Source organism: Malania oleifera, chromosome 12 (genome assembly GCF_029873635.1).
Source record: "Malania oleifera isolate guangnan ecotype guangnan chromosome 12, ASM2987363v1, whole genome shotgun sequence".
Lineage (NCBI taxonomy): Eukaryota > Viridiplantae > Streptophyta > Magnoliopsida > Santalales > Ximeniaceae > Malania > Malania oleifera.
This window is the reverse complement of record NC_080428.1, coordinates 40,055,940-40,128,028: the sequence shown is the minus strand read 5'-3', so window position 1 is coordinate 40,128,028 and position 72,089 is coordinate 40,055,940. Positions and strand designations below refer to the sequence as shown.

General features: G+C 35.1%; 1 protein-coding gene across 6 annotated transcripts; it reads left to right on the top strand.

Moving 5' to 3' along the window:
• Positions 1-20,343: 20,343 nt before the first annotated feature.
• LOC131144251 (4-hydroxy-tetrahydrodipicolinate synthase, chloroplastic) lies at positions 20,344-46,618 on the top strand. 6 transcript variants are annotated; one of them, XM_058092781.1, is made up of 5 exons: positions 20,344-20,864; positions 22,330-22,681; positions 29,986-30,069; positions 44,911-45,860; positions 46,285-46,618. In XM_058092781.1, exons 2-4 carry the CDS (start codon positions 22,596-22,598, stop codon positions 45,836-45,838), a joined length of 1,098 nt encoding a protein of 365 aa, XP_057948764.1. In that variant the 5' UTR covers positions 20,344-20,864; positions 22,330-22,595; the 3' UTR covers positions 45,839-45,860; positions 46,285-46,618. The 6 variants fall into 6 exon arrangements, with proteins under 6 accessions (XP_057948764.1, XP_057948762.1, XP_057948767.1 ...); XM_058092779.1 differs by having other exon boundaries at positions 20,646-20,864; positions 29,983-30,069; XM_058092784.1 differs by lacking the exon at positions 22,330-22,681 and adding an exon at positions 29,857-29,887 and having other exon boundaries at positions 20,647-20,864.
• Positions 46,619-72,089: the final 25,471 nt, after the last annotated feature.

The window sequence follows — 72,089 nt, the reverse complement described above, 5'->3', positions numbered from 1 at the left end:
AACTTCGTCGACAATCTCTAGAAGAACACTCGTCGATGAAGGTAGGATATTCTTCGATGAGGTTTGCTGTTCTTCCTCTTTTAAATCTTCCTTTTCCCCTTATTCTTTATTTATCTATTCCATTTATTATTTTCCTAATTATTTAATCATTATAATTTTACAGATCTTTACATGTTCATTACAATATTTATACAGTTTTTAGAATATCATGATCTACAGTATTTATGTACACAAATATGTTTTACCAGATTTATAGAATTATGATTTACAGTATATACACAGACAGATATTTTACAATATTCACAAAATAGCATGATTCCCAGAATTATAAAACCATAGCACTTAGATATTGCAGTTTATTCAGTTAAGATATTATAGATCATACGGATAAAATATTATAGATATTTTAGCTTAGATAATACAGTTTATTTAAATCAGTTTTATAGTGTTATGGTTATATAGAATCATAATGAAACGATAAGATATATATATATATATATATAGAATAGTATCAGACCTTGATGAATCAGATAAGTTATCAGAACACAGTACCGTACCTATTTCAGTTGAGAGTGCAACCATAAGCCTTAGATAGAGTATGGAATAACCGATTGTGCCACAGGTAATGTAGAGTGCTCCCTGGCATTTGAACTGGGTGGAGCGGGCCTTTCGTGCTACAGGCATGTTTATGCATATAATTAGACTAGCACTGGTAGGCCAACCAGTGTATAGTCCCACCTATGGGCTGCACAACTAGTCATATGGGGTAAATCATGACATACAATTTTTTAGGCAAGTTTTTACAGTTATTTATATGTATACAAATTCACAGAACAACAGCAGATATATTATAATACTAGAAGTATGAATAAATAGAAAGATCAAATATTACAGTTATATTTTAAGCCACATAGGTGTGAGTTATACTGTAAATTATTTTACATGATATCTCATTTTCAATTATTTATTAGTATATAATTCATGAAAAATCAATTGCCACACACTGGTAATAGCATATTTCGTCTTACTAAGAGTTGTCTCATCCTAGTAATTTAACATATTTCAGGTGATCTAACTAGACGAGCATATCAGGCTCAGAGGTAGAAAGGATAGTATACTGCCCCTTTAAAAGGGTAAGTGGTTTTGGGGAGGTATATTTATCAATAGTTTATAGGGGATCTGGTGGATGACTTTTTAGTAGATATGTATGTATTAATGTTTGAGAAATTACTGAATTCTGGTTTTGGGGAGGTATATTTCTCAATAGTTTATAAGGGATCTGGTGGATGATTTTTTAGTAAATATGTATGTATTAATGTTTGAGAAATTATTGAATTTTGGTACTGTAAATATGAGTGTATAACTTTATGTTTTCCACTACATAGGAATGTTATCTTGTGAGCAGAAATTTCCTCAGTGCCCACTTGGGGCCTCAGATGTTATAATAGATAATACTGGGGTATCAGAGTAATTTTAATTATTTTTTAAAAAAAATGGTATGAATTTTTGGGTTGTTACAATGCCAAACTTAAGAAGTTTGAGTTTTGGCTAGAGAAAGCTGGATTCTTAGGACACGTGGTATCCAAAGATGGCATTTCTATAGATCCAAGTAAGATAGAGGCCGTAATAAATCGGGCTAGGCCGAATAATACTCACAAGATCAATTGTTTCTTAGGTATTTCCAGATACTATCATCAATTTGTAAAAGGATTTTCTAAAATATTGGTCCCACTAATGATGTTGACAAGAAAGAATGTTAAGTTTGAGTGGACTGAGGAATGTGAGCGAAGTTTTCAATAATTAAAGCAACTGCTCATCACCATTCCTGTGCTGACAATTCCATGCACTCGAAAATGGCTCGGGTGCGTGCTAATGCAACATGGTAAGGTCATTGCATATGCTTCTTGACAACTCAAGGAGTACAATAAAAATTACCCTACGCACAATTTGGAACTAGCAATTGTGGTGTTTGCACTAAAGATCTGGAGACACTATCTACATAGTGAAAAGTGCAAGATTTTTACAGATCATAAAAGTCTTAAGTATTTATTCATGCAAAAATAATTGAACTTGAGACAGAAGAGATGGTTAGAACTAATCAAAGACCATGATTACACTATCAACTACCACCCTAGAAAAGCCAACGTGGTATTAGACGCTTTAAGTCGTCAGTCATTGAACGATTCAATTTCAGCAATGGTGACTCAACTTCAAATCATGATGGATCTTGAAAGATTTAGTGTTGAAATAGTGGAGGGAAACCATCAGGCTCTCATTGCTAGTTTAGTAATCCAACTGATCTTGATGGACAAGATTAAGGCTACACAGATGAAGGATGTCGAATTGATAAAGATCATGGTAAAGTACAAAATGGATTTAAGGAAAATTTCAACATCTCGGATGATGGGATTTTGAGATTTCAAAACAGATTATGTATGCCCAATGATGAAGATATTAAAATAATAATTTTGGAAGAAGCTCATTGATCTCTATATATGGTGCATCTGGGAAGCACGAAGATGTATCGGGACTTGCGAGGGTCTTATTGGTGGAATAACACGAAAAGAGAGATTGCACAATTCGTAGAACAATGTCTTACTTGTCAGCAAGGAATGCTGAACATCAGAGACCAGCAGGGTCATTGCAACCACTCAACATTCCTAAGTGGAAATGGGAGCACATTTTTATAGATTTTGTGATAGGATTACCACAAACACTCCATGGGAAAAATGTCATTTGGGTAGTTGTTGATTGTTTAACAAAAACTGCTCATTTTATTCAAATCAAAGTTAACTACTATATGAATAAGCTTGCAGAGTTGTATGTTCAGGGGATAGTTAGGCTACACGGTGTACCAGTGTCCATCGTATTGGACCGATATCCACGATTCACATATCAATTTTGGAAGAGTTTGCAAAGAGCTTTGCGAACCTGACTTACCTTTAGCACGACATTTTATCCTCAAATTGATGAACAATCGGAGAGAACAATTCAAATATTGGAAGATATGCTAAGAGCGTGTGTGGTGGATTTCAAAGGAAGTTGGATTCGACACTTGCCTTTGGTTGAATTTGCCTACAACAACAGCTATCAATCAAGCATAGAGATGGCACCTTATGAAACATTATATGGAAAAAAGTGTCAATCCCCATTATACTTGGATGAGGTTGGTGAACGATGACTTTTAGGTCCAGAGATTATATAGAGAATCTCTGAGAAAGTTAAGCTCATCCAAGATAAATAAAAATACCTTAAAGTCGAAAAAATAGTTATGTCGATGCTCATCAATAAGAGTTAGAGTTTGAAGTGGAGGACAATATATTTCTAAAGTTTGCTCCAATGAAAGGGATCATGAGATTTGGAAAGAAGGTACGTTAAGCCCAGGTATATTGGGTCATTCGAGATATTAAAGAGGATTGGTTAGTTGTTTATAAAGTAGCCCTACCTCATGCATTATCATAAATTCATAATGTGTTTCATATTTCCATATATGTTGAAGAAGTACATTCGAGACCATTCTTATGTGATAAGTTATGAGTTGTTGGAAGTCAATGATATTTGAAGAAGTATCAATCCAAATTTTAGACAGCAAGGATCATGAATTGCGTACCAAGAAGATTCCATTGGTAAAAGTGTTATGGCGCAACCATGCTATTGAGGAAGTATTGTGGAAACTAGATGAGGAAATAAGCCAGAAATATCTACATCTTTTCAACGATGGAAGGCTAGATTAAAAGCTTCACACTATACAAGGTACTTATTCAATAGATTTAAATTAGAATTATATTTAGAAAATTTCAAGGATGAAATTTTAAAAGGAGGGGAGGATATAATGATCCTAATATATGTATATATATATATTAGTAATTAATATATATATATATATATATATATATATAATGATGATGAGGATAAAGAAAAATGTCAGCAGCATGAGTGAGAAGCTGTCAGCCCCCCCCCCCAAAAAAAATTTTGACTAGCCACCCCCCCAATTAATTTTGACCAGTCCCCCCTTGCACCAACTGTAAACAACCGCCCCCATCAATGTTAATTTGCCAGCCGCCCTCTTCCCAATCAATTCATATGTATATATATTTATGTAATATAATAATAATAAATGGGAAGTGGACAAAGCCCCCTCCCATCAATTCCCCTAATTTCCCCCTCCCCAAATTATTTTTCCTTTTCCCGCAGCCCCCACCCCCTACCTTCCTCTTCCTATAAATAGGACATGCTCCTATTAAATCTCACAACCTGGGAAAATTTTCAAGATGAATAGAAGGAAAATTGAGAGAAAGATTTAAGTGGTGGAAGGAGAATTTTTTTTATACTTTAAATTCTCACTCTTCCACTCTTTTCAATCTCATTTTAAGGGAGATAATTATTTTTTTTACTTCTTTAAAGGATTAAATAAAAGTGAGTGAGTTTGATTATATTAGCTTTTTTTAAAAAATATACCTGAGTTTAATTGTAAGCGGGTTCGATTATACTTGAATTTATTGTTTTAAAGAAAATATTTTTCCTCTTGGGTAATCTACAACATTATGATATTTTATTAATAATATATATATATATATATATATATATATATATATATATATATATATATATCGGCACACAAATCGTGTGAAATGAGTTTATTTTTATTACATGTTTTATAATGAGCAATGATAGGATTTTTATGATGTTATTTTTATTGCACGAATTATATTAGTATGTTTTAAAAACCCTTATGGTTAAGAGATTACAACGTTGCAAATGATCGGTACCGTAGCTTATAGTTTACAGAGATCAGAGTGCACTCACACTACTTTATAGAGTGGTTTTACAGAGTAGTGGATTTCTCTCAAGTGCACACCTGGTTCCGAAGTAAGACTTAATAGGGAAAATCTCACTTACAGCTTAACATTAAGTTTGATTTAGTTTGATAAGCCAACTAGTTAAGTCTAGTATTCGGACTGCACAACCCAATCATTGGGGTAAACATGACTTATAGTTAACAGACCTAAATGATGTTTTTACAATATATATATATATATATATATATATATATATATATATATATATATATATATGTGTGTGTGTGTGTGTGTGTGTGTGTGTGTGTGTGTGTGTGTGTGAACAAGGCCCATAGTTAGAAGGTCCAATAGGTGATTTATAGAACAAGCATAAAAGAAAGTACATACATATATATATATTGATATATTTAAACATGGCCCATAGTTAAATAGGGCTAAGAGATGTTTTACTGAGCAAGTATCAAGGAAAGTATATATATATATTTATACAAGTATTTCAGTTACAATTTAACAGTTACATTATACTGTTACAAAATTTACAGCTATAGTTTGATATATATAATTTTATGCATAAATTTATAAATGCTTTATACAAGTATTTCAGTTACAATTTAACAGTTACATTATACTGTTACAAAATTTACAGCTATAGTTTGATATATATAATTTTATGCATAAATTTATAAATGCTTTATAGTTTTTCAAATACAGTTTTGAAGTTATAGTATTAAATGTTAATTGTTACGAAATTATGAGACAATAAAACTCATCTTAACTACACACTGATATAATCTTTCTTACTTATTGAGCATCTTCTTACCCAATTATTCTCCTACCTTATAGATAGCTTTGAGAAGCGTACTAGGACTCAGGCTAAGAAAGCACGTGGGCGGGATTAGTAATCAACTTAGGAAAGAATAGGAGACTTAGATAGCCACTATCTTATCTTGATAGAGAGATAGCAACTTTGAATGATTACTAGTATAGTACCAGCTAGAAATGTGTTTATGTTTTATGTTTAGGAATTTTTAAGAATGTTAAATTTGGTATTTAAGAAACTCCTATAAAACAATTATTTAGCATTCAGGTATAAAAGTATTTTAGGTTTTTATTACTTCTGTCATTTTTTATTTATTATGTCACCTAAAAAAATAGTAATAGAAAGTTGCACCTTGGACCTTATCGGGTTAGGGGGCACTACATCCTATATACTTTTATAAGCTAATATGCATATGCAATTGCTCAACTCTTACTCAATAAACTTGTGTGAAATAATACTGCAATAGTTACGATAAATATTACCTTAAAACACTCCTCATTGCATATGGTTTTACATTTGCTCCATCGGATGTGCTTGAGATCTTCCGAGTGAGTGTCCTTTTGATCTTGGCCTATTTGGGTGCCCACTCAATATTTGCCTATGAAAGTATTCACTTGATCTTTTCACTTAAACTTGTATCTATAAGATTTTGCCACTTATACCTGTCACAGCTTAGTATGCAAATGTTAGTTTAACTTAGAATCACTAATGAGCTGTTATCATCAAAATACCACAATTAGGATTATATAACCACTAAGGCTAACAATATTGTTCTTTTAGGATTCTTGAGGTGAGGGAAACCATATGTACTTGATGAAGGTACAAGATGGTCATGGGGTGGAACAATATGTAAAGAGGTAACCTATTTAAAACATAAGGAATCAAAATCCATGTTTGGTTAATGTTTGAATGTTTCAAAGTTATCATGGTATCGTTAATAAGGACAAGGCTATAAGGGGTGCTAGTACCTTCCCCTCACACAACTATACTCCTGAACTTGACTATAGTATTGTAGATTATTACTATTGATTTCTTGGACCTAGGTTTAGTTTGAGATCGACTAATTAGTAGTAACTAGGTGAATTAAACCACACCTAGGCAAATAAAAAGATTAGTGGTGACTCTATAGAACCTTAAAGACCAAAATAAATACCAAAAAAATCATGTTTGGATTGTCATATTTGTTGAGGTGTCAAACTATTGGTTCACACAAGTGACTCAGTCAGTGTGAGGTTGTAACGCTCACAGTAGCGAGGGCTAAGAAGCCTCTCCCTCACTCCCTACTCAATTTGGCCATCTCGGATCTCCTTCTGAGTCACAACTTGAAGCCCTCACAGAGTCACTAGCTCACAGGTTATAGCAGGGCCGAAAAGGAGCGACACTCCAGCTGCAAGCCTCTCTCTCATGAGTCACTACTTGAGCAGATGCCACACGCAAAAAAATTTGTCATTGCTGTCGCACCACATAGGATTCGCCGTCATCGCCACATGCTGCACGTTGTCGTTCCATCTCAGGCACTGCTGGGCCTGAGATTTTGTACTCGCCGACCGATTTTGTACTTGCCACGAAGAAGCATCTATCATACGCCATCCCTTTCAGGCGTTGATGGGCCAATTTCGCCAAGTTTCAGGCATGTAGAACTCACTGGGAAGAAGCAGGGCAAGCTCCTCTACGTTTTCATTGCCAAAGATTGAAGTTTTGGGGGACGCTGCACGCCAGAGGGAGATTGTTGTCGCCATCGCACCTCAAGTTCCATCTACTCTTTCCACAAAAGGTTTGGTTTTAACTTTTAGGCTTTCAATGTGGAAATAGGTAGTGTTGTTAAGAAGGTGTCGTCCCCCCTCCGATGGCCTCACTGTCGGCGGGGAATGCTGCCCAGGCTAGTTCCGGGGTGCAGTTGTACGCGCAAGCCGTGAATAAAAAAGTGGAGATACCCACGTTCAAATTTCCTATGAGATTGCCAGTTAATATCAATGGTGAATTGGGATTTATTTTCTCAGAAGTGGAGATGGTTAAGGTTAAGGAAGAGTTTCGTTTTGCATTAGTGATGAAAATTTTGAGGAATCAGTCATCTATTGATAAAATTCGGTTATCAATTGTGAAAATGGGGGGGTTGACGGAAATTCCAACGATCAGTGTTATGGATGATTACCATGTACTTATACACATGAAAAATGAACGTGATTTTTTGCATTGGTGGGCAAGGGAAGGTAGAACTATGGAAGGCAATTCATTTTGGCTATTTAAGTGGACGAAGGATTTTGATGTCAAAAAAGAATCTCCATTAGCTCCTCAATGGATTTTATTACGGGGGTTACCAATGCATCTTTACCAAGAAGATTTTCTTCAAATTATAGCGATTCATTTTGGTCGTTATCTTAGGACCGATAATGCAACAATTAACCGTACGAGAGCCTCAGGGGCATGTATTTGCATGGAAGTTGATCTGGCGATGGATCCGATTAAGGGATTTCCTCTTGTTTTATTTCTGAAACAATGTATTTGGAAAGAGGCCAAATATGAAAAGATGAGTTTTTACTGCTCTAAATATTGCCGGTAAGGACATACCTCGATTGTTTGCAGGGTAGGAGAGAAGCGAAGGGATGAGGGAAAATATAAAGAAAAAACATATGGAAACCAAAGATGAATGACGGTGTAATGGAAACCAGTACTGATGTGGATAAAGGGGCAAAAAGGGTGGAGCAAGAAGTAGGACCCAGTAATGTGCCGATGACGAAGACGACCAAGGATAGGTGCTCTGTATTACCAGAAATTCCTACGACTCAAGAAAAAAGGGATTATGCAATTCAAAAATATGATATACCGCAGAGAGGCTTGGAAAATAATATGAATGAAGGTTCAACATAAAGTGATGAAGAGGAGTGTGAGAAAGTTGGGTGTGATGATGATGCTCGAGTTTCATATGGTGAACCTATGTCTCAAGAGAAAGTGGATCATATGGATAGTATTAAACAGATTGAAGGTGGGAACCATGGTCTGCACTAGGGGGAATTGGCTCTGGGTTATTCATTCGAGAGGGAGGAGGGTGAAATTTCAAAGTTGAAGGGCAAAGAGAAAATGTATGAGTCTGATATAGGGCAGGGATGGACTTTCGAAAACACCAAAATAGGAAAGGAAAAATCTATGAGGAAATCTCAAATGGTTCACATCCGATCACATAAATTAAATTTATGACTGATACAATTTTTTTTTGGAATATTAGAGGGTTGGGCAGGTCTAGAGGCAGGTTAAAGAAGCTGATTAATAAGTTTAATGTTGGTTTGTTTGCTATATCAGAACCTTTCTCGGCTGAGGGGCAGATGGTAATGTTGGGTAATTTTTTGAATTATCACCATTTTATATCTAATGAAAATCAAGGTGGTAAATTGTGGTTATTTTGAAAGGATATGAATTCCCTTGAGGTGATTTCAATCATGACTCAGATGATCTTCGGGTGGTTGTTCAGGAACGGCCAGAGGATTTTGGTGAGTTTTGTCTATGCCAAATGTTCTTATGTCAAAAGAAGGGAATCATGGCGGCAACTGGAGGCATGCCAATCGGATTTCCCTTAGTTGGTCTTGGGTGATTGTAATGTTATTCAAACGGATGTGAAAAAAATTGGTGGAAATCCAAGACCACTCTTACTTATGATGGAGTTTAATGACTGTTTACATCATTGTGGTCTCTTTGATTTATCAAACACAGGCTCTCGTATATCATGGTGCAATGGCCATGAAGGAGTGGCTCGTAGTTGGGCTAAGCTTGATCGAGTTCTTATTAATAATGCTTTTTACAACCTATATGGTTCGGCTAAATTCAAATATATGAGTCAGAAATCCTCAGATCATAGTCCTATGGTGGTTTATACGACTACGTCATTCTCTTTGTATGGCCCTACCCTATTTCGGTTCCTTAATATGTGGAGTTCGTATGTTTTATTTTTCTTGTGCGTTAAAGATGCCTAGATCAGGAATGACTCAGCCTAGGGTCTTTTGAAACTTGCTATTCGTCTTAAGAGAACTAAAGTTGCTTTACGTTGCATGAAATAAAAATGTCTTTGGGAGAGTGGGAGAAAACCTCCAAGCTCTCGAAGAAAGGATGGAATCTCTAGAAAATCAGCTGCAATTAGGTTTTTCTGAGGAGGTCGAAGCCGATTACTTGACTACTAAGTTGGAAATTCAGGTGTGGGAGAATAGGGAAGCATCTCGCCTAGGACAAATTGCGAAAAAAAAAAAAAGGTTGATTGAGGGGGATCAAACACTAAATTCTTCCATTCAGTTATCAATCAGAGGCGGAATAAGGGCCGTATAAATCATATGGTTCATAACAATGGGAGGATATTGGATAGTGCGGAAGGAATACATTATGAAGTCGCTGCCTTTTTTTTTTTTTAGAATTTTCTCTCAAAGTCTTGAGGGGTTGAACCTTGTGATATCTCAGAGTTAATTCAAAGGCAGATTTCAGATGTTGATAATAATTTTCTCTGTGCCGATCCAACGGAAGAAGAAGTTAAAAGAGTGGTGTTCTCTATTCCCAAAGGAAGCAGTCTGGGACCAAATGGGTTTGGCTCTGAATTTTATATTTACTGCTAGGACATTGTTAAAAAAGATGTCTTGGATGCGACAAAGAATTTTTTTCAAGGCACTCCTCTTTCCAGGTTCTTTTCCTCTTCGTTTATTGTTTTAATTCCGAAGGTGGACAATCCTTCTAGCTTTGATAAATTCTAACCTATTAGTTTGTGCTCTGTGGCTTACAAATTTTTTTCCAAGATTATTGTTTTTAGGCTAACTAAGATTGTTGATAAATTGGTCTCGTATGAGCAAGGTGCTTTTATTCCCGGGCGTAATATTTTTGAGAATATTACGCTTTTGCACAGGAAATGGTTCATTCTTTGCACAAAAAAGGTTGGCGGCAATGTGATGGTAAAACTGGATATGACTAAGGCTTATGACAGAGTGAATTTGAATTTTCTTCTGGAGCTTCTTAAGCCTTTTGGCTTCTCTGAGAGGTTTTGCAAGCTCATAAAAAATTGTGTGGAGTCCCTGTGATTTTTCATTATGATGAACAGAACCTTTAAAGGGTTTTTTCAATAGACTAGAGGTTTGAGGCAAAGGGATCCACTTTCTCCTTATTTGTTCATCATAATGGAGGAGGTTTTGACAAGGTTGCTTAGGAAAAACTATGAGACATGTCGTAATGGACAATTTAATCATCCAATTGGGCCCTCTTTGGTTTCACATTTGTTTTATGCGGATGATATTCTTATTTTTGCAAATAGTGAGAAAATGTCTATTAGAAATTTTGTTTACACTCTTGAGATTTATGAGAAGTGGTTGGGTCAAAAAATCAGTAAGACAAAGTCTATGTTATTTCTTTTGAAATACATTACTCCTGCTCGGAAACGTGGTTTATTGAGAATCATGGGTTTCATGGAAAGTAAATTCCCAGTTACGTATTTGGGTGCGCCTTTGGTTTCTGGAAAATTGTCTTCCAGGATTTTGGAGCCTCTTGTGGAGAAGATTAGGAAGAAAATTGCAAGATGGAAATTTAAGTTGCTCTTGCAAGGTGGAAGATTGATTTTATTAAGACATGTGTTATCTAGCATGCTGATACATTTGATGTCAGTTATTAATGTTTTGCATGTCACATTTTCTCGCATCAACTCTCTTCTTGCTCATTTTTTATGGGGAGAGGTGAAAGGTAAGAGGAAGATTCATTGACACTCTTGGGGGAAAATTTGTAAACCTACCTCGGAAGGGGGTTTGAGCTTGAGAGATCTTAAAGAAGTCCAAAAATTGCTCCTCATGAAATTTTCCTTCAGACTGCTCATTTCTAACAATCTATGGTCAAGTCTTTTCAGGGCTAAATGTTGAATCAGGTATAATCCCAAGAGGGGGGGGGGGGTGAGTTGGGTATTTAAAAAATTCTAAGGCACTTAGTTACCTCTTACACCCTTCTTATAAATTTACCAATCAATTCTTGTTACTCAATTACTTAAGTGCAAGACTATCCTATCTCTGCATGCACTATACACAAATTAAATGCAATGTTGAAAATAAAGAGTGAAGGGAAGAGAGAAGACAAACACAGTTCTACGAGGTTCAATCGACTTGGCCTATGTCCTCGCCTTGAGCAACCACTCAAGGATTCACTAAAACCCTGCTCCTTAAAGTGGGACGGAGCTTCCCGTACAATCCGCTACTTACAAGAGGTACAACTTCCTCCTACTTTGCTGCCTACAAGAGATACATCTCTCTCCTCACACACCGGTTCACACCCCAAACCATGTATACAATAAAATCTAGAAAACAACACTCAAGACAATGCTTCTAACAAAAGCTTGTGAGTACAATTCAAATTCCTAGCACATTAACATATGATATAACTTGAAGCTCATGAATGTATGAAAAACGATACAATTGTTTGATGTATGATATGCTTCAACACACAAATTCGTATTTAATCAAAACTCCTAAGTAAAAATATATTTGACATGCCTTAGAGTCAACTAGGGTTCTTTACTCACTTTGTAAATATAGACACGTATGTTTGAAGTGAGCTATTTAACGAAAACTTTGGCTTGAATACACACTTAAGAAAAATCACAAAGTTTCTTTCACATTTTCAATCTTTTAATCAAACTAGGTTTTTCAATAAAAAGCCCTATGAACAATATATATGTATATTTATATACTCTTGAATCAAAAATCAAACAACCGAGCTAACAAGCTTTCTCAAGGAATGATCTTCTCAAAAATCAATTTTTATACTGATAAGAACACTCAAGATTAAAAACCTTTTCTAATGATAATCAAGAAAACATGTAATGAGATGAGAGGTTCTTAAAAAATAACTTGAAAGATCAAACCTCAATACTGGATTGAAGTATAGTTGAATGAAAGAATGCCTTTTGATTTTCAGAAGAGATTTGTCCAAAGAAGATGGAATAAAATGAAGTGCAGACAATCAGCTCAAGGTTTTCTCAATTCTTGCAATAAGATGTGTTCTTCTCTTGTTGTGTGTCTTAGCTTATGTTCTAGGGTTTAGATATTCAGAATATATAGTATATAACCCTTAGGATTGATCTCAGCCGTTGGATCAATAAGATAGCTCGCGAGTTCTTTTAATAAAAAACTCGATTTTAACATTCCTGCGACTTCAGGCGCCTAAGGGTAAAAGTCTAGGTGACCGAAGTTCCTTAACCCTTGAAAAAATCATGTGTGAATACAGGGTCTGGAGATCGAACTGATGACTTCAGGCACCTGAGGTTCCAGGGTCAGGCGACCGAAGAGCCTCTGTCAGGTTCTGTCTTTCCCATTTAATTTTTCAGGTTACCGAACTTAATCTTTAGGCAACTGAATAAAATCTTCAGGCGCCTGAGGTTGAGTTCAGGCTACCGAAGTCCCTTTTTTCTCAAATTTTCTTTTCTAATTTAAAAATCTGCTTTGCTCCTTTTCTTGGGTATTTTATAAAACATATTTTTCATGATTTTAAAAACATTTCTAAGTCCATAAGAGTTTCCTAATGATGTACATGAAATGCATGAATCCTAAAATCATTCTAAGTTGTATTGAGCCTCAAGATAAATCATACGGAAATGTAAGTACATGAGTTCTAAATACCCATTCCCAAAATATTCTTGAACTTTGCCACTTGCATCTTGATTCTCATACTCTTTGAGTTCCATGGTGCTTTCTAAAATGTATAAGCTTTACTTTATGGCATCCATGACTCGTTATCTTTCCGTGCATACTCAGTGTAAGTCTTGTTCACAAACTCAATGCATAGATCAAATATCAAGTGATTTGTCATTATCAAAATAGGATTGGACTCATAGAGTCAACACTAAATATTGTAGAAATGATCATTTATTAATAAGGAATGGGAGACCAAATGATTCTTGGTTTTGGAAATCAATGATGGCCACCATTCTAGAAGTTATGAATAATGTTAAAATTTTGGTGAGACGTGATAACTCTTCTTTTTGGTTCGATATGTGGCTTACATCAGGCTCGTTAGCTGTGCGCACTGAGGATATTTCGAACAAGAAGCTGTGTATTAAGGATTGCTAGTTGAATAACAACTGGAACTCTGATTTATTAATGGAATTGGTTGGGGCTAACAAAACAATGGAAATCTTGCATAATGTGCCAAATGGTAAAAGTGGTTAGGATATATTCATCTGGAAGCCTACCCCTGACGACAATTTCTTTACAAAACTGCATGGGAGGCAGTGAGGAGCAGAAGTGATAATTTTGAGTGGAATGATAGGTTTTGGCATTCTTTATTGCTTAGAAGAATCTCAATGTGTTTATGGAAAATCTAGTTTAGATGCTTGGTAGTAAATGATAGAATTCAGGCCAAAGGAATATCGATGACTTCGACTTGTGATTGCTACGTGTAGAGAAGTCAGGAAAACACTAATCACATCCTTTCTTTAGATGAGATGGCTTCAGAGGTTTGACATCGGTCTAGTGTGGTCTTGGGGATTCCTTTCCAACGGTTCCTTCTCTGGAAAAACAGAATTACAAATTGGTTCCACTATGCTCGAAAATAATCTATTAAAGGTATTTTAATCGGTCTAATTCCGTGTTTGATTACGCGGTGCCTCTGAAATCAAAGATGTAAAATGAGAATGGAAGGAGTTTATCAAAGTGCGAATTAGACGTGGAGAAGTGTTCAATACTGGGTTAGTTCTTTAGTCAAGAGCTCTAATTCTTTTCAAAAATTGAAGATATTGGACATTATGATTTTGAAAGAGTTTCAAATTCAGCATGAGAGAGTTTGCACCAAGCTTGAAAAATTATTTCGTGGGTTAAACCCCTAGCAGGGTGGATAAAACTTAATTGTGATGGGAGCTGTAGGGGCAATTTGGGTACTTCAGGAGGTGGAAGAATTATTTGGAACTACCATGACATGGTGAAAACGGATTTTTCAAACTGTTTTGGCAATGGTATAAATAATAGTGCGGAATTAAAAGTAATTTTGGAAGGAATTCGTTTATGCAAACAATTTCATTATTTTAATATAATTATTGAAAGTGACTCGCGAATTGTTGTTGATTGGTTTTGGAAAGGTAGATGTACTTTGTGGTATCTTTGAGATTTTTGGGAGGACCTCGTGGCGGAGCTAGAAGGAGTGAACTTCATGGTGATCCATCAACATAGGGAAGGCAATTGTGCGACTAATTTTCTCGCTAGAGAAGGAGAAATGAGAAACAATGTCATCTACGAAGAACAACATCTTTTACCACGTTCTTTGAAAGGTATTCTTTTGATGGATAGGTTGGGTCTCACTTCCTTTCGTCATAGATCAACCTCTTGATTTTTGTTTGGTTGATTTAGATTTTTTGATTTTTTGATTTTAGTTTATTTTATTATTTTTGGTTTTTGATAGGTCTGTTTAGATTTGTTTCTTATTTAACTTTGTTTGGATTTGTAGTCTTGTTTTGGTTGGTTGTTGATGTTGTTTTTGGGAGGCTTTTAATTTTTTTTTATCTGTAATCTCCTAATGCTTGTCTTATAACCACGGTATTTTTTCGCCAAAAGTGGGGTATATCAATAAATAAATGGAGGTGCCGTGATTACGCGTCAAAACTGCGTAATTGGGCATCTTAACCCGGGCTTTATGGTTTATATTTTTAATTAAATGTCTAAAACTATCCAATATTTTAATAAAGTGCCAAAATCATCATTTTTGAACTTTATTGCACTATTTATGAAGTTTTGGTAATTTTTTGTTGCAGGAAAAATTTCGAAAACCAAAACCGATACCTGTTCGTATTTCGTGCATAACTTTTTCGTCCAAACTTCGATCGAGACGATTCAAATTTTTGGAGAAATAAAAAAGGATTATCTACAACTTTCATGTTTTGAGTTTTGTGAGAAACGGGCTCCAGAAGAGTCAGATTTGTGATGAACAGAGAATGAAAAAAAAATATAACAATTCAGGTCGGGTTGGACAAGTCGGGTCGTGGCTTCACGGATCCTAGGGCAGCGCATCCCCCTTCCCTATATATTTTTCTCTTCTTCTTCTTTCCCGCAGGTAGCCCGAGGGCTCCCCATTCTCTCCCTTTCTTTCTCTTCTCCTTCTTCTTCTTCTTTTTCTTCTTTTTGCTATCTCTCTTTCCCTTAGCTTCTCTCCTTGAACTCTCTCTGTTTTTCTTCTGTCTCTGTTCTCACCTTTTCCTTCTTCCCCTGCTCTTCCTTTCTCTCTTACTCTTTCATTCTCTTAACTCCCAGCCTCTCCTCCTCCCTGCTACACACCCGGCAGCCATCACCTGAGAACTGCCAGCAGCCACCACAGCAGCCGGAACTCCTCTGCAGAAACACAGCAGCCCCTACCTATTTCCCCAGCCATCTGCCGAGCAGAGTACAGTAGCAGCACGCCAAGTAGCAGCTCCCCCCTGCTGCTGCCATACCAGCAGCAGCACGCTAAGTAGCAGTTAATTGATGAGGAGACTAATACTCATACAGAGTACCAACCTGTGGTACCTCATACTTCGAGCTCGGGAACCGTGGAACCATCACCCTCACCTAAATTAGATGTTAAGGAGCCTAATATGGAGGCAGACTCTTGCAGTGGTATGATGATATGTACACCCGATAAAGAGGGTGACCAAACTAGTGAGAGCCTAATTTTCAAGGAACCAGGTAAAACTTTTAATGTTAATACTTCTGAAGAACTGCAGATAATTATTCCGATCACTTTCTCTCAACCGTTAGTTCGTAAAGAAGCACATTTCCTGGACACGATGTTGAATAAAGACCCTTTCTTGTCCACACACGAGGGTCGACCTGCACACGTATTGTTTGGTATATTGATGAGCATTAATTCATTTGAGGTTGATTTTCGTGCAGGTATGACGACTGATCGATTGTGGTGGCTCAAATTTGGAGAACCGCCGATGTAATTTATAGACCTGCAGCCACCAGACGAAATTCCCCCTGAGCCTCCGCCAGACAATTGTGATGTTTTTCTTTCTCTTATTTTCCTTTTATTTTATCTTATTTTATTTTTAGTTAGTTTTCAGGACCATTTTCTCATAGTTCGATTTTTGTTATTTCGCCATTCAGGTACGCTTTACTTTTCCCGTGCACAGTCCTTTCTATTTCCCCTATGCTTTCACATTGAGGACAATGTTCCATTTTAGTTGGGGGGGATGAGCATTCGCATGTGACACTGTGCACGTACACGTACCAGGTTTTATATTTCAAAAAAAAAAAATTACAAAAAAATCAAAAATACAAAAAAAAGAAAAAAGAAAGAGAGAAAGAAAGAGGAGCACTGAAGGATTACATTGCACTATGCCATGCTTAACACTATGTATACCTTTCACATACTTGCACATAACTTACGAATTACACACTTGAGTCAATCATGCCTAATTTCTCTTTATATGACTTTATGACTCTATGAAGAATTAATTGGTAGTACATTCGTGTTAATTTGGTTATATAATTTCTTGTATTTACATGACATCTCACGAGGTTGAATAAACACATTCACTTGATTCATTGCACTTAGGGTTCCTTGTGAGTACTGAGAGAACACCCGTGGCGACTATGACACCTTGTGAGATATCCTTGAGCTATTTATCGTCCTTTTGAGTGTTAATATCAAATCAGAGTTCATAGAACTCAATTCTCTTTTTTTGGATGATTCCTTTGTACACTAGTCTTTGTTTTTGATTTGCTAGCTTAGAGGTGACACCTAGTAGGGAGATACAAACCTAGGTCTTGTAGCCTACTCAAGATGTGAAGGCTGAGCCACCCTTAGAGATAGACTTAGTTCATAGACCACTATTCGAGCTCAATTCCCATTGATTATTTGAAGATTACAAAAGAAGTGTTATGATTGTCCTAATTGATCAAGAAAAGACAGAAAATGAAAAATGAGCAGAAGGAATAATAAGCAATACACATGCGTATGAAATGAAATGTCAGTGCCGATCCACGTACATATCACAAAAAGTCAAGGACACGACACATATTTTCCACGTACGAAGATTCTTCAACCGGTTAATGCCTCAGATGTATTCATGACAAGTTTGTGAATAAGTTGATCTAGGATGGTCTCAGTTGGATATGGCGAGTAGATGAGAAGATGCTAGGGTGAAAGACCCGACACCTCATAGATAGGCTAGATCCTTTCCAGACTAGTCCACTCCATATACTTAGCGTTGTTCCTTTTAATATGTGGGATGTTTGATTGCGACACTCCTCCTCACATATGATGAGTGAACTCATTTTCTTTGAGTGTTCTTGAGGGTATACCAGTTAGGCCGAGTCAAAGCGACCGTTCTGTAGGTGTCCACTGGCGTCCTAGGTGTACTGAGTCACACACATCACACACACCTCGAGAGTTTACCTGTTTATACTCGAACTTATATGATTGCATTAACTCTGAATGTGCCACTGATTAACTTTATGTGAGTATACTGCTCTCAAATCACATATAAATGATGAAACTTACATGAGTGACGTGTTTTGGAGTCGTGTGCATTGAATATGAACAAACTTGTGTGAAATTCAGTTATGTTCTTATATGTGAAGTGGTATAATTATGTTGCATGTGCATTGATTTCATGATCACCAGAGTATGTAGTTGTAGACACTGCTCAGAAATTCATTCACGTCATTTGCTAGAGACTAGCAAAACGTTAGTTGGGGGGTGTGATTACGCGTCAAAACTGCGTAATTGGGCATCTTAACCCAGGCTTTACGGTTTATATTTTTAATTAAATGTCTAAAATTGTCCAATATTTTAATAAAGTGCCAAAATCATCATTCTTGAACTTTATTGCACTATTTATGAAGTTTTGGTAATTTTTTGTTGCAGGAAAAATTTCGGAAACCAAAACCGACACCTGTTCGTATTTCATGCATAACTTTTCCGTCCAAGCTCTGATCGATACGATTCAAATTTTTGGAAAAAGAGGAAAAGATTATCTACAACTTTCATGTTTTGAGTTTTGTGAGAAACGGGCTCCAGAAGAGTCCGATTTGCGATGAACAGAGAATAAAAAAAATGAAAAAAAATATAACAATTCGGGTCGAGTTGGACAAATCGGGTCGTGGCTTCACGGATCCTAGGGCAGCGCATCCCCCTTCCCTATATATTTTTCTCTTCTTCTTCTTTCCCGCAGGCAGCCCAAGGGCTCCCCATTCTCTCCTTCTCTTCCTCTTCTCCTTCTTCTTCTTCTTCTTCTTCTTCTTCTTCTTCTGCTTCTTTTTGCTATCTCTCTTTCCCTTAGCTTCTCTCCTTGAGCTCTCTCTGTTTTTCTTCTGTCTCTGTTCTCACCTTTTCCTTCTTCCCCTGCTCTTCCTTTCTCTCTTACTCTTTCATTCTCTCAACTCCCAGCCTCTCCTCCTCCCTGCTACACACCCGGCAGCCATCACCCAAGAACTGCCAACAGCCACCACAGCAGCCGAAACTCCTCTGCAGAAACACAGCAGCCCCTACCTGTTTCCCCAGCCATCTGCCGAGCAGAGTACAGCAGCAGCACGCCAAGTAGCAGCTCCCCCCTGCTGCTGCCATACTAGCACAACCACGAGACAGGCCAGCCTCAGTTCCAGCACTTCCCGAGCTTCATGCTCTACCCTTCCATCTTCCACAGCACCAGCTCCGAGGACTCCCATGGCTGTCTCTTTGGCTCTCTCTCTGTTTTCTCTTCTTTTATCTTTTCTTTTCTTCTCTTTTCTTTCTCTTTATTTTTAAATTACAATTGGATATTTTATTTTTTATTTTTTTTGTTAAAGGTTATGCTTTCCCTTTCTTCTTTTTCATGTTATTGCCTTAGTCATAAACAATGATTCTTACTATAGGAGTTTATTGAAAAGAATTGAGTTTTGAGGATTGTTAAATTAATTTAGTTTCATTGCATTTTTAATTATCAAAGTTCATATTTTTATTGTGTTCATTATCGCTGATTGTTAGGATTTCGTTTGTGTTTTCGTGTGTGTTTGAATTTAATTGAGTTTCTATAGTGTGTTTTTAATTCCGTGTCCAAAGTTACCATCTTTAATTTACGTGTGTTTCGATGTTTCCTTAAGTAGACGTAGGGTTTCTATTCTTATTTCTTTTATTTAGTGCATGTTAGTTTAGAGTTTTAAATTACGTGTTATTTAATTTGTTAAAAGTAAAATTAACCACCCTTGAAATCCCGAATCTGAACCAAGTTCAGTGCAATTTAATTTTGATTGGAAGAACGTTAAATTTGAGATTAAAACACATTTCCTGAGGAGACGATCTAACCCTTGGACTTAATATTACACGACAGAATTCCTATACTTGGGATAGCTTCCGAACTGCTCATTTTTCGAGTGAGTCATGTTGCCCCTCCTTTAGTATAAACAAAAAAAAAAAAAACTATTGGTTCACACATGTTGACACCTTTTTTAGTCGAGGACTAACGATTCTCCATCATACTTGCTTACACAAAAAGTCCTTTTTGCACCCATGACAGTTTAGGTCCACTTTAACTAACATTACTCAGTTTCCCACAAAAAAAAAAAAGTCACTCGTTAACACGTGGCTCCTCCATACACATAATTTGATTCGTGTTGGTTTCCTTCTCCTCCTTTTAGTCCTCTTCTTTCTTAAGATCAACCCCTTCTATAGAGGCCACAAAAACATATTAACTCCCTTTACAAATGCCACAAAACCTCCCCCACCACCCTCCCATGACTTCCATGTAAAAGGAATCAGTTAGAATGGAAGCATATGGCATGTTTGGCGTTTCTAGTGAGTTTGAACCTATATTATTATTTGTGGGTTTGCTATGTTGAAGTCGATGTTGATACCTTATTTTGCCCAGGACAAATTTAGCCAGGTATTTGGGTCAATTTTCATTTAATTGAGCAATATAGTGAATGAGTAGAAGGTTTAGAGTTTGAAGGGAGATTTTACCTTCTCTTGGACATTTATTTCACAAATTGTCTTCAAAGGTACAATTTTAAGGGTGGGGTATATTTTTATCAAATTAAGGAGCGTTTTTACAAGTTGATCTATAAAATGGAAGTTATGCTCTCACCCTATAACAAGTGGGGGAGAACTTGGAGCCACAAGGAAGAAACACATTGAGGAGGAGTATACGTGTCCCGTCAAGGCACCGGACTCCTTACTCGTTAGTCATTGCGAGTCTCCTGTTCTTTTCTCTCTTCAAATTCTGTATCTTCTTCTGCATTTCTGTGGCGAGATTTCTGATTAGATACACCGTACCCCTTCATCTTCTTCTATTGTCGGTGAGATCATCTTCTTCTATTGATTTTTCTTTCCATTCTTTTGTCTGAGTTGACGATTCTTTGTAATGTTGTAGTCCGCGTAACATAATCAATTTTATTTATCAGTCAGTCCTGCTAGCACTGCTCTTATGTCAAATATCAGGTTTAGCCGTTTAGCTTGGACGTAGATGGGTTCATATGACCTGAAAAATTGCCGTATTCTCGACATATCCTTTTTTAAGAATATGTGATTTCACATTGCCATTGTATCCTTTATTTGGATGTTGACTTGTAGTTGGAAACTCATTTTGCTCTAAAATCAAAATTGAAGTTTGTAGCGCTAAACATTTGATCTACTTTCAACCTGTAGTCATTCCCACCTGATTGTTGGCTTTTCCGGGATAGCTTAACATTTAAGAACATTTGACGGGAATGTTTTGATTGACTTGTGTTTTGCCTATTCCAATAATATTAGAAGACAATTTTTAGCTGTTGGGTGGCTTTTCTTGAGGACCTAGTCTGCTTTTGGCTTCTCTAATTTTGATTAGTTGGTTGGGTGTGGAATTTAACCTCATTTTTTATTTTCCCAAAATCTTAAAAATAGAATCCTGAATTGGGTAAAACAATCCCCCCCCCCCCCCCCCCAACACACACACACTCACCAAAGAAAAAAAGGGGAATCATTGCCTTTTTTCTGTATTATCATTTATTGTATACATGCTATGATGGCTGTTTTAATATTCTCAGTGCTAATGAATTATGATCCGTTGAATATTCACTGTTGAGGCAAAAGATTAAAAATGTGCTGAGTTCTCTGATTATGTTGAGGATATGACAATGTATTCGGGTTATGATTATAGTATTGGCTTTCAATCCACCTGTTTGAGTTATTATTAATTATTTTTTTCAATCTGAATTAATTATTTAGACATTAGTGAATGTGGGTAATTGAATTTTTGTGATGGCATAAATTGTTTTGATTTTATCATGTTTGCTACATGTTGGATATCTGAGTGAGTACCATTCATGAAATAATTTGAACTGTCAATGGTTATGGCATACTTCTTTTGCGATATGCTGTCACCTTTGTTCTTCTTTGATTGTATGTTGGAGTCAAATGGTGTTCTCAAAGGCTTACATCTAAATAGCTTTTCAATATAATGGGATTATGAAAGCGCAAATCCTTCTTTTTCCCAAGATCTTTATTCCTAGATAATATTGGTCTTGCGCAGGTCTTTCATACCAAAAATAGATGCTAGTAAATTTTTAGTTGCGTTTGCAGCATCCACATTATTCCTATTATTATCATATAATCAATGTATAATAAATAACTCCAGAACCTAGTATATATGCATTTGTCAGCATCATTTTCTTCAAAACTATTGGATATGAAAGCTGTATTAAAATTTTCCTTTCATTGTTTAGGTGCTTGTTTTTAAAATTTTCATTTCACTGTTCAAGTAACACAATCAACTTTGCTTACCAGGCCCTCGTCTCTGTTTAGAGTCTTGTTCTCTTTTTCACTGTAATCAGTTGAGATGAACTGCTGTGCCAACTGGAGCACTGACAACCATCTCCTCCCCTGTGATCACAACATCTCCATCACAAGCTTCACTATTACGACGATCTGTACCCCAATGATTATTATCTACTAGCAGCTTTCATTTGCTGCATTCTCTGTAGCAACAGAGAGGCAATAATCACTCTCCCTTCACTTGGGTCGGACATATCAATATCAGCCTGCTTCAGCAAATGTCTATGCTTAAGTGCTATAGTCTCTGCTTGAGAGACTCTGCTTATCAGCTTCCTCATCATTATGGAGTTAATAATTACAGGAGGTTAATCTGATTCCTCTCCTTAATCTATTATTTATTTGTAGACATTTTTTCTTATAGTAATGTATTGACTTTATAGTTACTTGTATGACTTGGTTTTAATTTTGTTATACTGTTATGTGTGTACAAGTTCTATTTTTGTTTCTCCTGAATTTGGTCAAGATTTGTTAGAATTATGCTGTATTTGGTTGCATTTGAAAAACTTATTTTAATTGTTTTTTTTAAAACTTAAAAGAACAGTTGGAAATTTAAAATGTGCAAAAATTTTTTGTGAATTTTGTTTGTTTCTTAAATAAAAAATGTGAAGAGTAAAATGCTAAAATCTTATTCTGAATTTGACTTTTTTCAAAATCCTTTCTAAAACATTTTTGGAAATGAATCTCCAAACATGTCCATTTTTTTTTTTAAAAATTTTTTTGGGACTCGGTAATGAAAAATGAAAATAATCTCTCTCTCTCTCTCTCTCTCTCTCTCTCTCTCTCTCTCTCTCTCTCTCAAATTTAATGAAAATAAGGATGAAATGACCTAAAGTTCGGGTCAAGTTTCATTTCAGGAGTATAACTACGTATTTCCTATATTAGCTATTTTTTTGTTTGGTTGGAGAGAAATGGAGAGAAGAAAATAAACATGTAATAGAGAAGAGGAGAAGAGAAAAGAAATTAGTTTCTCCTCATTGCTTGGTTTTATAAAAGTGAGAGTAAGAGATACAGGGAAAGAGAATAAATGTCAACTTTCTTTTACAAGAATGCCTCCCTCAGGGATACTTTTAGTGTTGTTTAAGTATGTTTTTGTTTTTTCTCACATTTTCTCTTTATTTCTCTCTAATTTGGCAGAGAACTTATTCACTTTTTCCCCTCTGTTTCTGTCCACGTCATTTCAGCTATCCAACTCATGTTAACCAAACAAGAGAAGTGGAGAGAAATCCATTTCTTTTCTCTTCTCGTATCACAGGTTCTCCCCAACCAAACCGACTCAAAACAAGTATTCATGTTCCAATCAAGACCTATTCCCTGTGCCCAACTCGTATTGAACCCTTTAAACCCATATGACTGTCTCTTTGATCTCCACAACAGCTCATCCCAGGGCTCAGTTTACAGTGCAATGAAATCCATAGGATATGCCTGCTGAAATGTCTGCTGTTGTTTCTCCGAAGTCCTGATCCCTACAATGTTGCAACTCCTCCTTGTTGGAAAATTTCAAACTTTCTTTTCCGGCTGCTAGAGCAATTCTGCAAAGGTTATGTCCTTTGATAACCTACTGAATACACTTCTTCTATCTTTTTAAATTTTTGAATCTGGTATAAAAATTCTCCTCAGTCGAACCACACACACAGCACCTTTTTTTGAAAGCCAACCATGTTGATGCGCAATCTCACCTTCAGACGTGTATTGATTGACACTATCCAGTCTCCTGATTCTTTCTAAGCATAAGAATTTTCCTCTTGCATTCCATAACAAATTCAGGCAAACAGGACCTCCCGTCACTCTCAAATATGAAATGCAAGGGCTGAGGCTCTCCAAAGGCCCTGACAAGAATGAATCAATTTGACATACAAACTATGAGAATTCACAATTATTCAACACCTCAGATGAAAATTTTGTTTCTGGTGATTTAGACAGACAATATGATCCATCCTCATTTCTAGTTATATTGGTTATTTTCCTCTTAGCTTTAAATAAAAATTTTAACCCCATCATTAATCAACTGAAATCATTGATTACCCTCTATCCTGCATTCTTGATCACCATTTGTATTTGTTTTGACTTAAAGATTCTATCATAGAGAGCAATCGGAGTTTTCACTATTTGTCACACTTGTCAGCTTATTACAATTTTTTTTTTGGAATATGCTTTGGACTTTTAAATGTGAGCTTCCTGCAGTGTTCCTGTAAAGTATTTGCATTACTGATTTTCTGCTTTCTGTGTCTAATCATGTCTGTGTCCTGCGTCTATGTCTGTGTTTCTTAATTTCACGGTTACAAAGGCGGGAACCCATTGTGAGTGTCAGTGAAGGAAAAAGGGAGGCGTAGAAGAGTCTAAGGTTAGAAGGGTGTTGGAAGCATCTTTTAAATTATACAAGAATTTGAGAAACTATGTATTACACTATAAGCACAAATTAACATGTATTGTTTTAAAAAAAAAAATGTGGGATGCTAACATAATTGCAGAAAATGTATTTTCACAAAAACAATGCCTAAAAAGGTGCAAATGTACAAATATTTGGGCATGTGCCTAATAGAAGTAATTTAGGGTTTATAATGATGGGAATGAACTTATATCATGATTGAAGCGAGATTTGTCTGGATTCTTTTTTTTTGATAAGAGAAAATTGCATTAAGAATAAAAAAAAAATGTACAATGTAAGAGGACAAGATGTCCTCAATATAGCAAAAAGGTACTACAAACAGAAAAGTTACATGATTGCTGCCATCCAATCCTTTCAAGATTTGTCTTGATTGGAGCAGTTTTCTATCAATGTTCTAACTAAGAAGCACCGACTTGAGGCTGATACATGATAAAAAAGTCTTGTTAAGAGTTTGTTGTTTTTTCTTTGCACATTTGCTTTTTTTAAGAGGCATGTGTTGTTTGCTTTTGTTAATTAATTTATTTAGTTTTTTAATAAAAGTTTTGTTTTTTTTTTTTTATGAACTGTTTTGGAAATTCCTTACGAAGTGTTCATTTTTGCTCAAAACATTTTTTTTTCCCTATTTTAATTTTTTGTTGAGTTTGAGGTGGAACCGTTGTTGGACATTTTGCTTTGGTTATGATTTTATTTTTTAATGTTTATTTTCTTTGTATTGGAATAGTTTTGCCATGAGGTACAAAGCCATGATTTGATTTGAGGATGAGCCATAAAGCATGGACATTTTTTTTATTGGCTTAGTAAAGAGGGACAAAGCCCACACACACTTATAGAATGTCAACTTACACATGTAATCTATTTGACATAGAAAAATTTTAGTTAAATTATAAAGATGGACAAGATAAAAAAATATAATTACTTTTATGAGCAAATTCAATGGATAGAGATTACTCATGCATTGCATGTGACCGACGACGCATGTTACTTATGCATTGCATGTGTCTAATGACTATGCACACGCACACACACACACACGGGGATTCGCCTACTATGGTGTCCATTTTTCATTTATATAAATTTTTGTATGAACTGAAATTTGATACTCGCAATGCCCGTGTAATATGATTTTCATTTATTTTTATATAATTATATATTTTATTTTATTTTTGTCTTTTATTTGGGCTTGTATTTCTAGTGTTATATTGTATTTTCTTATTATTTTAAAAATTCCAATGGGAATCACTAGTAAGATTAAGAGAATTATGAGAGATTTTCTTTGATCAGGGGTATGGAATTTTGTAGGACTAAGAGGGAAGGTGGTTTGGGTCTTGGAATTTTGGTGTCTAAGAACATGATTCTTTTGGCTAAATGACTACGGCGGTTCCCACTAGAGGTTTCTTCCTTGTGGCATAAAGTTATAAAAAGTAAATTTGGACTTGATGGGAATGAGGGGGATACTAATTTCGGTTCTAGATGTTCTTCGGAAAGCCTGTGGAAAGCTATTTCCCAGATTTGCCCTTTCTTTATTCCACATACCAAATTTGTTTTGGGTAAGGGCGTAATATCCGTTTTTGAAAGGATCTTTGGATGGGGAATGTTGTTTTATCCACCTCTTTTCCTCGCTCATTTCTCTTGAGCTCGAGGAGAAATGGTCCCGTTTCTTCTTTTAGTATAGACCTGGGTGGTCCTTTACCTTGTTGGAACTTTCACTTTAGGAAATCCTTGAATGATAGGGAAACTATTGAGTTATCTTATTTGTTGGTTATGCTGAATAATTATAGGGCACCTTCCGAGATGATGGTTGATCTTGGTTGTTGGATTCTTCAAGTGTTTATCCTTGTAAATCTTTCTATGAATTCTTGATTGGTACCGATTTCTCCTTTCCACTCTACAGAGTTATTTGGAGGGTCAAAATCCTCCCTAAAATCAAAGCGTTTCTTTGGTTGGTTGTGCTTAATAGGATAAATACTAATGAGTTGTAGCAAATTAGGAGACCTTTAAATGCTCTCTCTCCTGATACATGTATGCTTTGTTTTGATTGTTTAGAATCTGCTTTGCATTGTGATTTTGTGTGGAAGGTTTGGAACAAGCTATTCAATTATTTTGGAGAAAGCTGGGATTGTCATAGAACAGTGGAGGAGTTCTTGGCAATTTCTTTTGTGGGGTTTGGTAGGAAGAAGGAAGGAATTGCATTATGGGATTGTGAGTTATTTGTAGTGTTCTGGGCCTTGTGGGAAGAGCATAACTTGTGTATATTATCAGGGAAGAAAGTTACTGTACTGGTTGGTGTGGGAAAAGTTTCATTTTACGGCTTCTTTATGGTGTGTGGGCAATGGAAATTTCAAGGGGATGTGTATTTCAGATGTTCAGCGTGATTGGCAGTCTCTTTAGGGTGTGCTGATTTTCTTTTGCTGTCTTTTACATTTTGTGTTTTTCTTTTTATGTTTTTTTCTGGGGATTCCCAGATTTCATTAAGGAGATGACATCTCTCTTGATTGTACATTCTCTATCTAATGAAAATTTTTTTCCTATAAAATAAAAACATTGATAAACTATCACCAATATTAGTTATTGTAAGTTGTTGGACGAAATGGTGCAGTAGATTGTGATTGAAATTTAACAAATTTATAATATTTTAGAATATTGAAAATAGACACTATACAAAGAATAGTATGAGTTAATTAAAACATATTTACATTTTAGTTCTAATTATGTGTTACCTAAAATATTTTTATTTGTTAGTTCTAATATATATTTTTTAATGATATTTTAGGAAAGGAAAACTGGATACCAAAGTGGGGAAACCCCTTTGATTTATATGTGCATAGATATTGGATCAGTAGTGAAACTAATGAAATATAGGAAAAATAAATCAGGTGTACTTTAACTAATTCACCACTATTTATAACTAGCACAAATATTTCATAAAACTAATCCATAATTATAACTCTTTCTTTGAGGTCAATTTTTTAACATCCCAAGATATCTCTACACATTTTAAATATTAATAAAAACACCACTTTTTTTTTTTTTATAAAAAATATCAATAATTTTTTTTATTTTCATAACTATATTTTCCTGGAAACAACTTGTAATAATTCATAGTGGGGGGAAAAATGAACATTAGATGGACAGAAAATTTTAATTAAATTTTAAAAATTAAAAATAAAGGGGTGTGGAAGAGTCGGATATGGCGGTGGGTATGGTGGCGGCAGCAGCAGTGGGGCGTGTTTTAGCTATGGGGATATAGGGCACATGGGGAAGGACTGCAGTTATGGATGCAGAGGCAGAGGTGGAGGAAGGTACAGCAGAGGTGGAGGCGGAGGAAGGTACGGTGGCAGCGGAAGTGGTGACAGAGGCTACTACAATTGTGGCAGGGAAGAGCGTTTTGTGCGAGAATGCTGTAATAGTGCTTGCTGAAATGGGTTGACCAGAGAGGCTAAAGGTGTATTTTTACATGCTGAGTTTCCCTAATGCTGTTATAGTTTTTCTGTTTTGCATTCTTTCCTGGTAACCAGTCCTGGTGTTTTCAGAAGAGGGTTTGTTTTCTGCTTAGTTCTTACTTCTGATATGTTTTTAAGAACTGTTCTCTTTAATAGTTCTTCTCTATCTTCATTTTTCTCTTTAGGTATGGTGATGCTTTTCCTTTTTTTTTTTTTTTAAATATATGAACTTTGATGTATGTTTGGTTTAGAAGAGGCTAGGGTTGATGCTGATGGCTTGTATGTCTTCTTATCTTCTTTTTCTACATATATATATTTTTTCATGGCACATATATATTACATTATATTTATACAAAAAAACCCATCTTTTGATCTATTATTGTGCCCGTTTGCCCCCCAACTCCCTCAGAGTAAAAAGGAGGAAAAACCATCAAAATGTGTGGGCCTTGGTGTGTCCAATCTTCTAGGCAACCTAGATCTATGTTTGTGCTTTGCTTTGCATCAAGTGGGTAGAAAAATTATAAGTCCTATGGTTCGTTTGTCTGTTCTGCGTGTGCAAAAAATGCTTCTGTTTGTTTTGTTTATTTATCTTGTAGCCTTGAAAAATTGTAAAAAACTGGGACTCAAATGAATATTGTATGGGAAGATTAGGTTGTCTTTGTTTTGTTTTTTTTTTTTTTTTGGGTACATTGGCCATTGAGTCAGTTGGATGTTAGTCAAGTGCAGAATTTTATGGATGTGTGAGCATGTTTACTGATTTAGGCCTTTTATAATAAGGCCTGTTTTCTTATAAATAAATTGAGAATAGATAAAAGGATTCTAGCAGACCCTTGATGTAGTTTTCTGTCTGTGGCCCTAGGTTTAGTTATCATCCCATTTCACACATCCTTCATGGACCCTGCATACCTTCTGCTTGCCCCTTTTTTTTTTCTAGAACCCAGCACAAGACTTCCATAGGCACTTTATTATTAAGCCTTTTCTAAATTGATAAATTTTTTTTTATCAAATCCCTTCTCTTTTTTCTAAACTTTTCAATTGATAATTTTAGTCGATCCTCAATATAGTGTTTGTCATTTTATATAATCGATAAAACCAAATTGATTTTCTTTTATCCTCAAATCTAGCCTTATTTTTTGTTCAATTACCTTTTCTAAAATCCCATTATAGGACTTGCAATTTCAATTCCCACATGCACATAGTTATGACACTATTGACTATCTCCTCTATTTGTTGTGAAGATACTAAATATTTGGCCACTTCCTCCTAAAATGCCAATGTAATTCCTCCCCACCCCCAAAAACACGCATGCCATGTGTCCATGTAAACATGGCAATGCATGTTTAAAGCATGTTTAAGACTAAGTTTGTCCTTTTAAATATTTTTAGCAAACAAGTTAAAAATACAGCTCATTGTCTCCTACTAACATCTCCAATGATACCATCCAATGCTGTTTATTTTCCATTTTAAATATTTTTATTTTGTATTTGTTTAGACGAATTCGAATAGAAATATATTGCAACATTGATGTATTCGTGGGAGATTTGTGCATGCTAGTATTTCCCTCTCCCTTTTACTTATTGATTTGTTTTGCCTTTGCATAAATAGAAATTGTTTGAACTAGCTCCTAAATTTTTTATTTTCTTTTCCTTTTAGCTGAAATGTGGCAGAGACCAGCTTAAAGATGGCAAGTATAAAACAAAAAAATACCATTTTTATTTACAACAATGGCTTTTTATTTTGCTGAATGGCCATACTGAAATCAATTCTAACTTTCCTAAGCAGGAGAAATGTGAAGTTGAGATTTCCACAGGCAGCAGTAATCCCAAATTCTCATCTCCCAATGCGTAGTTTTGAGGTTAAAAACAGGTAAGCCATAGGGATAGGTTTTTATTGTTGAGAACTTCAATTTTTATGCTATCTTGTAGGACAAACAGCAGTTCTAATTCGATTTGGCTTTTGAATATCAACAGAACATTTATTTGTACTAGTAAATGTGTCACGTGCATTGCACATGATTACATGTGAATAATATTATATAAATAATATTTTTGTGATTCTTAATAAAGTTTAGAAATATGCTTTTTACAAAATTTTAATAATATATACTCATAATTTAGTTTATAAATATTAAAGTATGAATATTCAAAGTTATTTGTAAAATTTTGTATTTTATTTAGAATTATAAAATACAAATTAACATGAGATATTATTTCCACATAGATTAGGGACAAGAAATTTTTTTTAAATGTAAGATATGATATAACATTAATTACTATTATTTTTTGATTTTATAAAAAATCTTAATATATGACTTCTTTCAACGAAAATATTAATAAGTTTATTGCAATTTCTAAATTGTAATTTGCTACCTAAAATATTATAAAAATAATAATTTTTTTTGTTTACTTAATGATCAATTAATGAGTTTTTTTCTAAATTTTAAATAAATTATTTGAGCATACTTCTAGGTCAACAATTTTTTTTAAAATTTAATTTTCAGAAGTTATATTATTGTTTATTTAAATGATGTTAGTTATATGCTTCAAAATAAATTTCGATGACATCGAAAGAATCTACTTATTTTATTTTGAGAGATATCTTTGTTTAGTATTTACAATTTCATTATATTTATTTTATTTTTTTAATTGAATGAATTTTTACTTATACTATTTAAAATAAAATTTTTTGACTATTTTTTTAAAGTAATGCTTTGTCTTATTTTTAAAAATAATAATATTTATCCTACATAATGATTTACACTATTCGTATGCATATTGCTTGTTTAGTTTGTTTTTTAATCAACTAAAGTTTTTTTTTAGTGTTTAATCATTTATCTTATCCAAAATATATTTTATAAATACAATTTTACCTAATTTTGGTTAAATTTACTTTCTTTTAGAAATATTATCTTATTTTTAAACTCTTAAGTTTTTTTTTTTTTTGATAAATTCTGTTAAGATTTGATTAAAATGAATGACCTAACTTGAATATAGGTCTCTCCCTCTATTTATAATACATATTAAATGCATTCTAATGACAATAATACCCTTACTAAGTCTCACTAATTAACATACTAACACACTTAATAATAATAATACTAAAAGACGTAAATAACCTCTAACACTCTCCCTCAAGCTTGAGCATAAATGTCGTATTTTCCTAACTTCTTACAAATAAATTTAACACGAGCACCCCCAATGCTTTCATAAACAAATCAGCAAGCTGCATATTTGACTTCACATAAGCGGTAGTAATGAGCTCCTGCACAAGTTTCTCTCGAAAAAAGTGACAATCAACTTCGATTGTGCTTCATTCGTTCATGAAAGACCGGGTTGGAGGCAATATGAAGAGCAACTTGATTGTCACACATAAACTTGATAGGCTGAGAATGAGAAATACCCAATTCTTTCAACATATTCTTCAATCAAACAAGTTTACAAGCATTGTGAACCATAGCTTTGTATTCTGATTCAACACTTGACCTAGCCACCACAGTTTGTTTCTTACTCTTCCAAGAAATCAAATTACCATCAACCAAGATATAGTACTCGGTTGTGAATCTTCGGTCAGAACGTGACCCAACCCAATCTGCATTTGTATATCCATGGATATAAGTATGAACTTGATCATGATATAAAAGACCTCTCCCTAGTGCACCTTTAAGATATCTCAAAATGCAAATTACTGTGTCCCATGTCTTGTCCTCAGAGAATCTAGAAATTGACTCACAACACTTGTTAAAGGTATATTCGGCCAAGTGACTATAAGATAATTTAACTTTCTGACAAGTTTTTAGTATTGTCTAGGATTAGGTAGCAAATCCAGCTCTAATTTGCTGCTAGGATCCATGGGTGTATCAATTGGTTTTTATCCCAACAATCCAGTTTTATCTAATAAATCAAGAACATACTTCCTTTGTGACAGAATAGTTCTATACGATATTTAGATACTTCTATACCCAAGAAGTATTTCAACGGTCCAAATATTTTGTCAGAAACTTAGTCTGTAGAAAAAGTTTGAGACTCTAAATACCTTTATCATCACTTGTAATAACAATATCATCCACATAAATAATAAGATGGATCCTACTTGATGAAGTGACAATAAACATAGAATGATCCACGACACACTATCAAAGACCAAACTCAAGTACTACATCACTGAAACAACCAAACCATGCTTTGGGAGACTATTTTAAACCATATAGAGCCTTCTTGAGCCAACACATTAAGCCTGGCCCCCCTTAAACAACAAACCCAGGTGGTTGCTCCATATAAACCTCCTCCTCAAGGTCCTCATGCAAGAAGGCATTCTTCACATCTAACTGATGCAGAGGCTAGTGACAAGTAGTAGCCAAGGAGATGAATAGACATATTGATGTAAGTTTGGCAACCGGTGAAAAGTATTAGAATAATCCAGACCATACACCTAAGTGTATCCCTTAGCAACAAGATGGGCCTTTAGATGAGCCACAAAACCATCAGGGTTGACCTTCACAGTGTAAACCTAGCGACAACCAACCATAGACTTGTCAGGAGAAAGAGGTATCAAGTCTCAAGTACCATTGTCATGTAAAACATTCATCTCTTCAACCATAGCATGCCTTCACCTAGAATGGGCTAAGGCTTCTGAAACAAATTTAGGAAGTGTAGTAGATGATAGTGTAGTAACAAAACAATAATATAAGGGTGATAAGGAGTCGTAACGAATGTAGTTGGAAATAGAATGTTGAGTACATGTGCGTTTACCTTTTCGAACAACTATAAGAGGATCAACATCATAGGGAGTATGATCGTCAAACAAGGAAGCCAAAGGCTTAGGAGTAGAAGCTAGAGGGGACTCTCTTCCTTGGATCCACTGTCGTGAATACACCAGCAAATTAGGATGATCAAGATGATGAGAAGGACTCGAGCTACATGGAGGCTCAGATGGTTGGTTGGGCAAGGACAACAAAATAGAATCTGGAAGATTAGGGAAAGGAAGAGACTCATTGAGCTCATAAGCACTCATTGACTACGTGTAGTAAGGGGTAGACTCAAAGAAGGTAACATTGGAAAAAACGATGTAGTACAAGACTATAACAATGATATCCCCTTTGAGTATATGAGTAGCCCAGAAAGACACATTTTATAGCACAAGGATCCAACTTATCTACCCCAAAAGTTAGTTGATGAACAAAGGACACACCTAAATATACGAGGAGGGAGAGAAAATAAAGGTGGATTAGGAAAGAGAATGGAGTAGGGAATTTTTCCACTAAAAATAGAGGATGACATTCTGTTGATAAGATAACAAGTAGTACGTACAACGTCACTCCAAACTACTTTTGGTACATGCATTTGATGAAGTAAGGTGCAAGTGATTTAAAAAAAAAAATTATTTTTCATCTCTACAACCCCATTTTGTTGAGTGTGGACATAGGATGATTGATGAACAATACCAAATTGAGTAGTGAATTGTGCACTGAAATACTTTTTAGCATTATCACTTTGAAGTATTCGAACTGGCAAACCAAATTGAGTCTTTATTTCATAACAAGGCACAAAATACATGAAATAACTCATAATGATCTTTTAGTAAATACAACCAATTCATTCTTGAACAATCCTCCACAAAGGTTACAAAGTGCTAGAAACCCAACTTGGACACAACCCTACTAGTACCCCAAACATCACAATGAACAAACATAGAAGGCCTTGCAACCCGTTTATTGACTTGGGAAGCAAAAGGAACACAATGGTGCTTTCCAAACTAACAAGACTCATAATTGAGACTAGACACAAAACTCAAACTAGGAACAAGACATTTTAACTTTTCCAATAAAGGATGACCAAAGCGACAATGCATTTTGAAAGGTGTGGCAGCAGGCAATGCACGCAGTAAAAGGAGATAGCGACTCAAAGTGATAAGAGTCCACCAGCTTCACGCACTTCCCTAATCGTCTTCCTCGTCTTCAAATCCTGAATAACCACAAAAATCAGAGAAGAATATCATTGAACAATTAATGGATTTAGTAATTTTTCTAACGACACAAGATTGAAAGGAAATTTGGGAATATGTAAAACGGAAGGAGGAGAAATAGAAGAAGTGGGATTTATAGTCCCAATTCCCTTGACTGCAGTAATGGATCCATTAGTAAGAGTAATACAAGGTGAATTTGCAGGATATTGAAGAGTGGAGAAGAAGCTAGGTATACCAGTGATATGATTAGTTGCAGTGGAGTTTATGACCCAAGGACTAGGACAAGTACTGGAGGCCAAACATACTGTGGGATTACCTGTTTGGGCAAGAGATGCAATGGGAAGAGAAGCCCGTTGTGACGCATTGATGCTGGATACTGCTTGAACTTGGAATACTCTTCCTCTGACATGGATACAATATGTTGCCACACACTTGGCCTCAAAGGTGAGGTGTCGGTGGTGGCTACATTAGTTGCTCCCAATGCTATGAAGTCAATGGTGGCTGTATTGGAAAAACATGAAGGTCTACCGTGAAGATCCCAACACTGCTCAATAGTATGATTACTCCATCCACAATGAGTGCACTTGTGAGGAGTACCTCTACCTCGTTCACCTCTACCACTACGACCACTCGAACCACCTCAATAAGTTTTGCGGTTGTTTGGTAGAGAACTAGAATCACCCTGTGTAGCAAAGGCTGTCCTCTCAGAGCCAGATGCAAGAGCAGGAGATTGCGTGCTAAGGGAAGCATGAAGGAAACGAGAATAAACATTGGCAAATGATGGTAGCTCGACACTACTATGTATCTGGGACCAGATTGCCTCAAACTCGGGTCTCAAGCTTGCTAGAACACGAAGAACTGTCATTTTTTCCCTCTGCTTCTGCATCTCACAAACGTTGGAAATTATACGTTGCACGCTCCAAAATAATCGGCAATACTCCTAAGTCCTATCTCCTTGTATTTGAAAGTACTCCTGGATAAATCATCTGTACATGTAATGTTACTAGTGTATAGAAGTTTGACATAATCCCAAATCTCCTTACATGTATCTAGATGCATACAAATCCTTGCAATGTGTGTTTCCATCGAATTCCATAAGAGGGAAACAATAAAGGCATCCTCTTGAACAGTTGGACCCACACGTCTTTTCTCTTTTCATCAAAAAATCAGATTTGAGCAAGTGGTCAAATTTTCCTAATCTTGCTAAATAAACGCAAACAACTTTAGACCATTGAACATAGTTCTTTCCATCCAACTTTTGAGTTGTTATTTGTGACAACGATGTTGGAAACAAATTTTTGGGATTCATAGTTTACATCCATACACATAAATCAACAATCACACCAATGTCGAACAAGAAGAACAATCAAAATTAATTGGGACAATCACAAACTATGTGAAGCACCGAAACAATCACGGACGAGGTGAACAACTCACCGATGGATATAGCATTGCCACATCCTCACAATTGAGCATACAAATGCTGCCACTACTCCAAAAAACTCACAGAGAAGCCTTCACAAACCCTAAACAGAGATTAATAGAATACTGAGAGTTGGTCAAAAAAGGTTGGATTTTTGAGCAAAAAACAGGCCCAATAGCTTGATAATATTGTCTAGAGAAGGAATCATAACATGGCAGAGGAAAAAAAGAAAAGAAAAAGGTTTCTTAAAATGCACTCACACTCTAGCGCGTGGAGTTGGCACTACCGGCATTTGGCAGGTGCGTCGGGGGGCTTGGGGGCTCCTCTAGCGATGGGGTTTTGTGGGGTTAGGCTTTGGGGGGTTCTGTATTTGGGTGTATGGTTGGTTTTGTGAAATAATGTGTGGTGGAGGTGGATTTGGGAAGGACAGCCGTAGGAATGGTTTTTTGGGCGACGGCCGAGGGGAATAGGGTCTAGGTTGGATTGTGCTTTGATACCATGTTAAGATTTGATTAAAATGAATGACCTAACTTGAAGATAGGTCTCTCCTTCTATTTATAATAGTAATTAAATACATTTTAATGACAATAATATCCTTACTAACTCTCACTAATTAACATACAAATACACTTAATAATAATAATAATAATAATAATAATAATAATAATAATAATAATACTAAAAGACATAAATAACCACTAACAAACTCATTATTCTATTTGTGCTTTTATTAATTTATTATATAGATATAGATATGTGTATACTATTAGTTTTTTTTTTAAAAAAAAACCTACTAAAAGTTTTTATTTTATTTTTAAACCAGAATTTCTTTACATTTTAAATGTAATTTTATTTAATTTTGATTGAATTACTTTTTGGTATGGAAATTTACTTCTAGGAATATTTAATCTTACTTTAAAAAGATAAGAATGTTTTTTTCAAAAAATTATTTATATAATTTTTACTTATATATAAGTATTAAAATCTATTTCTTTTAGAAATATTTAGTCTTTCTTTTGATAGATTAGAATAACTATGGTATAAGAATTAACTTATTGGAATTTCATGTCTTACTTTCAAAAGATAAGAATATTTGTCTATAAGATGATTTACACTATTCATAAATAGTATGGACGAGGGGGGTGAATTGGGTATTTTAAAGATTATTATGTGCAATCTCAGTTTACCAATCACAATCTCTCACAAATATCAAACACAATCAACTAATCAGCGACAGTACTATATCAATGCACAATCCTAGATATATACGAAACTGAAAAATACAATCTGAACTTTTACCTTAAGCAATTTCAATAATCAATCCTGAATTTCAACAATGAACAATTATATTCATAAACCAAGATTTAATTATATATATATCTCAAGAAAGTAACCTTTTTATTCTTGAATAATCAGCTCACAAAAGTTTTACCTTAGCCAATTAAAAACTGAATTTAAGTTTCAGCACTTGCCTGAATTTTCAGCCAAAACCATAAACCATTCAAACCATTAACAATCCAATAAGCTTATTTAAAGTAATCCAAAACTGAACTCAGCATTCAACGAAATTTTCCCAATAAATTCAGAACATACACAGCAGATTATAAAGTGCAGAATTTAAAGAGATAGGGAAAGAAGATTGAACACCAGATTTTTTACAAGGTTCGGCTTACCGCCTATGTCCTTGCCCCAAGCAACTTGCTGTGAGGATTTCCTTTACCCACTCTGTTCAATAGGTGGAGTATGCCTCTCTCCGTTGGAAGGTGAAGACCCCTCCTCTCTCCGTTGGAAGGTGAAGAACCCTCTCTAACGAGAACACCCTCTCGCTAGGCAACGATTCTAACCCCGAATCGTCCGATTACAAAAACCAGCAAGTCGATTGTTCGTACAAGTAAAACGCTCTCACAATAGAGCAGAATTTTTACAAGCACTATATACTCAAAAACAACAACATGCAATTGAAGCTCACAGAGATTGCAAATAGATTCTGATTATAGTAGAGAAGAATTCAGAGAATCGAAATCAGAATTTGTTTAGGGCTTTTATTAAAAAACGGATAACAGCTTTTCAGGTTTGAAACAAGAGTATAGCAAGAATCTCAATGTGTATGTACGAGTATTATGTTGCCCTAATGCGTAAAAATCATCTTTATATAGAGTAGGAAAAATTTTTACCGTTTTCCCCTAGTTTGGAAATCATATCTTTTGATTTTGGAAAGAAATCAGCGCTGTTAGAAAGTTTAAAACATAGACTTCAGTTGTCTGAACCATATGGTCAGTTGCCTGAACTATTTAAAAGTAGCGCTCCAGAACAAGCAGTAGCAATTCAGTCGCCTAATCCCGAGAGTTCAGTCACCTGACCCTGTTTTGATTTCTTTTTACATTGGTAGTAGCATATCAATCGCCTGAGTGATAAACCTCAGTCGCCTGAACACTATGCAACTTAGTATTTTTCTCCTTTTTATTCCAAAACTTGTTTAGATTAACTTTAAAAAGTATTTTGGACCTTATAAAAATATTTTCCAGATTCTAAATCAAGTCTCTAAGTCCAGAGTTAAATCCTAAGAGCTTCAGTCACAATATTGAAGTTTAGAAGTATTTACATGAGACTCTAAAAAATAAATAAACTTAAATCCTATGTCTTCATATCGTATGACTTTAACATTGTCCAAGCTTGATCAACACTTCAATACGCTCATATTCTTCATGATTTGTAGCTTTAAGTTAGACTTCATGTAATCTTTGCCAAGTATAACCATTTACTTTGTGAAACACATGATTCCTGAAATTTAACTTAAAAAGCACAATTAGTAACCATAATTTGTTATCATTAAAACGAGATTAAGCCTTGTTAGGCCAACACTTTCATGTGCATCTATGACTCAATCTAGAACATATAATTTTTTTGGATCAAAAAATATTAGTCTGAAAGAAGTATACTCAGCTAATATGAGAATGAACATTTGAATTATAATTTTGAAGTACACTAGAGATTGGTTTGCATTCCTCTATGGTGCATGCCAACATTTTTGGAAATGAAATAATTGGGCTGCCATCGGTTATGTATTTATTTATATTTCCATGTTTTTCCCTTTTTTATGTTTTAAAATAATGTGCAATTTTGGCTTGTCTGCAGTCTACATACAATGACATTTTAACGGTTTGACATGGATGTGACATTTTATTGTCACATTTGATCATTGCTCAATTTTAGATATTGGGCTTGCGTGTTCAAAGAGAAGTAAATTATTACATTTCTTTAGGATGCTCAAACATGCTAGAACTAATTATCAAGTGTTGGCACACCAAACAATTCATTTGAAAGCAATATGTAACCATGTATGAGTAATGAATTTCTTATTTTTTTCACTTAAAGAAAAATACATGTTGGATTGATTAGCATTTGATATATTTAATATAGTGTGCCTAATCCTTTGCTGCCCAGCAGCCTTCTGCCCTCTTGCTTCTTCTCTATTTCTCTTCTCCTTCTCATCTTCTCTTTAATTCTCTTCCATAACTCTCCTAAGTCTTTTTCTCATTTCTGAATTCTGTTGCTGTCTCTTGGCAGTTTTCGTCCAGCAACTCTTCCAACCTCCCATCTTCTTCTTTTCATTTTCTTTTCTTTTCTCTTTCTTTTCTTTCATTTTATTTTCTCTTTCTTTTCTTTCATTTTCTTTTTTCTGTTATTTCCTTTTTGGTTTTGTTCTCACCAACCAAACAAATTCCCTCTCTGAACTTCCTTATCTTTCCTTTCTTTTCCTTTATTTTCTCCCAAAGATCCAAAGAAATTCAAGGATTCTTGTTTCTTCAGCCCTAAAATCATGAAGAAGCAATAAAGATTTTATGGTTGAGAAATCTTGTTCCTTCAATATTCTTGGATTTTGAATCTTGAATTTAGATTGAAGAATTCTTGCAATCCCTTATTGCTTAAATATTTTTCAATTGATTTTCGTTAGCAGCATAAAAATTTCCTACGGCAAAGGGTACATAATGTAGTAATTTTCAAGTAGTTGTCATTTCATTTTTAGCTTTTTAGTTTTAGTCACCAGTGAGATCTTCTCCTCTTTTGTTATTTTTTTTCTTATTACTATTATTAGAAAATTTTCTAATAGTTGGTTAGTTGTGGAGATTTTGTGTTTATGATTTGTAGGCTTAATATATCCATTTTATGTTTTCATGATTTTCATTTGAAAGTTTTGGAATATACAAAAATTTTCAAAAAGTACTATTGCATGATTTTTTAATTGTAGTATAGCTTGATTTACACGCAAAATTGTATTTTTTAAAAATGCATTTGTATTAAAAATGGTGTGTGTAGTTTCTACTAGTTGTAGGGTGTGATTTAGAAATTAAAAGAAAAGAAATATGCAAGCATGTACTTCATCTGTGTGACACAAATCTTTTGTTCACACAACCGGTCTCAAGCCCGAATAAAGGAGTAGAGTTGTGTTAGGTAACTGACAGTCAGCCTAAAACTTTATTTGATCTTATTATCATGATTTCTTACCAAATTCACCTAGGTCAAGGGAATAGACCGGGTCAATATAAAGGGGTGAGGATAAATAAGTTAGTACAAGAAATTAAGATTAGATTAGCAACTTGGAATATAGGGTCTCTTACAAGAAAAAGTATGAAAATAGTGGAAATAATGTCTAGGAGGAAAATTAACTTAATCTGCCTTCAAAAGAAGAAATGGGTAGGAGAGAAAGCTAGAGAAATTTAAAAATTAGGATTTAAACCTTGGTACACTAGTAAAGAGAAACATAAAAACGGGGTGGGTATTGTTGTAGACAAAGATCTAAAAGACAATGTAGTAGATGTTAAAAGAATAGGGGATAAGATCATTAAAATCAGGATAGCTTTAGGCTTGGAGATAGTGAAGATCATTAGTGTGTATGCTTCCCAAATAGGACTCACAGAAAATCTTAAAAAGACAATTTTGGATAGATGTGGATAATATTTTATAAGGGGTATCAATATTTGGAAAGACTTTCATAGGAGCCAATTTAAATGGTCACATTGGAATGGACAATATAGGATATGAAAGTATACATGGAGGCCATGGATATGGAGATAAAAATGAGGCAGGTGATATAATCTTAGATTGCTATGTCTTACGATTTTTCTATATTGAATACTTGTTTTATAAAAAGGAATATTTAATGACCTTCAAGAGTGGGTATGATAAAAGTCAAATAAATTTCTTCTTAACTAAGAATGGACATCGTCTATCTTGGAAGGATTGTAAAGTTATTTCAGGTGAAAGTTTGGATGCACAACATAGTCTTAGGGTTCCTTTGGAACCATTTATGCAGAAGTACTTTTCACAAAAAAAAAGTACTGAGTTTAATAAGTGTTGATAATAAGTGCTAAATTGGAAAAGTGTTGAAAGTTATGAGTGGTGTGTGGTTGTGTTTAAAATAAGTGGTATTTCGATGCTTTTATTATAAGGTACTATATGATTATTTTTAAACATATTTTAAATTACAAATATTAATATTTTTAAATTAACAATTTCATTAATAATTATTTTAATTATTTATGCTTAAAATTTAAATATTTTCTATTAAAAAGTAATATAATATTATTATTATTTAATTAACAATAATCTTATTATTAATGTTTATTTATAATATATTACTATCAGATTAAGTTATGATAAAAATAATATTATTAATTAAATTCAAAATGTTAATTTATTTAATGTTAATTTAAATTAATAAATAGTACCCGTTCAATCGAGAATTGAATTATAATAACTAATGTATTATTTATTTTTAAATATATTTAAAATAAAAATAATAATATTTTTGTACCTAAATTTAAATGATAATAATATTAATTTTATATTTAAAATTTAAATATTTTCTATTAACTAAAATAATATGATATTATTATTTATTAATTAATAATAATCTTATTATTAATGTATATTTTATAACATGTGATTATCACATTAATTTATGTCAAAATAGCATTAATAACTGAACTAAAAATTTTAAAATTTATGGATGGTTCTTTTTATCAACTCCATAATTTAATTATATTTTATTAATAATTAATAGACTATAATGCGTAGTAAAATAATATATTGTTAATTTTTAATTAACAATTTAATTAATAATTATGTTAACTGTTTTTTTAATTAATATTTAAATAATTTTATTAAGTAAAAATAATATAATATTATTTTTTGATTAACACTAATCTTGTTCTTAATTGTATTTTATAACATGATGATCATTTATTTATAACATATGATTATCATATTAATTTATATTAAAATAATATTATTAATTAAATTGGTATTTTTAATTTTAAATATTATTTCAAATTAATAGATGGTTTTTCTTTTTCATTCTATACTTGAATTATGTATCATTAATAATTAATATATTATAATATATGATAAAACTGTATATGATTATCTTTTAACGTATTTTTAAAATTATAAAATAACTACTAAATTTTCTTATATTTACAAAATTGGCCATGCCTATGAACAATGTCACCTGTAAATAATAAAAAAGTTACTTAGATTGTTTCTCAAAATTCATTTAAAAGGTTCTCAAAAAAGTGATTTTAGAAAGCACTTTTTGTAATAAGTATTTGTTGTAGTACAAGTTAAACGCTACTTTTTTATAGAAGTGTTTATTTCAAGTGATAAGTGCTATAAGCACTTTTTTAAGTGCTCCCAAACGGGGATTTAGTATTAGATATACATATAAAAAAATGGAAGAAGAGGAGTAGCATAAATCAATGCAAGAGAAGTAGATGGTGGAACTTAAAGGGAAATATTATAGCAAAATTTAAAGATAAATGATCGAAGAGTGTGATTAGATAGTAGGAGATGAGGGTGATGCAAATATTGTTTGGAATAGAATGACAAATTCTATTGTAAGGATAGCAAAAGAGGTTTTAGGTGAGTCCAAAGGAAGATACTCGGGTAGTAAAGAAAGTTGGTGGTGGGATCAAGCAATCCAAAAGGCTGTGAAGACAAAAAGAAATTGGTATAAAATATGACAATTGTTAAAATATAGAAAATATTAAAAAATGTAAAGAAGTAAGAATAAATGCAAAAAAGATTATTAGTGAAACTAAACATAGAGCTTATGATATTTTATATATTGAATTTGATACAAAAGAAGGAATAAAAGACATTTATAAACTTGTTAAAGCTAGATAAAAAGGTTCAAAGATTTAGATGATGTAAAATGTATAAAGGATGAAAATTATAATGTCTTAATTAGAGAAAAAGAGATAAAAGAGAGGTGGTGGAGATACTTTGATAAGCTGTTCAATGAAAATCAGAATGAAAGATTGAACTTGAAAGTGACAAATGAGGAGAAGACTAAATATAGAAGATTTATTCGTAAAATTAGAGACCTTGAAGACATTAAAAAAGATGAGAAGTGGGAAATCTATAGGATCAGATAAAATATTAATTGAAGTTTGGAAATGTTTAGGGGATAAATAAATTAATTGGTTAACTAATCTATTCAACACTATTATAAAAACACAAAAAAATGCCAAAATAATAGAGTAAAAGTACATTAGTACCTTTGTACAAAAACAAAGGCGATATTAAAAACTGTAATAACTATCATGGAATTAAGATTATGAGTTGATGAAATTATGGGAAAGGGTAATTGAACATAAAATAAGATTAGAAACGAAGATTTCAGAAAATCAATTTGGTTTTATGCCTGGGAGATCAACAACAGAAGTTATTTTTCTTTTAAAAAGTTTAATAGAAAGGTTTATGGAAAAGAAGAGGGACTTGCATATGAATTTTATTGACCTAGGAAAGTTATTTGGTGATTCTTAGAAAAGACAGGAGTTTGTAGTTAATATGCGGAGGTTATTAAGAATATGTATGATAGAGTAGTGACTAGCATTAGGACTGTAGGAGGTGAATTTAAAGATTTTCTAATCATAGTAGGTGTACATCAAGATTCTACTTTGAGTCCTTATCTTTTTACTTTAGTAATTAATGAACTAACTAAAAATATCCAAAATGAGATCCCTTGGTGTATGTTGTTTGCAGATGATATCGTGTTGGTTAATGGTAGTAGAAGTAGAGTGGAATCTAAGCTAGAACTTTGGGGCTACATTAGAGTCTAAAGGGTTCAGGATAAGTAGGAATAAGATAGAATATATGAAATGTAATTTCAGTAATATAAGGAGTAGCAATAAAGAGAAGATTAAACTTGATAATCAAGAGATTAATAGCATTGATAGATTTAGAAATCTTGGAACTATTATGCTGAAAGGGAAATTGAAGAAAATGTAGTTCATAGAATTAAAGTAGGTTGGGTAAAATGGAGGAGTGTATCAAGCGTGTTGTGTGATTGTAGAATACCCTCGAAATTAAAAGGAAAGTTTTATAAGGCAGCTAGAAGGCCAGCTATGCTTTATGGTTCAAAATATTAGGCAACTAAGAAATAACATGTACAAAAATTAGAAGTTGCTGAGATGCGAATGCTAAGGTGGAGGAGTGGTTTAACATTAAAAGATAAAGTGAGAAATGAACATATACGTAATAATTTAGGCATAGCACTAGTTTGAAACAAGATAAGAGAGAGGCGGCTTAGATGGTTTGGGCATTTGAAACACTGGACTAGTAGAGCACTTGTGAGGAGAAGTGAGTTAGTTCTTGTGTTTGGTATGAAAAGGGGTAGGGGTTGGTCTAAAATAATTTGGAATGAGATAGTGAGGAAGGATTTAATAACCCTTAATCTAATAGAGGAAAACACTCTTGATCTGGTTAATTGGGGGAAAAACATTAATGTAGGCGACCCCACTTAGTGGGACTTAAGGCTTCTTGTTGTTGTTTTGTTGTTTTGAATATTGGGTGCCCAAAGAATGTATGGGGCATACTTGAGATGAAAATATGGAAGAGTAATTTGCAGGGGGTTGGGGTTATTGACAATATATTAATTGAATTTGGAGTTTGTGTCTAACCCATTTTTATAAAATTTCCAATTTACCTTTCAAATTGTGCTTTTCTCAGATAGAGCCACCGAAGAATGATCCATTTGTTTGGTACAACTATGTAGATATGGCATTGAACATAAAGTTTTCCAAGTGAAGAACTGTGCATTGAGCAGCATAGCTTGCTAAAGGATTTTATGATATGCAAATTTTCTTTTGTATGGTAATTGATATCTTAATTGTTTTATCAGTGAAGTGGTGAATTTGAATTATATGACATCTTTGTTTGGAAATCATTGGTGTAGCTCTGCTTGTGGGGTGTTAAGAAATGCTAATGTTCCGTGTGAGCCGATAGGTTCAACATTACCTCATGCTCTTCTTAGTTTGCAGGACATGTGTGGAGGATATAAAGTCTCTCAGGCTAATTACAGCAATCAAAACCCCATACCTACCGGATGGCAGATTTGACCTCGAAGCTTATGATGCCTTGGTGAATCTGCAGATCATAAATGGTGCTGAAGGTGTGATTGTAGGTGGCACAACTGGTGAAGGCCACTTGATGAGCTGGGATGAACACATAATGCTTATTGGCCACACAGTCAACTGTTTTGGTGGATCAATAAAGGTAATAGGAAACACTGGAAGCAACTCGACTAGGGAAGCGATCCATGCTACGGAGCAGGGTTTTGCTGTTGGAATGCATGCTGCACTTCATATCAATCCGTACTATGGAAAAACATCCTTAGAAGGCTTGGTTTCTCACTTTGAGAGTGTGCTCTCTATGGGCCCCACGATTATTTACAATGTACCATCACGGACCAGCCAAGATATTCACCCACGTGTTATTCACACTCTGGCTTCCAGTGCTAACATGGCAGGTCTTAAAGAATGTGTGGGAAACGACAGGATAAAGCAATATACAGATAATGGTGTTGTGGTCTGGAGCGGAAATGATGATCAATGCCATGATGCAAGGTGGGATTATGGAGCATCTGGAGTGATATCAGTTGCTAGCAATCTGGTTCCTGGTTTAATGAGAAAACTCATGTTTGGAGGGAAGAACCCTTCCCTTAATTTGAGGCTCATGCCTCTGATTGACTGGCTTTTTCAGGAGCCAAACCCAATTGCCTTAAATACTGCTCTTTCTCAACTTGGGCTTGTTAGGCCAGTTTTCCGGCTGCCTTATGTACCTCTTCCTCTAGCAAAGAGGGAAGAATTTGTGAAAATGGTGAAGAACATTGGGAGGGAGAATTTTGTTGGAGAAAAAGATGTTGAGGTTCTTGATGATGATGACTTCATCCTGGTGGGACGGTACTAGTTAGCGGGCTTGCGCAAGGAAGGTTCGTCATCTTTCTCCTTGTTTTAATTTTCCATTTTTTTGTTATTTTAGTTGTTAACCTATATCCATTTGAGAGTAAATATATTTTTTTCGGGAAAAATGATGATTTATATTATTTAATGGATGACTGATTATGAGATAGTGAGAAAAGGATCTAATAGCTCTTAAGCTACTTGAGGAAAATGTCCTTGATCCTGTGAATTGGCAGGAAAGGATTCATGTAGTTGACCTCACCTAGTGGAACTTGAGGCATGTTATAATTGTTGTTGTTGGGTGACTGATTGCCCTTCTGTAGCTCTAAAGTGCACGTACATTTGATTAGCATTTTATTATTATTATTATTATTATTATTATTTTTGGGGGTGGTGGGGCATTAGAGGCATGACTATTTTGCAAAGCAACTGAGTGGGTATTGCTCCTTACAGACTTTGTTGCCAACAAAATACAACTACAAAGGGACACTGCAGAGCTACTGATAATCCTTTGGTCGTTTTGCAATAAAGCTGGAGGGTCGAACTTGCCAATTTGGTAAATGTATTATGTTGGCTCCTACCAGTTGTACTCATAATCTCTGCAAACTCTATTTTTTTTTTTTGGTTTCTCTTTTGAGATAGTAGGTATGTGAGATTTTTAATTTTTGTTGGTGCCTTTTATGCATTAATGAGTTAGGAGTTTGGATGGCGATTAATTTTGTCAAGGCTCCTATCCAACAGTTTTTCTCTTCAATGCTCAACTCCCCTTCTCCCTTTCTGATGTCAATTCTGATATCAAATAGGCTACTTAGATTTTCTCCCCATTGGAGATGGTGTGGAAAACATTAGATAAGTTGATAATCTCTAATCAATTGAATTGATTGAATTGATTACAGAATTTCAATTGAATAGCTGAAGATTGTAATTACATAATGTTTGGTTTGGTTTGTAGAATTAAATGTAGTAAAAATGGAAATAAATGAAAATTTGAGCAGCAAACTTAAAGAAAATAAGTATTGAATTTACTTCCATTCTATTGGATTTGATTTTTAAATTTTTTTGGGTATAAAGTGGGTGGTTGGTTGATTTTTAATTATTTACATGATCTCTATGATCAAGATAAGAAAGGGAAGCAACTCCGTTTGCATCTGAACATTTCATTTGCAAATTAATTAGACCTTATGCAAAACAGAGTTAGAAAAATGGTAGCATCTTCCTTTATAATTTGGGATAGGGTGGCATAACACCAAAGTCCTGAGAAGTATGAATTAGAAAATGAAGAACAAAATGATAAGAAAACAGAAGGAAAAAGAAAACGGACTAAAATTTTATTGAGTAGGGGAGTACATTTTTTCCATTTGGATTTCTATGGCAAAATTTATTAGCACCCTTTACCATTGCTTGTACGAATTTCTATGTTGTGGAGGCAGCCAACACTGCTTTTGGGTCACGAGTTGGCTCACAAAACAATCTTAACAAGCAATTGCTTGTATGAGATGATTGGTGGAAGAAACAGTTCAGGTCTGGATTAAAACAAAGATCAGCAATGAAGGAGAAGAGAGGAGGATAAGGAAGGCTGTGAAAAATTCATTTTCCATTTGCAGCATTTTAAAGAACTACTAAATGTCATCTTATTTATTATTATTATTTTTTAAAGTTTTTAACCTTTGTATATGAAAGCTAGAAGAGAATAAATGATGGTTTTCAAATTTTTTTCATATATATATATATATTGAAAGATGAGGTGGTAGTTTTATAATTATTTAGAAAAACTAAAAAATAAAAATAAAAATAAAAATTGTATTTTCACAACGTAAAATACCTTTAAAACATTCCAACTAACTAATGATGCAAATATTAAAAGGTAGCTGTTTTGTGTTTGAACTCTTTATTTTTGGGAATTGACTTATCAAATCTTTTCAATGATGGTTCTCTTGAGATTATGGTAAGAAAGAAATCTAACCGAGAGTTGGAGGGGACTTCTCCTTTGATAAGAGCATTGATATTGGATTATTACTTGTTGATGTGTCAATTGTGTCTGGTTAACATTCCTCAATTGGCATGTAAACCTATATGACCTTGATCAACCTTAGCTTATTCTATTATTCCTAAGGAGACTTCTCTTGGCGTACTACTGTCTTCCACTCTTCTAGGGTTGGTGTCCAACCTTAATTTTTTTCTCCTCAGCTCTAATTGTTAACTTTTTATAGTTGAGAGTTAAATTTACTATTCTTTATCTCCAATACTAAAACGTCAAAAGTTGATGTAATGTCATTTACATGTGAAATACTAGGTGTTATAGGCTATGATGACATGGGCTCACATGACAGGGCCTTAACACTATTGACACAATGAGACCACGTGGGTCCATGTCACTATGAGCCCATGACGCATAGCATTACTCCATTTACATTTATTTATATTTTGACCCGTCCATGTGTTACCAAATAGTGCTGTCATCTGGAGGTAACAACCGTTCATCCAATTTAAAAAATTAATCAGTAAATATTGTCATATTTAAGTGGTAATTTCAAATTTTTACTCTTTTGCTTTACTATTTATTTAAAATAGAGATGTGCATAGTTATTACAATTCATAGTCACGAATTTATATATACCTATCATAAATAAATGGGTTAAGACACACCTATAAAATGTAGAGTTAGATAAAAAATAAAATGAGTGTACCGTTTTGATCTTTTAATCATTTAACTTTTTAGCCCATCAACCATTTATTAATTGACTGTTCATACAAGGACGCCTTGTGGCATGCCTTAAGAATTTCTTTTCCTTCTTTTATCAAAACCATTTTTCTAACACTATGAGCAAATACCAACTTAGCTAGGCCTAAATTGTATTGGGGAATGGATACTTGTTTTGGCAATCTTAACTCCCACTCCAAATTCTTCTTTCAAGTTCACAATTTTAATTGTGGTGTTAGGAGTCCATTCAAGGATTACACTAATTTCCTTAATATGATTAAGAAGTTTAGTACTAAGTATTCACCTATTTGATTTAATCAAAGTAACTTAATTCTTTTCTTGATTTGTGTTTTTTACACTGTCTAAATTCGCTTAGCTTCTCACTTATTATTAAGATGTGCATAACCTAATCTAGACTGGTCAAATATAAAGGTAGTGAAGTAATACTCTATTTTTTGGAAATGCCTTAGATTTGAATTTGTTTATAGTTGGACAAAATGTAGTACAAATTATATTGAATTTTATACAAATCAACTCAAATTCAAATTCAAAATCTGAAATCCATGCTCCTAAAAGTAGAGTTAGATTAGCTTCCTCTAGCCATTATGTTCATTGGCCAATATGCATCTGAATGTACTAATTCTAGTATGCTTATAACCCTTTCACCATGCATTGGAAGGGTGATGTGGCCATCTTCCTTCTAAAACAACATGAGTTAGGTAAGTGTTTATGATGATTTTTTTCTAATTGATATTTTCCGGTCAACTTGTTAATCCTATCTTTATTGATGCGACAAAATCTTATGTTTAAAGTAGGATCACCATTGTATCTTGGTCTGAGTCTACTCTCATCCTTAAATTAATTATTTTTTCCATCCAACCACAAGATATATTGTCCATCTACCAATATGACAAAAGCCCAATAAAACATTTTTATTTGATAAAATAGGACATTTATTTTTATCAAAAGCAAATAAAAAAAACCTTCCATCAAAAAACATGGAATGGATATAACAATTCTAATAACATTTGGAACATAAAAAATGATTGCATAAAGCACAAGTAGGTTTCTTATAGCTAACACAAGAACTCTTGCTCCATTTTCCACTTTAAGGTGACCTCACAACCATTTAATTTTCTACTTTCCTTCTAGACCCATACAGGGTTGCAAATATTAAAAAACTCATATTAGAGTTTAAGTCCTAATTAATATGTTTGTTTCTATGACAAACAAGCTATTTGAAATGTCTTTTATTAAGGTTGTGGACAATTCCTTTTATGATGCTTATCTTTGATGTGTTTAATTTCTATACAAGTTTTGTCATACTTTCACTTTTATTTTTATGCAAGTTTGTGTTTAATTTTATTATTTATTAGAGTTTTGATTTATTTTGTTTATTTTTTGTTTAGGAATAAATAAATTAAAGGAGTTATGGGATAAGGAGGAAACTGACCTATTCAAATTCAAATTCCCTTCATCAAGAGTTCTTTTCAAACTCAAATTCCTCTCTCGAATTTTCTAAAACACCTTTCAGTATTTGGAACATAACTTTTGCTAGAGAACTCCCAAAAGGACGATCTGGGTATCTACGGAAATTTAAGAAAAAATTCCACAACTTTCGTGTTGAAGATTTTCAAAGATGGGAAGATCTCAATAGAGAGAATCGCACATCAATACGGCAGCAGAAAAGGAGGGGATTTGGAGAATCTTGTTTTGGGGAGATAAGAAAGGAGGATCACCAAAGCTTTATAAAAGGAGGGGATTCGAAGCTGGAAGGAAGATGAGGATTTTCCTCACCATTATAAAGGAATTTGAAGTTTGGAAAAAGAAGAAGAAGAGAGAGGTCGAATTGGAGTTGTTGACGATTGAGATTCTCGATCTACATACAGTTTCCTTTTTAATTCTTTCATCTTCTCTTTGTACAATTCTCGAATTATTATGGGTTGTTTTGATTCTATTATGAGCTAATTGCTATTTCTAAGGCTATGATGTAACCTCTCCAAGACAATTCCGAATCTTATTTCTATGTGATCATAATTTTATCATTCCTTTTGAGTATACATCAATGAGTTTAATGCTTTCATTTATCTAGCCAATAATTGAGTGATTTGTTGTGCATGTTAATTCGAGAGATGATGCATGTAGTTTAGCTTCGTATGATGTATGCCATGAATTGAACGAAAGACAGAAATGTACCAATGTGATTTGTGCAGCTTTTATGTAAAATATTATTAATCTTAATGTACTCACATGCTTTTAAATTCACATAAACATATCGCGGGTTATCGTATGTTGGGTAATTCTAATTCTACTCAAGAGAGCGTCTTAGATAAGTTCGAATATTTTGCCGTCAATTAGGATGATAATTGATTGATTGTATGATTAGGATTTGGGATTGGATTGGTTAGGTGAGTCAGATGCCTTAGTGTTTTCTTCTTGGGTGAAATCTTCTTCTTTTTAAGTATTTAGTTGATTTAATTTTATTTTTCAGATTCAAAATCCATGTTGAGGATATGACTCATATTCTGAGTGCAATGCATGTACTGGGGAAAGCACCGTGAAGCAAGGGACCAAGAGAAAGATGCAGTGTGCAGCCATGAGGGCAAACAGTCGACAGTTTGGGGTGTAACCGTCAATGGTTTCAGACAGTGCTATGAGGTGTTCTTCTCGGCTTCAAACCGTCAATGGTTTGGCCTAAACCGTTGACGTTTTCACTGGAGGACATTACGAATTTTTGAATTTGAGCTCAGTAGATTGGGCTAATTAGAGAGATTTCCTTCGAGGGATTGCTATAAAAGTGTTTTAGATCAACTATAGGTCTTCCGTATGCATTAGATGGTTATATAATGATTATTATGTAACCCTAGATGAGATTAGGCTTGTAAGCTTCATTGTTCATAGTGAAAACAACCACTGCTCCCATGGACGTAGGCAAATTTCTGAATTACATAAATTCTTGTGTTTTGATTGTTGCTTTCATTGATTCTCATTGTTAAGTAATTGCTAGGTTCGTATAGTTCATCATCGAGTGCTTGCTTGCTTCTTCCATTGATTGTTTGTGAGAGTTTGTAAGGTCTTCCGTTGCGCACACTCGACACAAACAATTGGTTTCAGAGGGCTGATTGTTTGTCACAACAATCGATATCAGATCCAAGTGATTGTTGGTGTGGTGAACAATAATTGGTATCAGACCTATTGGTTCTCAATGATTAAGATTTCTTCTGCAAGGTTCGAGGTTGGTAAGTTCGATGGAACGGCAAACTTCAGGCTGTGGCAGAGGAGGGGAAGGACTTGCTGGTGCAGCAAGGGATGGTGAAGGGTCTATACGGAAAGAAGTTAGAAAGCATGGACAACGCAAGTTGGAAGGAGCTAGAAGTAAAGAATGTGTCCACTATCAGGTTGTCTTACCAATAATGTGTTGTATCATGTCATGGATGAGGACTCACCGAGAGCGGTTTGGTTAAAACTGGAGTGCCAGTACATGTCCAAGTCATTGCCGAACAAGCCCTATCTTAAGCAAAAGTTGTATTGGTTTAAGATTGCAGAGGGTTTGGATTTGACTCGGCGCATCAACACATTTAATCCGATCATTAGTGATCTGGGGTGAGTTGATGTGAAGTTCGAGGAAGAGGACAAGGCGTTGATGCTGCTGAATTCCCTACCCACGTCGCCTACGTATGAGAATCTGGTTACAACGCTGACTTGGGAGAAAGAAACCCTAAAGTTGGAGGACATCATGAGTGCATTGTTGAGATTCGATCAAAGGAAGAAGGCTAGCAATGAGGGTTCACATGCTGAATGGATCGTGGTGAAGGGTAATCAGGATCATGGGAGAGGCAAGTACTAGAGTGGATCGAATGGTAATAAAATTCAGTCCAGGAGGAGGAATGACCTTCACTGTTTTAAGTGCGAGAAACTAGGGAACATAAAATCGGAATGTTCGGAGTGGGAGAAGGGAAGGCAAAAGCTCAACAGGGTTCGTCAAAATCTGCTAATGTAGTGGAAGAAGGGGACTTAGGGAGTAGTGATTGTTAGATGCTCTCTGTTTCATTAGGTTCATAACGCCTCACGGGTTATTGGATCCTATATTCGGGATGTTCTTTTCACATGACACCCAACAAAGCTTGGTTTACCACTTACAGATTGGTAAGTTCTGGTTCCCTTTTGATGTCAGAATGAGGGATATCAACATCAAGATGTATAACGATGTGGTAAGGATGTTGTGTGGTGTTGGAATTTGTGTGATCCTAAGAGAGGGGGGTGAATTGGGTTTTAAAACTTTTTGGCTAATTTAAACACTTACGTCAATTCACCACATATCATATCTCAATTTAATGTATATACGTGTATGTAAAATAATTTTAACAATTGAAAGCAAACATATATGTATGCAGTATATCTTATTTAAATCAAATATGTGTATGCAAATAATTATGTAAATAAGCATTCATACACATGCTGAAATTAAAGTGCAGGAATTTAAATAAGATAAAGAGAGAGAGCGACACAAGATTTGTTATCGAGGTTCGGCCAAACCAGCCTACGTCCTCACCTTGGAAATACCCCCAAGGATTCCACTAATCCTGCTCACTTAAATGGGCGGAGTAGAAGCCGTTACAACTTTTCCTTACGGGGTAAGGTAAACCCGAGCTCAATTACCAGGCTGAGTCCAATTGGTCTCCCTTACGGGGCGGAGACACCCCAGTTCAATTACCGGGTTGAAACGAACAAGTCTCCCTTACGAGGCAGAAACTTCCTAGTTCAATTTACGGGATGAACCTAACCGATACATTAAAACATTTTTTGTACATAATAATACTTCTGAAAATACAAGCGAAGTTGTAACATATAAACTTTACAATGCACTCTCTAATATGATATGATTTATGCTCAGTAAAGAAATAATGTTTTCTCAAAACAATATTTTGAATCTTTGAGAAATGATGTGTATGATAAAATACTTAAAGATGTGACCCTAATAAAATTTTCTCCCAAAAATATATTTCAATAAAAATATAGGAGAACCTAGGGTTTGCTCTTCAAATAATTTCTACACAAATAAAATATATGAATATGTATATAAGATAAATATGTTCTCCAATAAAGATTTTTGCACTAAAAGATTATTTGGAGAAGCTAAGATTTAAGCTTAAAGGGTATTTGTGCAATAAACACAATTAAAAACAAATTCCCAAATAAAATACTCTCTCAAAAATATTTCAAAGAAAGCAACAAAGAGAGTTGGAGAGATTAAAATATTTTGCCCCAAAGAAATGATTTTTGCAATAAAAAAAAAATTGTTTAGGGAAACTTTGATTAACAAGAAATTAGAGAGGATTTTAGAGTTAATCAAAATTTCTAATATAAGGTTATGAGGGGGCATTTATAGAGTTTGGAAAATTATGACCATTTGGGGACACACACGTCATTTTGAATTTGTTTAATTAAAAAATTAATCTCAATTAGTGCGGTAAAAACTCGGCAACTTGAGAGGTACGGTTGACCTAAGCACGGGTCAGTTGTGTGATGACCTGCCTAATTTCCACATTTTTTTTTTCAATACAATAAATACAATATCACAAAACTCGGCAAATCATATCAGAACATATAGCAGAAGCCTAAGTAACAGGAAACATACAATCATATACATCTCATTATACCATACATCACAATACCAGAGTTACTACAATCACTGTATATATATACACAACACTCAACCTAAAAGATATCTTAGGACCATTTCCACAAAATACAACCGACTTTATCAAAATACTTACCCTTCTGGTAGGGCAGATCTACCATACTAGATCAGCGGGGCTTTACCCACTCTCCTATCAGGGGCTTCTGAAATATTTATAAAATTTGGGATGAGACACCTCTTAGTAAGGGAAATAAACTAATACCAATGTGTGGCAACATAAGTATTCCGTGTTATACATATACCATACAGAACATATTCAATAATTGTTTTGTCAAATCTGGGAAAATATATATATCATCAAACATGGCAGAACATACTGCATTATCATAAACATATTTCATCTCATATAATAATAATAACACAAAAACATTCCTGGTAGGTTAGCTAGTTGTTGACATGTATTACCCCCACATGACTGGGTTGTGTGGCCCAAAGGCGGGACCTGACAATGGTTGGCCGACCACTACCAAGTCAAAAGTACAGTCTGTAAGTCTGATGGGTTTGCCAGACCTGATCCATACACCAGGGGCGCTCACACACTTCTTAAAAGCACATCGACCATCCAATCTCACACCACTCCGTACAGCGACGTTAACACAAATATCATGATCATGAAGACCATGGACACATAGCAACGGTACCGTGCAAATGCTAGCCTAGACCAAGCCAACCAAGTTCTAATACCATATAACATATATTGAAACTGTGATACATGGATATTTCATATCATTAGTTTTCACATCAATCATATCTGTTAGCCTTAGTGGCTACACCATCATTGTTTAATGTGTTTTGATGATATTAACCTATATGTTGTTCCTAGTGTTTTCCTATCTTTGCATATTATGTTTACTATAGGTACTCGTACATGAATTATTGGATTGAAGGCAAAGATCGGACCGAGTAGACATTAAGAAGGAAAGATCAAATGGACACGTACTCGGAATGACCCAAGCACAACCAAAGGAAGCTTAATTGGAGAATTATTTGTAATAAGGGTTGTGTGAGGTAGTACGTTTTGTAACTCTTGTGAGTGTGTTTCTTGCATGATTTCTGAGTAAGAGTTGAGTAAAGCACATGCATACTAGGACACATGAGTTTATAGGATCGCACTAAAGACATAAACACAAACTCACTTTTCATGACTTTCTAAGTTAAAACAAGAGTTTGTCAAATGAATCCTAAAACTCAAATATGTTTTCAAAGGGACAAGTTTTTAACATTCTAATTTTAAGAACGTTTTTATACTTAGTCCCGATTGTGTTAAAACAAGTTTAATGTCCTAAAGGTTCAAAGAAAGTCAAGTATATTCAATAAAGGACATACTAAGCATATAAGATATCGAAACAAGTTTTCAAATATGTTTTCATAAAACAAGATATCTTATATTTATGGGGAAACTCACTTGGACAAGTTTTAATCTTCATTAGACTCAATATATTTCATATACTTTTATCCAATAATGTTTTAAGTCATTAAAATGCTTTTTGACAAGGAAAAACAAAGCAATCGTCACTATCGTAGTGCAATCTTGAGTCCTGAACACCTTGCATTATTTTGGGCATAACTTTTTTTAGAAAAGTCTAAATGGGACGATATTGGTGTCCTTGAAAATCTAAGACAAAATTCCACAACTTTCATATTGGTTACTTTTTCTGATTTAGGGACCTCGTCGACGAAATTCAGATTTCGTCGACGAATTCTGGGCAGAAGCGCCCCAACGGGCGGAAAACGACTAGTTTGCCAAATAATGTATTTTTTCTTCCCCCCAGAGGTTAGTTAATGGCTCCTAAGGTTCTTGGGATATAAATACAAGCTTTTAGACTTGTATTAATATGGTTTTGAGCATTGTTGATCATATTTGTGAAAAATATCATTTTATCCAAAACCTAAGCACTTTGCCCTTTGCATTTTAGTTATTCTTCACAAGTGCTCAATCCTCTCTTGCTCACTTATCTAGTAAGATTCATTCCTTGAGAGAATAGAGTGAGGATTTGGTTATGTTTCATATTGGCTCATTTAAGGAGCATTAAATTGTATTTCCAATCTCTTGTAAGGTTCTTTGTGAACCATTGTTGTAAGGTTCTTTATGAACCGAAGCGAAGGCTCTTGGTGAGCGCGGTAGGGGTTTGTTCCCAAGTGTAGGGATTTGTTCTCAAGTTGTAAGGCTTCTCCGCCGGGGAAGGAGTATCTTTAGTAGATTGTGGAATCCTTGGCTTGGTGCTAAGGCGTGGACGTAGGCTTGGTGCCGAACCATGTAAAAATACCGGTGTTGTTCTTTCTTTCCCTTACACTCTTTATTTTATATTTTGTGCATGATTTATATTTATATTGCGATATAATTTCTTCTATCTTTCCAAGAGTTTTTATTTTGTAGAAAAATACGTATTCTGCGAAAAGAATCTATTCACCCTCCCTCTAGACTATATACTCCGGGTTGTGACTCCCAACAATATCATTTTGCATATAGACGTATATCATGAAAATCACCGGTAAGTCATAGCACAGCCCGTACGCTGGCAAATCACATCCATAGCTCGGCCCGTACGCCGGCACATCATATCATAGCATAGCCCGTACGCTAGCAAATCACATCCATAGCACAGCTCGTATGCCGACAAAATATATCCATAGCTCAGCCCGTACGCTGGTAAATCATACACATAGCACAACCCGTACGCTGGCAAAATATATAAAAATCTCGATCCGTACGCCGGTTTTCCATTATAAAATTCGTATCATTAACACATTCCCAGAAAACAGTATTTCATAACAATTTCTACTCATGCCACACTAACAGGTTTTCCGCATATTTAACATACCATCATTTTTAACAGTATTTTTCCAAATATAAATCATATATAAATATATTTATTTTCTTGAAATCAAATGTTAGAACAATATACATATTTTTCATAAAATTCTAATTTAGTTTATCCCCTTACCTGAATCTTGAAAAGCCCTTAAGAAAATCTATCTCGCACATGCAGGGTTTCCAACTCAACACCCTGGAAACAACATTCTCCAGAACTAAAGTTCAATATTTCTACGCGTATATCACTTTATACAACTACCAAATAACCAAATAGTGAGTATAAAGCCTTACCCTAGATTTGGGATGGTTTCCACTTCAGCCCCACCGACGATCCGCTCCGGCAGACTTGCAAAGAACTTTCCCAGAAGCGTCGTGGTGGCTTCAGATCATCGAATCGGAGGAAATCTAGCCCGAAATCAAAGAGAGAAGGAGGAGAGACCAAAGGGTAGGAGAGAGAAAAGATCTACGCAGAAAATTTCAGCTGAAAATGAACTTTAAGCCTATTTAAACTATGGCCTTTGTCGACGAGTCACGTTACCTCGTCGATGAGGTCAATACAAAATTCATCGACGAACTCTCCCCTTCATCGATGAAATTCAAAAACCCAAAAATCATGCCCTCGGTATTTCCTCGTCGACGAGCTCCTGTTATACCCTCGTCGACGAGTCCCTTGTATTCGTTCACGAGGAGCTAAAAATTCTTGGGATTTATCCTTTCCTAAATGCAATGTCGCGTTCGTCAACGAAGTCAACTGTCTCCTTCTGTTTCCGGTTTCTATTTCCTTTTCTTTTATTATTTAAATACTATTATTCTTCGGGTCGTTACAAGTCGACCATCCAATACAAAATTAATATTTTCAGGCTTGGCTCGGTTGACCAAGGAGTGGGTCGGTCGACCTAACAATAGATGATCTGAAACCCTTCGTGGGTTCGGTCGACCGTGACAAAAGGTCGGTTGTCAACTCAAGAGGTTTGGTCGGCCAAGCTGATTTTGAACTAATTTGGTCGGTCGACCTAGGGTGGTGGAAAAGTCATATTGGCACGACGGTCGATCGTGGACGCTTAGTTAAAAAATGTTCGATCGACGGAGCCAAATCAAACTTTTGACTTCTGGCCGGTCGGTTGACTGAGCTGATTTAAATGTCAATGGGTTAGTCGACCAGGACTTTTTAATTAACCAAAAAAATCCAACGTTGGTCAACCAAAGTCTTTGTCAAATTCATTTTAGTTCTAATCTTTTACCTTAATTTATTTTGAAAACTTGTGTGATTTAGGCAATTTTGAAAAAGGTTTTATGTAATAACCCCAAAAAGAGGTATAGAAGATTAGTGGAGTGATTCCAAAAAAAAAATAAAAATAAAAATAAAAATAAAAATAAAAATAAAAATAAAAATAAAAATAAAAATAATAATTAATCGAATTTTAAAAAATAAAAAAAATTAATTAAAATTTTTTTTTATTTTTATTAATAAAATATATTATTATTAATATTAATTAAATTTATTATTATTATTATTATTATTATTATTATTATTATTATTATTATAACATCCTTCTTTCAAGAATGATCCTGAAGGACGGAAAGATTTTTTTTTTTCTTTTGCAGGAAGCCTCCTACGCCAGAACCCCACTTCTTTTTTTTCTTCTTCTTTTCTTCTTTTCCTTTTCTTTTCTGTTACACGCAGTTCTTTCTCTCTCCTCTCATTTTCTTTCCCTCTCTCCTCGATTTCATGACGAATTTTGACCCGATCGAAAATCGGAAGATACCGCTGAGCTCCATTCTCCGTTGCCGTCATTTCTACTGGAGCGGATCAGTGGTAGGAGCGGCGCAGATGTATCTCCTGGGGTAAGCTAATTTCTCCTTTTTCTTTAATTTCTTGCAAATTATAAGTCCGATTGACGAACGGACACCACAACGAGAATCTAGGGATGATTCTCCATAAGTCTAGCGAAACGGAATTCTCCCGGGGTCGTCGTGGGCAAAACCCCAAATTTGGGATACGAGGTTATTAAGGGGCTTATTTTTAATTAATTAATATTAATTTATAAATTTTAAAATGTTGAGCATTTGGAGTTGAAGTAGAATTTTCTAAAATTTAGGGTCCGGGTGAGCGTCGCAAGTGTAATTTTAGGTCCCACGGGCATAATTTAGAAAATTAAATCAGGGTATCAAATATTGGTTTAAATGTTAATTTAGAGTACATGTGGCCTAGGGAAGGTTAGATGGGTAGTATTTTGGAGAAATGAATTAATTAATCTAAGAAAAATGCAAATTGCAGGAGTTGAATTTCGGACGCCAAGGGTGTAGGATTTGGGTCCTAACGAGGCTCTCACTAAGCCAGGTAAGGGGAATAAATTATAACAGTATTTTTAGAACTACTGTGTGAATTAATATGTGAAAATGAGCATATGGTATTTTTCCTGAAAGTTATTATGATATAAATATTAGATAAATTGTGTGGTATTTGAGTAATATTAAATTGTGATGCTTCGTAGTGTGAAATTAACATATTATGAGTATTAAATAAAAATTGTGTGGCACATGACATGTGTTGAAAAATGTGAAATATAATGATGTGTATTTTCTAAGAAAATATTGAAATGAGAATGATTGATGTGATATTTATACGTGAGTAAAAATTATTTGCATGAAAAATGAGTTTGTACAAATTACTGATATGAGTATTTTGGGGAATGTGGAAATATGTGAAAGATGATATATATTATTATGTGATGATGAAATGTGCACAGAAAATGATGAGAATATTTATATTAAATTGAATTGAGATATATTGAAATATGATTGATGATATGCCAATACCGCACAATAATTGCGAGTGGGTGGTATTCCTTTCCTACTGATGTCGTTGGGGAGGTATGCTCAGTTTGGAGACTGCGTATGTGTGTGAAGTTCCTACTGATGTCGTTGGGGAGGTATGCTTAGTATGGAGACTGTGTGTGTGTGTGTGTGAAGTTCCTACTGATGCCGTTTGGGAGGTATGCTCAGCAAGGAGATTGTGTGTATGAAGTTCCTACTAATGCTGTTGGGGAGGTATGCTCAGTATGGAAATTATGTTGTGAAGTTCCTATTGATGCCGTTGGGGAGGTATGCTCAGTATGGAAATTGTGTTGTGAGATTCTTACTGATGCTGTTGGGGTGGTATGCTTAGTATGGAAATCGTGAATGTATTGAGAAGTGGAATTATGTGATCTAATGTATGATGTATGTAATGAGTTAAAATGAGAAATGATTATGAAAAATGAAAGAGTGTGTGTTTTATAAAATAAATAATTGAGGCGAAGTGAAACCCTCGGCCTGAGGGCTTATCGAGTAAGGTGAGTGCCTTGATAGGTATCAGATGTGGTCATTCCTGGCAGCATAACGTGTTTGGACAGAGGGAAACTACCTGTATGTGCGGACAATCTTCCCTATTCTCAGGAACTTCGCGGGTAATCATGTGTGTTGGAAATCATTGAATTTGGGAAATGGTTTTAAAGCTTAAAAAAGTTTGTGTTGTATATCTATATGATTATGAGATTGTGAATATCAATTTATTTTCTTAGATGAAATGTTGTTTTGAAAAATAAAGCATGTTATAACTGAACTCATATGACCACTGTAAATAATTTATTCCTTCTCACTAAGATGTTTCTCACCCAAATTATCTAAATTTTTCAGGGAACAGAGACTAATCGGGTGATAGAGCTCCATGATAATAAGGAGTTGAAACCCTAATATACAAGGTGAGTTTTGGCTAGGGAGGTGTGATTCCCTAGAGTTGTATCGTTTTTGGGTATGAGATACTATTGTGTAAATATGTATGTTAGTACTTTGGGTATGGTATTTTGGATAATATAATTATACTGTCTTCCGCTGTTAGGTTGTAATAATGAAATGGTTTTTTTCCTGGTACCCAATGCGGGTTGGGTCGTATGAATGGTAGTAGAGTTGTTAACGTGACCGATTTGTGAGTGTTGTGAATGAAGAGTGAATATAAATTTATTTAGTTATTAGTGAAAAAAAAATTTTGTACGAAAAATCAAGGCGTCAAAGTTTGGTATCAGAGCCTAGGTTGCTAGGTTCTATAGTTTTTAGTAGACGGTGGAATACAATACCAGAGTATAAGAGTGGATTTTAAGAGAAATAGGAGATGGGTTGATTGAAATGTGAGTTAGTGATTGTTAGAGAATGAGGTGAGAATTTAGGATTCTATCTTGTGGCCTAGAGACCGGAGTATCGGGGTTGTTTCTGTGTTTTTCCTTGGGTGACGATTTCAGGAAAATCATGGATACTATTGCTGGGTCTTGCTTCTGAGTGGTAGGACTGAATCTTAAATGAGAATTAGGGATGTGGAGATAAATGGTCGTAGAAGGGTAATTGATAAATTATTGTGGTGTGTGGGTTGTGTGATAGTGATTGCATGCTGAGATTAGCTGTTTCCTTTGTAGGATGGATCCAGGGAATAGTAACACGAATGCAGGAGGTGATGGAGTAGGACTTTCCAGTATGGGTGGTGCAGACCCTAACGCAGTGTTGCGTAGCGTCACTCAGCAGGTGATGGCTAAGATGGCCAGGAGCTCGGGGGAGCGGAACTGCACGATTGAACAGTTCACGCGTATGCGACCCCCGTATTTTGCTGAAAGAGCAAACCCACTGGTAGCAGAGAACTGGGTTCATGAGATAGAGGACATACTGGCAGTCCTCTCATGTGGAGACGAGCAGAGGATGTTATTTGCCACATTTAAATTGACCTGGGAGGCAAAGTGCTAGTGGAGGTCAATGAGAGTACTAGAAGAGCAGAGACTGGATCCTATAGTGATGACATGGAGTCACTTTAGGGAGATTTTCTTCGAGCGGTACTTTCCCTCTACGGTCAGGAGTGCGAAGGCGTCATAGTTTTTGTATTTAACACAGGGGTCTATGACGGTGCAGCAGTACGCAGCAAGGTTTGTTGAGCTGTCCCGGTTCGCCTTGTATATGGTGCCAAATGAAGAGAGGAAGGTGAGAAAGTTTGAGAAGGGCTTGAGGTAGAACCTATATGAGTAGGTGGTAGGTTTCCGAGTTCAGACCTTTTTGGAGATAGTGGACAGGGCTGCAGTGATTGAAAGCAGCATACAAAGAGGCGCAATAGCCCAGAGCCAGAGGAAGGGGCCTGCGCCTTCTAATTTTCAGGCAGGGTCCAGTTGAGGGCTATGGAGGAGATATGATAGTAGAGGGGGACGACGATGGGGAGGAGGAGATCGAGCAATACAGGGCATGCAAATGCCCCCTCCTTGTCCCAGATGTTTGAGGAGGCGCCCAGGAGAGTGCCAAGCGAGGGAGGTTGTTTGCTATCAGTGCCACTAGCCTGGGCATATCACGAGAAACTTTCAGGCACCGCTAGTGGTAGCGTCTGCTCCTCGACCATATAGAGAAGGCTACCAAGCACCTCGAGGTGGGCAGCAAGGGAATATTGCTCCGACACGAGTTTATGCACTAACGCCGGGAGATGCTGAGGCGGCGGGAGATGTGGTGACAGGTACGGTTTCAATACTGTCATTTAAAGCTACTGTCTTGTTTGACTCTAGGGTGACTCATTCTTTTATCGCTCAAGATTATGTGAAGTTATATGGATTTGAGCCTCAGTAGTTAGATATTAGCTTGTTTGTTGCTACGCCGATTGGGGCTGTAGGGATATGTAGAAAGGTACTCAGAGACTGTCCAGTGGGTATTTAGGGGAGGTCTTTGCTAGCGAATCTGGTGGTTCTTGATATGCATGAGTTTGAGGTAATCTTGGGAATGGACTGGCTAACTGCCCACTATGCCAGCATTGATTGCCATCAGAGGGAGGTAGTGTTCAGACCTCCAGAGGGACAGGAGTACAGATTCGTGGGATCATGTGTACGCACCCCACCTCAGTTATTATCTGCTATTCAGGCACGTAGATTGCTATCGGAAGGCTGTCATGGATATTTAGGCTGGGTGAAGACAGTATCAGAAGGGGAGCTGAGGGTGGAAGATATCCCAGTGGTGAGGGATTTTCCTGATGTATTCCCCGAGAATTTTTTAGGACTACCTCCTGATCGTGAGGTAGAGTTCGTTATTGATCTGGTTTCTGGGATAGCGCCGATTTCAAAGGCATCGTATAAAATGACACCGGTAGAGTTGAAAAAATTGAAAGAGCAGTTGCAGAAGCTGTTAGATAAGGGATTTGTTCAGCCCAGTGTGTCGCCTTGGGGAGCACCGATTTTATTTGTGAGGAAGAAGGATGGCTCGATGAGGTTGTGCATCGACTATCGAGAAATAAATAAAGTGACTATCAAGAATAAATACTCGCTCCCATGTATCGATAATTTGTTTGACTAGTTACAGGGGACACATATCTTTTCGAAGACAATATTATGCTCCAGGTACCATCAGGTGAAAGTCAGGGCGGAAGATGTTCCGAAGACAGCATTTAGAACACGGTATGACCATTATGAATTTCTAGTTATGCCATTTGGTTTGACGAATGCTCCTACAGTGTTTATGGATTTAATAAATAGGGTCTTTCATCAATATTTGGATCAATTTGTGGTAGTATTTATTGATGATATACTAGTGTATTCGAAAAGCCTAGAGGAGTATGAGGAGCATTTGAGTATAGTGTTGTAGGTGTTGTGAGAGAAGAAGCTATATGTGAAGCTCAAGAAGTGTGAGTTTTGGTTGGAACAGGTTACCTTCCTTGGACATGTCATATCTAGGGGTGGTATTTCTATTGATTCGAGTAAGATTGAGGTGGTAGTAGACTGGGTACAACCAAAGAACGTGCATGAGATTGGGAGTTTCCTAGGATTGGCTGGGTATTGCCGCAAGTTTGTTGAGGGCTTCTCTAGATTGTTAGGTCTATTGACCAGATTGACCAGAAAGGGAGTGAAGTTTGAGTGGTCTGATGAATATGAATAAAGCTTCCAGGAATTGAAGCAGCGACTCATCACTGTGCCTGTGTTGACGATTCCTTCAGGAGAAGAGGTGTTCGTAATTTACAGTGATGCATCCCATAAAAGGCTCGGATGCGTGTTGATGCAGCAAGGGAGAGTGATTGCCTATGCCTCACGACAGTTGAAAGAATATGAGAAGAACTACCTTACCCACGATCTAGAGTTGGCGACGGTTGTTTACGCACTGAAGATTTGGAGGCACTATCTATATGGGGGTAGGTGTGAGATATTTACTGACCTTAAGAGCTTAAAATATTTCTTCACGCAGAAGGAATTAAATATGAGACAGAGGAGATGACTGAAGCTAATAAAGGATTACGACTGCACTATCAGCTACCACCCGGGAAATGCTAATGTGGTTACTGATGCTTTGAGCCAGAAATCAGTGGATTCATCTATATCTGCAGTGGAGATTCAGCATCCAATCCAAATGGATCTAGAGAGGCTCGACATGGAGCTGGTAGAAGGCGATCACCAGACGTTCATTGCTGACTTGGTTTTGCAGCCAGCTTTATAGAAGAGGATTAAAGCAGCCCAGAGGAATGATGTAGAACTAGTAGAGCTTATGGGAAAGGTATAGGATGGTCAGGACAGAGTTCAGCATTTCAGATGATGAAGCCTTGAGGTTCCATACCAGGTTATGCGTTCCTGCCGACCCTGAGATCAAAAGGGTTATTCAGGAGGAAGGGTAAGCTGAGCCCTACGTATATTGGACCATTCGAGATTCTTGAGAGAGTGGGTCTAGTTGCCTATTGTTTGGCATTACCACTGTTCCTATCTAGGATCCATGATGTATTCCACGTTTCTATGCTGAGGAAATACGTCCCAGACCCCCCCATGTAATCAGCTATGAAACACTGGAGTTGAGAGATACTTTAGCTTATGAAGAAGTGCCAATGCAGATTCTTGACTGAAAGGAACAGGAGCTACGCACGAAGAAGATTCCATTGGTAAAAGTTTTGTGGTACAACCATGTCATTGAGGAGGCTTCCTGGGAACTAGAGGATCAGATGTGCTAGAAATATCCACACTTATTCAGGGGAGCTTAAAGTTGAGCCAGTCAGAATAAAAGGAACAATATTGTATATTTTTATTTGTATAGTGTAGTATAGATAGAGTTTTTATTTTTGAAATATGAATGGTTTTGGGAGAATTTGAAAAAAGTTGTGATCTCCCAGAACTCTTGTTGTAACCACGGTATTCCTCCGTCATAAGTGAGAGTAATTAATAAAATTGAGGTGTTTCTCTTTAAGAATGAAAAGTGACGAATAAGCAAATTTCGAGGACGAAATTTTTATAAAGAGGAGAGAATGTAATAACCCCAAAAAAGGATATAGAAGATTAGTGGAGTGATTCCTAAAAAAAAAAAAAATTTATTTAATTAATCGAATTAAAAAAAAAAGAAAAAAAATTAATTAAATATATTATTATTATTATTATTATTATTATTATTATTATTATAACATCCTTCCTTCAAGATCATTCAGGAAGGAAAGATTTTTTTTTTTTTTTTTGCAGGAAGCCTCCTACGCCAGAACCCCCCTCCCTTTTTTTTCTTTTTCTTTTCTTCTTTTCTTCTTTTCTGTTACACACAGTTCTTTCTCTCTCTTCTCATTCTCTCTCAATCTCTCCTCGATTTCATGACGGATTTTCGCTCAATTGAAAATCGGAAGATACCGCTGAGCTCCATTTTCTGCTGTCGTTATTTCTACCGGAGTGGATCAGTGGTAGGAGTGGTGCAGGCGTATCTCTTGAGGTAAACCAATTTCCCCTTTTTCTTTAATTTCTTGCAACTTATAAGCTTGATTGATGAACGGACACCACCACGAGAATTTAGGGATGATTCTTTACAAGTCTAGCAGGACAGAATTCTCGTGGGGTCGTCGTGACAAAATCCCAAATTTTGGGTACGGGGGTTATTAAGGGGCTTATTTTTAATTAATTAGAATTAATTTAGAAATGCTAAAATATTGAGCATTTGGAGTTGAAGTAGAAATTTCTGAAATTTAGGGCCCGGGTGAGCGCCACAGGTGTAATTTTGGGCCCCGTAGGTATAATTCAAGAAATTAAGTGGGGGTGTCAAATATTGGTTTAAATGTTAATTTGGAGTACATGGGGCTTAGGGAAGGTTAGATGAGTAGTATTTTGAGGAAATGAATTAATTAATTTAGGAAAAATGTAAATTGCAGGAGTTGAATGTCAGGCGCTAAAGGCATAGGATTTGGGTCCTAACGAGGCTCTTAATAAGCTAGGTAAGGGGAATAAATTATAATAGTATTTTTAGAATTACTGTATGAATTAATATATGAAAATGAGCATATGGTATTTTTCCTGAAAGTTATTATGATATAAATATTAGATAAATTGTGTGGCATTTGAGTAATATTAAATTGTGATGCTTTGCAGTGTGAAATTAACATATTATGAGTATTAGATGAAAATTGTGTGGCACATGACATGTGTTGAAAAATGTGAAATATAATGATGTGTATTTTTTAAGAAAATATTGAAATGAGAATGATTGATGTGATATTTATACGCGAGTAAAAATTATTTGCATGAAAAATGAGTTTGTACAAATTACTGAAATGAGTATTTTGGGGAATGTGGAAATATGTGAAAGATGATATATATTATTATGTGATGATGAAATGTGCACAGAAAATGATGAGAATATTTATATTAAATTGAATTGAGATATATTGAAATATGATTGATGATATGCCAATACTGCACAATAATTGCGAGTGGGTGGTATTCATTTCCTACTGATGTCATTGGGGAGGTATGCTCAGTATGGAGATTGCGTGTGTATGTGAAGTTCCTACTGATGTCGTTGGGGAGGTAAGCTCAGTATGGAGACTGTGTGTGTGTGTGTGTGAAGTTCCTACTGATGTTGTTGGGGAGGTATGCTCAGTAGGGAGATTGTGTTTATGAAGTTCCTACTGATGCCGTTGGGGAGGTATGCTCAGTATGGAAATTGTGTTGTGAAGTTCCTACTGATGCCATTAGGGAGGTATGCTCAGTATGGAAATTGTATTGTGAGATTCCTACTGATGCCGTTGGGGAGGTATGCTCAGTATGGAAATCGTGAATGTATTGAGAAGTGGAATTATGTGATCTAATGTATGATGTAAAGTACATAAATGTGAATTTATGTATACATAGATATGTAATGAGTTAAAAGGGGAAATAATTATGAAAAATGAAAGAGTGTGTGTTTTATAAAATAAATAATTGAGGCGAAGTGAAACTCTTTGCCTGAGGGCTTACCGAGTAAGGTGAGTGCCCTGACAGGTATCAGATGTGGTCATTTCTAGCAGCATAACGTGTCAGGGTAGAGAAAAGTTACCTATATGGGCAGGTAATCTTCCCTATTCTCAGGAACTTCGTGGGTAATTATGTGTGTTGGAAATCATTGAATTTGGGAAATGGTTTTAAAGCTTATAAAAGCTTGTGTTGTATATCTATATGATTATGAGAACTTGAATATCAGTGTATTTTCTCAAATGAAATGTTGTTTTGAAAAATAAAGCATGTTATAACAGAAATCATATGACCACACACTATAAATAATTTATTCCTTCTTACTGAGATGTGTCTTACCCAAATTATCTAAATTTTTCCGGGAATAGAAACCAACCAGGTGATAGAGCTCCATGATAGTAGGGAGTTGAGACCTTGATATACAGGGTGAGTTTGGACTAGGGAAGTGTGATTCCCTAGGGTTGTATCGTTTTTGGGTATGAGATACTATTGTGTAAATATGTATGTTAGTACTCTAGGTATGGTATTCTGGATAATATAATCATACTGTCTTCCGCTGTTAGGTTGTAATAATGAAATGACTTTTTACCCGGTACCCAATGCGGGTAGGGTCGTATGAATGGTAGTAGGGTTGTTGACGTGGCCGATTTGTGAGTGTTGTAGATGAAGAGTGAATATAAATTTATTTAGTTATTAGTGAAAAAAAAAAGTTTGTACGAAAATTCAGAGCATCACATTTTATGTGAACGGTTAGGTCCCTAAGGTCAATCTAAGGTCGTTTGAGCAATCAATCCATATCATGCAGCTGCATACATTATTACAGATCTGAGATATATAAAAACTAAAATGCATATACAAATTAAATCAGATGTCTTCTTCCTTTTTTTTTTGCTCTTCTGGTTCTTTATGGAATTGCTCGGACAATTTGTTCTTTAAGTACTTCAGGCTTCCATTTTTCCTTTACCTTATGTGTGTGTTGAATCATAAACCTATTAAAAAATACTAAATACACACATGAGATACGAGTGCTTTGTCAACATCAAAACTAGGATTGGACTCAAAATTTCAACTGTGGGGTAAGGCATGTACCTAATCTACGGAAGAACGTGATATCATTGGGTGCTTTGGATTGTAACAAGTATAGTTACAAGTCCAAAGGCGGGACAATGATGGTGTGTGATGACATATTGATGGTGATAAAGGAACAGAGGATAGCCAAAAATCTCTATACACTACAGGGTAATACTGTAATGCCCCGACCCTCTATGTGGGCCCAAAGTGTTACTAATCCATTCATTTACCTGATAATCCACATACTAATATCATGTATGCAGCGAAAAACATAAATATAATTTTCACAAATATAATACCATAGTTTACTATTCCTATCTATAATGCAAATTAACTATTCACGTCCTGTAATAACACACACACACACACACACACACACACACATATATATATATATATACCATAATCCCCAAATACTAGTATTCCCAACCATCCATATCTCAGAAAACTTAAAACATAGAACATAAAACATAAATTTATATATCTCAAAATTAATATAAAAATATACCCTTTTCTCTTTCTATTTCCCAAAAATGTTATAAAACCTCGAGCTCTCTAAGTTCGATCTTGAGGAAATCTTGAAAAAGATAAATTCATATTCGGATGAGACACATCTCAGTAAGAGAAGAAACAATATATTAAAATAGTGTGTGGCTAACATGAGTTTATATAACAACATAATATTTAATATTTGAAAATTTTTAACATAATTTATGAAATCATTCTCTAAACCTAATCAATCACATGCAAAAGATTTAACCCATGAGATTACCCAAGAATAGGGGTGATTACCCTCCCATACAAGTAGCACCACTATGCTCTGATACATTTGGCAACCCGAAGGTCACTACTGAAGCATATCAGGGCACTCACCTTACTCAGCAAGCCCTCTAGTGTTAGATTGATCTCGTACTCACGCAGTTCAAGCAAAGGTTTACCAGCGAAGGCCCCAAGGATAGAGAAATCTACCCGCCCATACAAGTAGGTTCCCTCTGCCTTAGTGCGTTATGCAGCCTAGTGCTACATTTGATACTACTAGCGCACTCGCCTTTCTTAGCAACCCCTCAGGCGAAGAGTATGCCCCGCCCCAGTTGTAACATATTCTATTAGCATAAATACTTCTAATATCATAATACATTATTCTTTCTGTCATTATTCAACCATTCACATCTATTCACGTTCATAACTTTAACATTTCATTGCATTTCACTTTAAGTGACTCTTTCCCATTTACATCGTTCACATTTCATTCCATTGTCATTTCATTGCTTTTTCATTCCATTTTTATTTCATGCATGCATACTACATCTGCTCTTTAGCCGTCATCAGTTAGTCCACATAGAAACGCGCTAGAATCTGCTAACACAGCTCATTTTAGCTGTCATCAGTTAGTCCACATAGAAATGCGCTAGAATTTGCTAACACAACTTTCAGCTATCATATATTTACATAGTTGCATTAACATACACAAGCAACATGGTTCATATCATATTTCATTCTTAACGCTTTACTTACTTAGCCTACATCTCATACATTTAACATATATTTGCACAAAACTTACATTTACTCATACCGCACAATTTAGTAGTAAAATTCATACATATTCCTTGTAAAATAAGCCAACCCACATTTAGCATTTAAATACTGAAAATATAATTTCCATTTCTTACATAATTTCCCAAAAAATACCTTTCACTTTCATCAGTTCATTTTCACATATACATAACTAAATAAGCGGTCCTAGGCTTAGAAAACATAATTTACATGGTTGACATTTTTAAACTCATACCAAAACATATACATAAGTATAACATAATTCAATATATTTTATTTCATAAAACCTGATTTAATATATAATTTCTCTTTACCTGGTTTCTTGAATTACGCCAACAGGGACCTCAAAAAGATGCCTGCGGTGTTCACCCGAGTCCTGAATCAAAAATCTTAATTCTATTAAATTAACTCTAAATAAAATATTATTTTAATATTTTTAGGGCCATAAATTTCAAATAAATAGTTATACCCTCAAATATAACCAATTTACCTAATTCCCCAAATCTCACTCTCGCTTTGGAGTGGGGCCTAGAAAATCCTAATTGAAAATTTACTCTGGCCAAAATAACGACGATCGCAATTAGGACCCCATGGTGGTGCCTGATCATCGATTTAACGGTAGATTTAAGGAGAAATTAAGGATTTAGAGGAAATATACCTTTTCCTAGGAGTGGTGCCTACGCCACTCCCACGATAAATCCGTTCTAGTAAAAATGTTGGTGGCAGAGTTAGCAACCCAATGGTACCTTCCGTTTTCCGATCGACGCTCGTTATGCCAACGAAATTGAGGAGAGAGAGGGGGATGACGGAGGAGTGAGACGGAGACTGAGAGAGAAACTAAGAGATATGTTGAGAGGCGCTGAAGAAGATGGAATTGGATTTCAAATTGAAATCCATTCCATCCTATTACATTTAATATATATTATTATATTATTAAATCTTATATATATATATAATTTTTTTTACTATTCCTTTTTATTTATTTATTTATTTATTTAATGTAATAATAATAATAATAATTAATTAATAATTACTCTTAACTTTTTTTTCATACTATTTCTTTTTACTTGTTTATTTAATACATTAATTTAATAATGTTTAACTAATTAATTGATTAATAATTTTAATTAATTTTTTTTCCGGGTTGTTACAAATATAGTTGTAGGTGGAGCTTTAGCTGAGAGTATTGAGTCAAGTATTACCATTTAGTGTATTGTAACTGTTGACTTTTTGAGTTCGATCCTTATTTTGATGCTAACAAAATACATATTTCTTATGTGTGTATTTAGTATGTGAACAAGTCCATTAATTTAACACACACGTAAGGAAACGACGATGAAAGCTTGCAGGACTTAAAGCCTATACGATCAGGCGCATTCCATGAAGTCAGAAGAGCAAAAGAAGAAGAAGAAGACATGTATTGTTTTTATCTTGTAATGCATTTAAGTTTTATTTTTTGAATTTGGTCTATAATAATGCATACATCTTGCATTATATGATTTAAATGCTTAGACAGAACCATAGACAAACCGTAGGGAACCAAAAGCCATAGACAGACCTTAGGACATTTAATTTTTCATTAAAAACATTTTTCTTAAAAGTTAACATCATACAAAGGCTTTGAAATGTCCTTAGGGTTTAAATTGGGGCAAAAACAGGTCTTCAGTTGACCAACGTTGGATTTTTGGGCTTCATTTAAAAGCCTGGTCTACCGAACGGGTCAGAAGTCAACATGTTGACTTTGTACAGTCGACCATAATGAATTGAACGCACCATCTTTGGTCGACTGAACCATCAACCTCTGACACCCAACTACTTGGTTGACCAAACCTTGTAGTTCAAATTGGCCTTGGTCGACCGAATCTATATGAATGGTCAACCAACCTTTGCCCTGGTCGACTAAACCCACGAAGGGTTCTGAAACACCCTAATATGGTCGACCAAACCTATAGTTCAAATTTACCTCGTTCGACCAAACTTATAAAAGTGGTCGACTGAACCTTGTCCTTGGTCGACTGAACCTCTTAGGTTGGCTTAATTTTTAACCGCTAATTGTTATTAATTTTTCACTTAAATATTTTCAAAATGACAAGCGTGTCCCTCAATGGTCAGATTTCTTGAAAATCTATAAATACCCTCTTCATAACTCATATTAGCAACTTTGATTAGACCAAATTTTCTCTCTAATCC

Coding starts and splice junctions, on each gene's coding strand:
- LOC131144251 (XM_058092779.1), top strand. CDS start 22,596: ATGTCTATGCTTAAGTGCTATAGTCTCTGCTTGAGAGACTCTGCTTAT. Junction 22,682..29,982: donor GGAGTTAATAATTACAGGAG/GTTAATCTGATT, acceptor AACTTTCCTAAG/CAGGAGAAATGTGAAGTTGA. Junction 30,070..44,910: donor AGTTTTGAGGTTAAAAACAG/GTAAGCCATAGG, acceptor CTTAGTTTGCAG/GACATGTGTGGAGGATATAA.